Source organism: Sebastes fasciatus, chromosome 3 (genome assembly GCF_043250625.1).
Source record: "Sebastes fasciatus isolate fSebFas1 chromosome 3, fSebFas1.pri, whole genome shotgun sequence".
NCBI lineage: Eukaryota > Metazoa > Chordata > Actinopteri > Perciformes > Sebastidae > Sebastes > Sebastes fasciatus.
The window spans coordinates 9050078-9122166 of NC_133797.1; the positions used below are offsets into that span (position 1 = coordinate 9050078).

The following is a 72089-nucleotide window of genomic DNA, read 5'->3' on the forward strand; positions in this document are numbered from 1 at the left end:
CAGACGTGGGCTTGTCTCCTCTTGTCTCCACATGCAGTGTCGGATGAAAGTGCCACACGGGTGTCACACAAGGGGTTTCCCATTGTGACTGACAGTGTTAGATTTCAATTTCTCCCTCCACTGCCACTGTCTCACTCTTCTTTCATGTATACATTTTCAGTAGATGTACCTTGCCTCTGTGTACAAATACACTTTTCTTTCAGAGACAGTTGTCAAAGACGAATTTATTCCTCCTCAACATGGACACTACAGTAAATAAACAAGATCTGAAAGAATGTTTCCCTGAACAAATACCCCGACTTGATCTCTCATTGGCGTTTCTTAACATTACAATGCTCGTCGGAAATATAGTAATCATGCTCATTTGGTCCCTTTCTATTACCTTTTTGCAAGCACTTTTCCATCAAAGGCCGACTGACAACCCATTGGGAAGGAAAGAAAGAGCCCTGAGCCAAAAGCCTAGTAGTCCGCGAGGAATTGAACATTACTGTTGCACAGCCCTGTCACTGGATTTAAGTATTTCAAGAGTGGGATGCTATCAATAAAAGGGAATGACTCTGACATAAGAAAGAAACAATTTGCTAATACCACAGTGAGGTGCCTTTCATTTTACTGTTGGTGTGAGATTTTGCTAAAATAATTTCACGGAATCTAATATCATTACAAGGGAGATTTCTGGCTTATAAAAATATTGGATTGTGATAGTATTTCTCCAAATACCACACCGAGCTTCTGTAGAGCAACAGTTGAGGAAAGTGCAGAGAGTTTAACGGTTCGACATTTTGGGAAATGCGCTCATTCGCTTTCTTTTTTAAACATTACGATTTTCAATGTTTCCACAACAAGAGATACAATACAATCAATACAAACAGCATCAGCCATCAATTCCCCACACCCAAAAATATCCATAATGGAAAAGAAAGGAGAAAAAAATGAATTAATTTATAAAAAAATTAAAATAAAATAAAAAAATAAAACAATAAACTGCAACTTGACCAAATTGCTTAGGTTTAGGCAACAAAACCACTTAGGTCAAGGAAAGAAAAACAATATTGTTGGGCTTAAAACTACTCCGTTTTTACAGTGCAAATGTGACTTGACGTTGTAGAACACAGGACACGAACAAACAGCTGATTGTAAAGTGAAAGTGAAGCATAACGCATGGGACACCAACAGCGATCTCCTGGATGAAAACCTCGAGCGAATTAACAGCCAGTAAAAGTGAGCATATAATAACTCAGCCTCACAGTTGTTTCTCTTGTAATGCTCCCAGTTAAGCAGCTTCAGTAATACAGTATATTGTTAGCTGTGCATATAAAGACTTTGATCAGCTGTGAGGCATATATTTTGGTTTTGGGTTACATCAGTTTTTGACAGGGCCATATCATCAATAGCATAGGTCTGTTTTTGATGAGGGAGTAACAAGTAAGTAGTCTGGCTAACGCACACTGACTGAACTTTCCACACCGAGACGGAAAAAAGTTGCGGAACAAAGTTCAGAGTCAGTGTGCATATTTTCTTTGATCTTGTCAGCATATCACGCTGATAATGAAGGGGCTGTGTGCCCGCTGGTTAGATATTTCCATTTGATCTAATGAGTCCCAGTCTATCATTTATCAGAAAAACAGCAGAGTCACGGGTAGTTCATTTATGGTTTATAATCCATGTTTATGCATCGTTGCATCAATGAACATTTTTGGTAGATAATTGAAGGAATGGTTTGACCTTGTGGGAAATATGCGTATTCACTTTCTTGCCTAGATATAGATGACAAAACCAAAACCACTCCCATGTGCAGAAAATATGAAGTCAGGGGCTGATTAGCTTAGCTTAGCATAAAGAATGGAAGCAGGAGGAAACAGCTAGCTTGGCTCTGTCCGAAGTAAAAAAAGAAATATAAGGATTTGCATAGTTCCACCATGTAACTCCTTGTAAAACCACAATACATAGATGCTTATAGGCAGATTGTTCACCTTTGGACAGAGCCAGACTATCACCCTAATTGTTGACTCTAAATTGCACCGTAGGTGTGAATGTGAGTGTGAATGGTTTTGTGTCTCTATGTGTCAGCCCTGTGATAGTCTGGCGACCTGTCCAGGGTGTACCCCGCCTTCGCCCAATGTCAGCTGGGATCGGCTCCAACCCCACGCTGGCCCTGAATAGGATAAGCGATTACAGATAATGGATGGATGGATTGATAGGGGCCGTTCACATGCCGCGTTTTTTTGCACCCTCAAATCCATTGTTGCCAATGTAGACACGCGGTAGGTGCGCTCAAAAGTGAGCGCAAAGCAAAGCAGCGCCAAGCCTTCCCAAGTGCCTATTTTTCAGGGTGCAACGACTATGCCCCGAGATAAAAAAAAAGTTTAAAAGGCAGCAAGTAAACAAGCGATATTGACACGCCATCACTGGTCCGTCCAAGCGGCGGTATTTGACGAGTTGGGAGTATGAATGTGTTGTTTTTGACGCAAAAAAATTAACGGCCCCTTTGGAACTTATGGCCCATGGCAAAATACATCTAAATATGTAATAAAACTGCATTTTTATATACAAATAGGCTACATATCATACTATTTTACCAACACAGTCTTTGCTGCATATTTCTTACTGAAATGAAATGCGATTCTTTCATTTTGCCGCCCTGAGAAGGAGCTCGTCACTGCAGCACAATTAGATAACTTGGGTCGCAACTTCCTCTGCTGTTTCAACCTCATCATCCAATTTTGATTGCAATCAACATAAAACATCTCTGTAGGAAGTTTGTTTTTCTAATGTTTCCATATACATGCAAATGTGGGGCCACTCTGAGGAGCAGGCATACGGCAAAATCAGAAGCGCTGATTGGCTGTAAAAATCCACAAATGTCTACAGCTTCTAGCTACAATTCTCTCTGTTTAATTGAAGTTCTTTTTTGGACCCTTTTAAGGTGAAAACTCATGTGTAATTTCAACATATAGACGTGTAACACAACGTGTTGTGCGCAGGTTGGCAGGTGCGGACTGGTACACGCATTACATTTATTTGTGTGTGTGTGTGTGTGTGTCAGCACATGTGTGTCTGGAGGCCTCTGTCCTCTCTTGCCCATCTCCCCAGGCAGAAGACCCCTGTCTCGCCTGCCATTTCTCAGTCTGACAGCTGAGAGCTAGACAGCAGAACGAGAGGGGATGGAGGGAGGGAGTGTGGGGAGAGAGAGGGAGGGAGGGCGAGGAGAGGAGAGGAGAGGCAAGGCTTGAATTTGAGGAGGGTGGAAAGAAATGAGACAGAGGGCAATGAGGTAGACACACAGAGGGAGTGGCTATCGCGAGATCGCACCCCCCCCCCCCCCCCACCTCCCTATCTTCCCCTCTTTGGGGACCAGGTGTTCTCCTTCTGAGGGGGCATGGCTGGAAAGAGAAAAAAAACCTTACCCTCATGTTTCACTCAGCATCTCTGCACCTGCATCTGTAGGGTTGGGAGGTGAGGAAGGGGGGGTGCAGAGACAGGGCGTCAGATAAGGCTGGTCTCTAGAGACTAGCTTTGTTGTTACACCACCCTATAGCAGACCTCTTTGCCCCCACCGACGGCCTCTCCCTCCGCCTGACACATCTCCTTGAAATGAATGCCAGGCTTTGAGTCAGCAACTCAAGCGTTTCTCTTTCCTCACACCAAACTCTTCTTCTTTTTTCCAGCTGGTCAGGTATTTTCTGTTACTGTTTTTAGCTGTTTTTCCTGACAGCAGGGAACGTGGCAAATATTCTCTGTTGTTTTATCGTGGACTGTAATTTACCTACGCTTGCACACTTTCTATTGGTTTTTGTCTTATTAAGCAGCTGTGCGTTCTGCAGTCAAGTCGCAAACCTCATGTAATTTTGAAATTCAGTTTTAACAACAATTTGTTTTCCCTCTTGCATCCATGGATGCTGTTTTCTTGTTCCACCATAGCTCACCAGCATTAACCCAGCCCTCTTTTCTTTCTTTTTTTCGCCCTGCGTGCTAGCAGCTATTGCTCTCAGTGATGTTTGTTCTTTTATAGTAGTCATCCTGGCTCTGCGGTTGGCTTGTTTGTCTCCGTCAGCCATGTTGCGTTAGCCTATACCGCTGGAGGCTGAGGTCTGTCCTCCACTGGGTTGTTCCCCCCCTTGAGGTCAGGGCGTGAGTCAGAGGCCTGATTCCGTCACCCCAGGTTACCAACTCACTACTTCCTGTCCAGAATATGGAATGAGAGGAGATGGTGGCTGAGGGCAAGACGTTTCAGGCCCTTTGAGCGTGGTGTTATCAGAAAAGCGGAGTAATTGTGATCTAGGCCGAAAAATCATTTGTTTTTTGCCCTGGTTCGACAGAGCCCAGAGGAGTGACATATCCAGTATTTATGTTCACAATTGTCATTTTACATACAGTATGTGATCGTGCTGGCCACTGGCATTTGTCTTCAAATCAAAACAAAATGTATTCTTTGTTGTGGCAGCACATAATCTTCAGTCACAAAGAACAATGTGTATGGGCCTTGGATAGCCAGGCAATATCGGGAATTGGTCTTAAAGCAGTGATATTTGATGTTTTTGGGCACTTTGGACACTAAGTTAGCAAACAGTTGCATATTTACACATGAAGTAGACATGCAGCGACATTAGAATTATTTTGCTTTTATTTCCACCTGGTGAATGCAAGTCCAATATTCCTTTCAGCTCTGGTTTATTCTCACCCCGAGCCCAGTCGCCAGGAAAAAATGTTGACTTTGGACGTTTCAGCAAACCAGGGGTAATTTGAATGTTGTCGTTTTTGCATTCGGTCAGAGCATGTGACGTAGTTTGAAGAGCAAAAAAGAGACACTCAGGGCGGGCGGGAGGGTAGGTGGATGGGTCCAAAAAACCAAACCGGTCTCACAGGAAGAAGTATAAATACCACAACATTACACGGACGTTCCGCGTGTCATGATTACGCATTTTAGTCTTTTTGCGTGCCATTTTTACGCCACGCAAACGTCCTCTTCTTGCCTGAACCTAACTTAGGTGAAGGCAAGAAAGCCACTTCGTTAGGGTAAGGGAAAACGTCATGGTTGGGCTTTAAATAAGTAAGTAAATGAAGTAAAACACATACAGAAACAATGTAACACAACTACAGAAAACATGTCACAAACTTCCATAAAAAAAAAAATCATCATTGGACAAACGTAACTAATGTACTTACAAAACAAACCACCACTCAGCAACGGTCTCGAACGTGGGTCTCCTGGTTAAGAGTCCGGTGTTTTTTGGACCCATCCACGTCCCCACCTGTCCACCATAAGTGTTCTTTCTTGCTTTTTATACTACATCGCTAACTCTTACCATAGCATTTATACGCGGATGTGTTTACATTGCAATCAATACAGGATACATGACGTACAAATGATACCTGGAAATCAAAAAAGGTGTACTTATTGAATGTTAAATGCCTAGCGCATTATCATGGCATTTAAAAGCTTTTTTTTTATACACCTCTTTTGCGGGCTGAACAAACACAAGTCTTTCATCCAGGAGACCGCTGTTCGTTTTCCCGTGCGTCATGTTACAATCAGCTGTTCTTTCGTGTCCTGTGTTCACAACATTAAGTGTCATTTTCATTGTACAAACATAGTAGTTTTAAGCCCAGCCATGTAGTTCTTTCTTCAACCTAACTATAATGGTTGTGTTGCGTTGTTAAGGTTGTTACGTTATTTGAACACAAACCATGATCTTTTTTCTAACCATAACCAAGTAGTTTTGTTGGCTAAGCCTGACACATCGTTTCACAACATTACATTAACCACGTGGCATTGCGTTTCTGCAAGCGTGATACAAAGCTGATATGAAACATATTTATGAAATATGTTTTTGGTTCAGAAACGTCGCCATTCAACGTATCCGTGGTTTGCAGAAATGTCCAATGCCAAAAAAAAATTCTGGCGAATGCGTTGCTGCTGAATGCTCTGCTATGCTCACAGGCTAGTTGCTAGTCTGCTGTTCGGTGCTGGGCAGGTAGCGTAAAACCGTGTTCATCAGAGCTTTTCTTGCTGAAAATGGCTGCCTGCTGCAGCTGGAAATGGTTCGTATGATATCTTACGAAAAAGTTATTCCTCCCTTTTCGTTCGTTTTCCTACGAACGTCCAGCAACGCGTGTGAATTTCCACTCGTTACAAATTATACAGTCTTTTCAAAATAAACTTCCGTCTTCACAGGAAACAAGTTCCTTAGGTTTAAGCAAAGAAAGCAAATTTGTTAGGCTTCAGAAAAGATCGACTTGGTTAAGATTAGGCAACAAAACTACTTAGTTTGGTTTAGGGAAAGATTGTGATTTGGCTTAAAATGACTCCGGAAGTGGTGTTACTTGTTTACGTATCTTACGTGACAAATAAATCAAAGTTGACTTCTGGTTTCACACAGTCTCCTGGGCGAAATTCTATTTTTTTTTGGCTCACCCATCCACCCTGACCTCCTACCTACGCGGCGTTTGCCGCTATTTATATTTCCTGGTTCAAGATTATGTTAATTACACACGATATACACAAATTATAGTGCATTTCTTTCCGTAGCTATAGCTACGGACAGTGTTATTAGACCATCCTGACTGAAGAGAACCACAGAATAGAGAGATAATTATCTGTGAGCTCATCACTACGAGGAACACCTTTCACATTAATCCACTGGTAATATAAAGACATTGATTAATACAGCTTAAAAATCAATCAATGCAAAATGTGTCCTTCAACACTTACTTAAGTTTGCCTTAAGATAATGAATGCTATAGACACAGACACTATGTCTTAGGAGTATCAGACATCTTTGGAACAAATATGTGAAGACAGAAGTAACTGTGGCCTCAGTGGCTTGGAGAAGGTCATTTTAGGAAACTGAAAAAAGTACCTTAGTCCCATTCATTCCTGGGAACAGATAAGAAAAGCGCAGATGAGGGTAATTTTGACCCTGGATGGCTTTCTGGTACAGTCTGTCCACGCTGTTGTGGAGTTATCAGACTGTAAAAGATGCTGTCGACAGCATCTTTAATAAGACCTGAGGAAAAGAAAAACTATGGACAACATGAATGAGAGTAGAGTGCATCTGTCTTTGACACTCTTCACTTTCCATCGAGTCAAACCGCAGATTAATTAACCGTGTTGTGTTTAATCAAAAACATAATTAAAAATGTTTTGTTCTGACTTTGAAAACATTCACATTCAGAGGAGTCATTTCCGGAAGTTTAATTATTACAGTATGATGCCACATTATGCATTCAAATTACTGTTCAGCAACCGATGCTTATTTTGAAGGTTGTATATATATATATATATATATATATATATATAAATAAAGGTGCGACTACAATATGCTTGCATTGCTGTCAGGTGTGAAATGATTTAAATGAAGTGAAACTGATTCATGTTGACAAGTCGTTGCTTTTCTATAATGGCTTGACATCTCAATATTCAGAACAACCATTTGACCCACGTGGCAAACACAATGTCAATCCTGCCTTATACCCGAGGTGAGGTGAGATGAATAAAAACGAGCAGTTGTTTGGATGGAGTTTGGCGGGTGGAAAAGATAGCAGGCATCCCGTTAAATGCACACAGAGTACGTCCAGGTCAACGGGGCGGCGAGGCTATGTCTCAGGTCAATAGGTTGTTGCAGACCTAGCCGGCTGGCAGATAAGGAAAGAGATGGGAGGAGAAATGGGCATCGGAGCGCAGACTGTAATAGCTGTCTGCTCTGGCCTGATGAGGTGGCTGGGGAATAGAGCCCAAGGATGCCTGAGTGTGTGTGTGTGTGTGTGTGAAAGTGTGTGTGCGTTGACTGATGGGGTGGCGAGGGATAAGAAGGCGAAGGAGGAAGGAGAGCAGTACGTGTGCGTCCAGTTGGTACATGTGTGCCTGCATGGGCGTGCCATGTAGTGCATGTGTGAATGGACGGGCTGCGTATGTCTGATGAGGTAGCCGTGGTGAAAGGTGATAGGGCCGGCCTGTGTAAATGATGGCTGATGGGGTCTCTTGAAAGTCTATTTAGCCAGGGTAATGAAGTGCGTCTGCCAGGGGAAGAATATGAGGGACAGGCTCGGAGGCTCAGACAGACAGCTAGGTCACCTCACTCAACCTCGTATGGAGAGACGAGGAGAGATGGACAAGATGATTCAGTTGTAATGACTCTTATTCTCTCGGTCTGCCACGGAGGCGCCTTGAAGGACAAACAGATCAGGTCAACTCGCAGCCATCGATAGAATGTCAGCCTTCCACCTGCAGGTCGTCTGGCTTGGCCCTGCGAAGTAAACATGTTTACCTATACTTTCTTTCTCTCTTTCTTCGTAGCACCACAGCTGGGTGTCAAACCTCCAAATCGAAAAAAAAATATTTCAAGAATGGAGATTCATTTTTGATCTTTCAACCATATCCCACGGTCCATGACCTCATCTCACTCCAAAAAAAGCTGCTAAGGGAAGCTTGAGTTTAGAAAATCACAGATTTACAGACTTTACGGACTGAAATGTGTCCTTGGCACCGTAAAGTGTGAAATATCTGAAGTTGTCATTTTGATGCTTTCAGCAAATTTTTAGGCTTGTCCGCTTGTTATTTGAGCAGATATTTCTAATTTCAAACCGTTTTTTTTTTTTTTGCCAAAGTGGTAGGTCATCAGTAAACAAAGTACTTCATCGGTGATGGAGTTTGGCATATTTTGTTAAAGGTACAGTGTGTAGGATTTGGCATCTAGTAGTGTGGTTGCAGATTGCAACCGAGTCAGCGAAATCGTGAGCCGCCGAGTGTAAAACTGTGGTAACGCTGTTCGCCTCGCTCAAAGGCAATCCTTACCATAATAACACTACTTTAGGAACAAAGGAAGTCAGACGGCGGCTGGCAGTACGACGGTTTTGCACTCTGCGGCTCACGTTACCGCAGTTTCACAAGCGTGTTGGGAGAACTATGTTAGACTTTAGGTAAGGTAAAAAACTTGAAAGGCTTTCGCTTGAGCCAGTGTTTGTTTTTTTCCATTCTGGGCTACTGTAGAAACACAGCGAAGTAACATGGCGGACTACGTGAAGAGGCCCATGTAGATATGAAGGGCTCATTCTAAGCAAACAAAAATAACAATTCTTAGTCTCGGTTGATTACACACTAATAAACACATAGTTACACACTGTTCCTTTTAATAAAAAAATGGGTTAAAATTAGGGCTGCCAATTGATTAAAAGATTGAATTGCAATTAATTGCATGATTGTCCATAGTCAATCGGGATTAATCGCAAATGAATTGCACATTTTTTATGTTCAAAATCTACCTAAAAGGGAAATTTGTCAAGTATTTACTACTCTTATCAACATGGAAGTGGACAAATATGCTAGCTTTATGCAAATGTATGTATAGGCTATATTTATTTTTGGAAATCAATTAACACAAAACAAGGACAAATATTGTCCAGAAACCCTCACAGGTACTGCATTTAGCATAAATATATGCTCAAATCATAACATGGCAAACTCAAGGCCAACAGGCAACAACAGCTGTCAGTGTGTCAGTGTGCTGACTTGACTATGAGGTCAAGAGACCCATTTGAAAATGGTCATGCCAGATTTTCCTCACCAAAATTTAGCGTGACTTTGGAGCGTTATTTGGCCTCCTTTGTGACAAGTTAATACGACTCTAGCTTTAAAAGTGAACGCAAGTTGCGATAATGCGTTAAAGAAATTTGTGGCGTTAAAACTATTTTGCGTTAACGCATTATTATCACGTTAACTTTGACAGCTCTAGTTAAAATATGTTTACACTGTGTTCCACAGGCTAAAGTATCAGAAAAAAATATTTGTTTTGGTAAAGAAGCTCAGGTACTTTAAAGCTCGTAAGGTAACAAAGAAATAAGAGATTATCTTGGTAACAGTACGGTAATGCTACGGTCATTGTACATATTTTGATAATAACAATGAGAAAATCCTGGAAATTAAGTTTAATTTTGCAGCACAGAAGTTTTGCAACTCTCCTTTCCAACATGTATGCCCACTTCACACAGCAATAGGCCACATTTATATTGGTGAAAAAGTAGGCCGGGTTTGAATTTCTCCCTCCTACTCTCTTTTATTACTCTTTACACAAATACTTATGTCAATGTCAGTATGTACAAAGGAGTGCAACACTGTGAATGCCTTCTCAAAGTGTCCCCATTATCCCCATTTGAATGATTATTGCATCCCGACCCTCTTTAAAAGGCAGGCTTTTCACACTGACTTCAAGTGTGGCGGTTCAGAACAGCTATCAGTTAGGGTAATAGGGTAATCATAGGGCAAGAACATGAGTGTCATACTGGGGAAAGGTAAGGACCGTAGATCACAGTAATAACAAGGGAATAGCAGGTTAACCATTGTATAATCTGCTCACAATAATTAGGTTATGTCAGGGTAATTGTGTCACTAATAACGGGGTGATATCACAGTAGGGAGTAATAACTGGGACGTATTGACATCGACAAATTCCGCTTAACCAAGCTGTGACCTTTTTTCTTTTTCTTTCTTTTTTTCATCCCCCATTTTCCAGTTTTATACAAAACCAAATTGTTTCTTGGAGAGATATTAAGCAGAACCCCAAAGGCCATCTATTCACAAAGGCAACCACCAGATCGGTCACATGCTCTGGCCTCATGTATCTCTGCACGTAAAAGAAGGCCATCTTGTGATATACACAAACAGATCTCTGTTTCTAGGCTGTCAAGTGAGGGACCGTTGTGTCTCCCTCATGACCCCGGACTTTTTGCATCTGGACTCCAGCATTCTTCTTCTTCTTCTCGTGACTATTAACTTCTGCCAGGCCATGTAAAGATCGCACTGGAGTGAAGGGGTGGGATTGGGATGTGGGGGGGGGGATGGTGATCAGTGATTTTTTTTTTCAAGGAAGCGGACAGAAGGCTAGAGTGACAGGCACCAGAAAAAAGTTTTTTGGTGAGCTATTGAGGTCAGGGAATGAGGAAAGTAGAGCAAAACCGTGGTGATTACATCTTGAAAGTCCATGAGATTCTTTTGGGATAGCTGAATGCCTTTTCATGAAAATGCATGTGCTAAAAACAACAGTGAAAGCAGTGGATGTGCTCTGTGAGGATTATAAGCAATGGAGCAGGTTCTTGCTTTGATTGGACGAATGGTTCACAGCTTTTGGCTGTGAATGTTTGTACAGAAAGTCTCCTCTGACTGTAACAAAGGAGCCGCTTTAATCCAAGTTTATAACATTATTTTTAGCCATACTAGCGGCATGGCTCTAGGGATGGCAATGTAGGACTGTTGGTCGATCCATCACTTTGGTCCAGACTGAAATGTTTCAACATCTGTAAGATGGATTGCAATGAAAGTGTGTACATTTTTGGACATGCATGGCCCGCAGAGGATGAATCCTACTGACATTAGTGACTTTTCCACTAGTTCCAACATGAGTTTTTTTTTGGCTCTAAGTGAAATGTCTCAACAACTTTTGGTTGTATTGCCATGGAATTCGGTGAATACATTATTGATCCCCGGAGGATGAGTCCTAGTACATTTGGTGATCCCCTGACTTTTCCTCTAGCACCGGCAGGAAAAACTTATCCTGTGAAATATCTGAACATTTACTTGATGAATTGGCACAAGAGTTTGTGCAGACATTCGTGGTTCCAAGACGATGAATGTGAAGACCTTGGTGGTCCTCTGACTTTTCAGCTAGTGCCACCATGAAGTTCACAGTTCTGTGTGTTTCTTTCTCAGTAACCATTGGATGGATTGCCAGGAAATTTGGTACACATATGCATGTCCAACTCAGGATGAATTGTAATTGCGTTGTTGATCCCTAGCTTTTCATCTCGCGCCACCATCAGGTCAAATTATGTATTTATTTAATACTTTGGTTTATGACCAGATACCTGCAAAACTAATGTCATTCCCATTAACCTCAGCTGTACTATGTGTTTATTGCTAATTAGCAAATGTTAGCATGCTTGTGCCTAACTTGGCATGCTAACTTTAGCATTTGGCTCAAAACGCACCTGTGCCTTCAACCCTGTCGCCTACAAAATTATGTTCCCATACAACTGAACTGCATTCTCAATTATGTTTTGATGGAAACATATTTTCGCACAAATTACGGTTGCACTTTTAAACAGACGTTGTAAATTTAAACGAAGCAAAATGCAATAAAAGTACTTGTTAAGGTTTAGTAAAAAAACATCATTATTAACTTGGTTGACTTTTGGTTTCACATGGGACACAAACAACTGTGCGAAAGTCTGGTGTTTGTTGACTTGTCCACCACCCCAACCTTCTCCCTACGCAAACTTCCGTGTACTATGATTAGAAACATATTTGTGATATGTCAAAAACAAACATAATCCCTCGAACCTTAACTCAGAATGCAGTTTTATTGTATGGGAATGTCATTTTTAGGAGACCGGGCTAAGTTACAGCCTCACAGATATGCAAGCATAACATCCACGCTAATACTATAATAAAAAATAATATTTTTTCTTTTAAAACGCATAACTTGAGCTACGTTTATGCCTAGCGTCCACACTACTCTGGCGCTTTCGAGCCCCTAAAAAGGGAAACGTTTGAAAACGCTGCTGACCCCGTTTTAGTTCTAAAACGCGTTTTAGTCTGGATGGACGGAAACGGAGACCTTTTGAAAACGACGACGCAGACACCCACGTTCACTTCTTGATTGGGTCTTATCAGTCATGATGTGTCCTTCATTGATTCGTCACGCCCCGTCACGTGACCCTTTTCCGGAAGAAAACAAACAACATCAGCCTCGACCACCAGTGGTCAATTTCAACATGAATAACGAGTTACAATCGTTGCTGACCTTGTTGTCTATGCTAGCAGCTGTTGTGCAGTTAAATTCTGCATTTTATAATGCTACTACTGTCTACATGCACAGGAGACAAGCTAGTATTCGAGCACTTTGCATAAATTCCTGTGTCCAGCGCTGCTTCCTGTTTACACCAACGCACGCATGCCCAGTGTACGTGAATTGTCATGTGATATGCGTTTTCAGGCGTGGTAGCATGGACGGAGATTCATTCTGAAATGGCCCTAAAACGCTCGTCTGGACGGAGATCAGCGTTTTAAAAAGAAAACGTTTTAGTGTGGATGCAGCATAAGACTTGTTTTCCGATCAGTTACACGACATTATTCCCAAGTGAACGCGACAAAACACACAATAGAGAACTTCAATGACACTGTTTATTTATCACCACTTGACCTGTGCGTGTGTGTGTGTGTGTGCAGATGTGTGTGTTTGTGTTAAATGCGCCTCACCGTGTATTGTCTGTGTGTGTCGGTATGTATCTGTGTATGCCTCTCTTGTATGATTGTAAAACCTTTGATATCTAGCTCGATTGTGATAGACCCCCTTTCTGTACATGAACACATATTCTGCTAGTAAAAATACACAACAGGCCAAAACAACTCAACTGGTGTCTTCGCTACACACAACAAGGCCCAGCGTCCGTTAACGGTGAAAAGTAACAATCAAATAAGAACATCAACTTAATCCTTGGTTGGTGCGAAGGGGTTTGCTTTTTAGGCTGAAGCACTCCTCCTCGTCTCAATTGATACATGTCAAGATTTTGTAGCACTTGGTATTATTAGATTGAATGACATTATGAGGTGTAGAAACTAACCAATGGTTACACAGTTTTCAGAAAAAAGTATATTGTATATATATATTTATATATATATAGTTATATATAGATTTATATTCATTTATAAGCTTTTTAAAATAGCACAGTAAACACTTTGCACACATGATAAAAACCACTGAGTGTGTCTGATTGTTTATGTATAGGCCAATGGCGTCAAAGGGAACCTTATCCTGGTCAAGGATCATTTCACTTTCTCCGCAGTCAGCTCAGGAAGGGACTTGAGAACTGTTTAGTCACTAGTTTAGAAATGAGAACATTCATTTGTGATTATTTTATTGATAAACTGAACATGAGGATTGTTGTAATTTAGCTTTTTTTTGTTTTTCCTACGCAGTGTATTCGTTATAACATCTCCTTCCTGAAATGGCTAAACTCGAAAGAGGACTGAACCCGGCTCCGGACAGCGCGTTCCTGTCTGTAACGGTAAGTTGGAATACTTTTTAAGAGTCTGCACACTTTAACCACACAGAAAGAACAACAGAAACGAAAAAAGAGAAGTTATATAAAGACAGTCAAGTCAAAAAACCGGAGATACAGAATTTATAGTACTGCACATCACCTCTGCTCCTCCCCATTTTCCTTCTTTTTTTGTGTCATTTTATACCTGTACAACACCTGCTCTCTCTCTCTTTCTCTTTCTCTCTCTCTCTTTCTTCCTCGCTGGCTGGCTGTCAGTCTCCATTTTTTCCCCCCACACAGTCTCTGTACAGTTGGCTTAGTGGTGACCATAGAAATAGCTAAAGGGTTCCGTGTGACATTGGTTGAAGTTTGTACAGAAACATTAGTTTTTTTCGTCATGTAAACAGGCACACACAGATCTCTAGAGGCTAACTCCTCAGTCCAAAAAAAGAAAGAAAACCACCTCTGTGAGTTCTTCTTATTTTTGTATTCCTCAGTTCCTCTCATCCCGTCTGCTGATGACTTTATAATTTTCACGTGTCGAGTGATTCGGCCCCCTGGTCTCAGTCCTGCTGAGAGGAATAAGGCCTTGGATTGCTCCTCAGATATCTCGAGGTTTACAGCTACTCAGTATTTAGTTCTCCTCTCGTCCCTCGGTGGCCGCTGCCAAGGCTTTGTTACAGTTCGCCACCCAAGATAATGAAGCTTAACCAAGGTCACTGTTGTCCAGGTTTGCTGTTTGTGTGGTTTTATGTCGCTGTCTCCAGCATCAGTGTTGGTGGTCTAAGCACAGAAATTCACGCCGTCTCTGACAGGTCCACATGGAACGAGCTAACAAATCCTTTTGCGGGCTGGAAAAAGACAAAGAGAACACACTCGTTAAGACAAATGGCACCCGTGTCCCTCGGGACTCTTTAGTGACACAATCGGCTTGAAATACCATCTCTTGAAGGATACATGCCACAAAGGACTCTCTGTGAAGTTATTTATATACCCTAAAGGCTGGTCCTCGCAGTATAATGGTAAAACTCATGTGGGAATTGGGTAAAAACGTGTCCGTCAGTGGAGATAAATGTTCAAAAAATTTGGTGGCTACATAATGCATGCATAGAAAATACACACGGAGCACTAATTGCTTCATTAATTATCTATAAATGGATCATTAAACATTTATAAACCCTTTATCAAGGCAACCCTGGTGATCAGAGCGTTGCCGTATCCAGTTGTAGCATGCAGTGCTATTTTTAAAAGTAGAACATGATGCCAATTGGTTAATCGAGCCTCAGCCTCTGGGACTGTTCTCATCTCACTTTTTTTTTTACACTCTGATGAACAACAGCACCTTTAGCCGTGGCAAAGGAATTTATTTCAAAAGACCGGGGAAAACGGGTGGAATCGTAAATCAAAAAAGTAAAATAAGTTTTGGACAGAGCGAATATGGAGTGCGTTCATCCTAACCCTGCGAGGCACACGAGATGAGCAGACGCTCAGGCAGCTATATTTGGAGCAAAGCAGGCTCCAGCACCTTAAGGCTAAAATACAAATTATTTTCCACACAGAGAGGAAGATTGCTCGACTCTGTTTGCTAAGTCGCAAAACAAGAGGGCGGGGATGAAGAAAAAGCAGGTTATATAGTGCCGGTCGTTTACCTGAGAGACAGCCCCACAGTCGGCATGCAGTATCATGGAGGATGGTGTGGTTAACATGGTGGTGACTGGAAATGACTTCTCTACTGAATGTGTATATCGAATCCATTCTCTACTCTTAGAGCTAATAGAATATTCATGTAATGGGAGGGGAGCTCGGAAAGCAATTGACATCTGCAAGAAGTGTCCTGCCATCCTTTCCAAAGACTCCCATTCTGCTTCTTTAGAAGTGCAAGCTGGAAACTCAGTTTTATTCCAATGGATATCAGTTAGGGCTGCCAATCGATTATAATATTTAATCACGATTAATCTCAAGATTGTCCATTGTTAATCAAGATTAATTGAAAATTAATCACACATTTTTTTATCTGTTCAAAATGTGCCTTAAAGGGAGATTTGTCTTGTATTTAATACTCTTATCAACATGGGAGTGGGCAGATATGCTTGCTTTATGCAAATGTATGTATATATTTATTATCGGAAATCAATTAACAACACGAAACAATGACAAATATTGTCCAGAAACCCTCACAGGTACTGCATTTAGCATGAAAAATATGCTCAAATCATAACATGGCAAACTGCAGCCCAACAGGCAACAACAGCTGTCAGTGTGTCAGTGTGCTGACTTGACTATGACTTGCCCCAAAACTGCATGTGATTATCATAAAGTGCGCATGTCAGTAAAGGGGAGACTCGTGGGTACCCATAGAACCCATTTTCAGGTCAAGGTAGCCCTTTGAAAATGTCCATGACATGAGGTTTTCCTCGCCAAAATTTAGCGTAAGATTGGAGTGTTATTTAGCCTCCTTCCCGACAAGACTAGTATGACATGGTTGGTACCAATGGATTCCTTAGGTTTTCTAGTTTCATCTATCTATTGTATCTTCACTCTATCTATGAAACGGATCCCGTTACAACCTAACAACCACAAGTTGTTTTAATACGTTAAAGAAATTGGTGGCGTTAAAACTAATTTGCGCTTTGACAGCCCTAATTATTATACTTATATTATAGGATATATTGTATCAGTAGTTTAATTCAGTGGTTCCCAACCCTGGGGTCAGACTCCACGGGGTCACAAAATAAATTTGAGGGGTTGTGAGATGATTAATCCGGTATAAAAGAAAAAAAAAAAGTTCTGCTATACAAATTTCTATAAATATTTTGGATTTTTCTCTAATCTTTGATTTTTAGTGAAATGTTGGGATTCAATGTTATTTAAATGAAACAATTTGGGGGGCCAAACTAGTGCGGCCGCTCGTTTAATTTTTAACAAATTGTATTTTATAAACTGATCATATGTTTGTTTTTCAGTAGTAACTAGTAACTATATCTGTCAAAGAAATGTAGTGGAGTTAAAAGTATAATATTTCCCTCTGATATGTAGTGGAGTAGAAGTATAAAGTAACCTAAAAATCACAAGTTGCATGAAAGCGTTAAAGAAATTAGTGGCGTTAAAACTGTATGCGTTATTATCGTGGTAACTTTGACAGCCCTAATAGCAATATCTTCCATTTGCCAAATTCCTCATGCTGTAATAGTTCCCTTCCTTTCCTGCACACAAACTTGTGTGCATGATTCCTCCAGCTGAAGATTTCTCGACCCCAGGGTTGACAGCGCACCTCACCCACCCTTCTTTATGTCAGGTATCGATCCACAAGCGAGCGGGTATAGATACTCGACACTTCCTTTTTAGAACAAAATGGACTTCAGTCCTCGTGTAAAAGAAGCAGCGTGGGTTGTGTGTTTCACCTTTCGAGCTATTCAGTAGGGAAGCCATCGTGCTGCTCGAGCAGAGCTGAGCAAATGGGAGAAAAAAAAGATGTCCTTTCCAACATGAGATGATCTACCTTTTCATTTCCTCTCTATGCACTCAAATTATGCTTTAAAGCATAAACGGCACTTAATTGTAGGCGTGTGATGATGGCAACGTGAAGTGTGCTTGTTTCGGTGACCTTTCATTATATGAGCATCAGATAAAAAGGCTGGTTAGGGAGGATTTTGAGGGGAAATTTAGAGAAAAAAGAAAGAAAAAGGGGCCACAGCAGTTTCACATGACTCAAATTAAAACTGTGTTTATTTTATAATAAGTCACATGTTTACAGACATTAGTTAGGGGTTAGGATGGGGTTAGATTGAATTTTTCAAAGTGGGTTTTGGAGGAGGGGGGAGTTAGCAGTAATAGATTACATTTTACATTCGACAAATTATAATTTACAAAAAAAAAAAACAATACAACAAAAGCTTTTAAAACTCCTTAAAAAAATAGAAGCAATAAAAGTTGATGAACAACATCATAAAAAAAGTCCCGATCAGAATCAAAAGGCAGATTAATCGTCCCCCTTTTAGTATCTGTACTGGACCAGACCAAAGTCATAGGGTCCCAGGGAACTTTCATACTGATACTCACAGTGAAAGGTGGGTTTGTACGGTAGGGTCCCCCTATCATACTCTTTCCTCTCTAGCGTGCTGGAGCTGTACTGCTGCTGTTGCTGATGGAGGTGATGGTGAAGGCTGTGGTGTGACTGTGACCTTTGACCGTCCTTGCCAAAGGTGGAGAATGACCTATCGCTGGACGAGGCGGCGGACGAGGTCATGGTGAGTTGGTCGGAGAGGATGACGGAGGAGGGTACCTCAGTGTCGGGCAGCGTGGCGTCCATGCCGGGGACGTGCAGGTTGCTGCGGTAGTCCGGCCCCTGGCGCCCGTCGGACGGCACGAAGGACGGCATCCAGCAGCGGTCGGAGTGGCCCAGGGCCTTGCACTCCTCCGTGCAGTTGGAGAACAGGTCGGCGCCTGCGGAGTGGATACAGATCAGGGTGGTTGGAGGGAGAGATGGAAAGATGGAAATGTGAATGGAAGATTACAGAGATGTAAGGGACGATAAGTAAGAGGGGGAAAAAAAATAGGAGAAGGGAGTAGCGGTACGGACATTTGGAGTGGAAAGGCGAGATGGAGGAGGAGATGAGAGAAAGAGACCAGAAGAGAGAACACAAGTTAGCAATCATTTGCCAATGTCGCGAGGAGAAAAAGTGCAGCAAAAGCTATTCATCAAAGAGACAAGGCCAACATTGATGAAGCGAATTGTTTGTTTTCCTCCTCACCTCATTCATTCCGAATGAAATGTGCAATCAAAGTGATGTGGTGTTGCGAAAACATTTCACCCCTCCCACCCCCCTCTCCACATCAACATCCTCAGACTCACAATTGATTCCCAAACACTAAGAGACAAAATGTGAATCCATATTCCATCATCCTCGTACACAAAAAATGACAATTATCTTAAGAAACGCGCCACAAAAAGCGAAAAAGATATTCACTGGCTGCTTAATCACACTCTAATGTCAATCATCCCTATAGAAAGCGACAAAGTGTGTAATTGACACAGACATACAGCCCAAAACAAAACATCAACATAAGAAAAAGATTAAATTAACATCTGAAATGATATAATAGAATAACGCACGCAGTCCCGCAAACACACGATCAGCATGAAAGAGGTACCAGTTATGCTAATTACTTTCTTTCTAAAGAGAAGAGTGTGTGTGTGTGTGTGTGTGTGTGTGTGTGTGTAGGGTTGGGGGGGTTACGAGAGAGATTATAAACGGGAAGAGAAAGGAAGAACAAGAGACATGAACAGAGTCATCACTGTAATGAGACTCTGCAGCCATTCTCTCCCTCGTGTGCAGATTGGATTTGGAGTTTTCCCGGGTTTCCAGCGAAACGCCACGAGGGGGAAACGCTGGAATGGCGGGATCAAAGGGCGAGACGAGCAGTTTAGGGTCAGAGGAGGAAAGCGATACATCAGCAAAGAGGCAGAAAAAGGGAGAGACAGAAACACAGAGAGCGGACAATCTGTTATCCCCCGAGGCTGAGAGGGCTTCAGATCAAAGGGTCCACTTACACAAATCTATTCTACTGATCCATCCCACTGATAATGCCACTGTTCCTCTACTACTAAAAGCAGGCGTGCACGCCACACACAAACAATGGAATGTAAGAATAGAGAGATCAATAGATATTTAGATTTTTATAACTGAATAAGATAAGCCCATGAAGAGTATATATAACTAATTTCTTTAACGCATTAACGCAACTTGCGTTATTTAATTAACCTCTTAAAAATCAGACGGGTCGCCGAGCTTTCGGGCTCAATTTTTTAGCTAGAGGGAAGATATTGGTATCATATGAAACTAGGAAACCTCAGGAATCCATTGGTATAAACCAGGTTATACTCACTCGTCGCGAAGGAGGATAAATAACGCTCCAAATTTGAGCAAAATTTTGCACAGAAAAAACTGATATGGCCTATTTCAAAGCAGACCCTCAAGAAAGGTTGATAAGAGTATTAAATACTTGAAAAATCTGCCTTTAAGGTGCATTTTGAACGGATAAAAAAATGTGTGATTAATTTAATCTCGATTAACTATGGACGATCATGCATATTAATCACAATTAAATATTTTAATCATTTGACAGCCCTATCAATCGATTTTTCAGATGTTTTTCAGAGGTTGTAGCGGGTTCAGTTTTAAAGCTAGACTGAATATACTGGTATCAGGTGAAACTATAAAACCTCATGAATCCATTGGTACCAACCACGTCATACTCGCTCATCGCGAAAGAGGTTGAATAACACTCCAAACTTGCGCTAAATTTTGGCGAGGAAAAACTAGCATGGCCATTTTCAAAGGGGTCCCTTGACCTCTGACCTCAAGTTATGTGAATGAAAATGGGTTCTCCCCTTTACAGACATGCCCACTTTATGATAATCACATGCAGTTTGGGGCAAGTCATAGTCAAGTCAGCACACTGACACACTGACAGCTGTTGTTGCCTGTTGGGCTGCAGTTTGCCATGTTATGATTTGAGCATATTGTTTATGCTAAATGCAGTACCTGTGAGGGTTTCTGGACAATAATTGTCATTGTTTTGTGTTGTTAATTGATTTACAAAAATAAATATATACATACATTTGCATAAAGCAACATATTTGCCCACTTCCATGATGATAAGAGTATTAAATACTTGACACCTCACCTTTGAGGTACATTTTTGACAGATAAAAAATGTGTAATTAATTTATGATTACAGATATTTTAATCGATTGACAGCCCTACTTTAAATATGTCCGTTTGGTCTGCTTTCTTCTGTCTCGCCTCTCTGGCCTACATAATCAGCACCAGTCAGTGCTTTTGCTGCCAAAGGGTTTGTTTGTTTTTATCACCACCTAGCAGGTGCAGGTTGTGGGTCAATTGTAGCTCTTTACTCAAGAGAAGAGACCGTGATCGGGTTGAGAACAAAACTAAGAACAGTGCAACAGAACTACTCCGGGACATCTGTGTAAATGCTAATTGAGATCTTGAGTGAAAATACTTGACAAATCTCCCTTTAAGTTACATTTTGAACGGATGAGAAATGTGAATTAATTTGCGATTAATCTTGATTAACTGTGGCCAATCATGCAATTAATTGCAATTAAATATTTTAATCGATTGACACATATGAGGTATATATATACTGTATAATTTGCCATAATATAGTATAGAGCTGAATGTTCTATTGCAGCTTCCACTTTACCTGCAGCTTTAAGGAAAGAAAAATAACTTTCCATTCCCTGTCCATATTCTCCCCCTGCATATTAAGACTCCATCTCAAAATATCAGCCTGTCGCAGATTATGGATTATCTTTACATGAAGTGAAAGAGGCGAGTACAGAGACAGTGTCACTGGTCATAAAAACGATAGAGCTCATTTATTTTGTTTAGTTTTTTTCTGTCAGATAGGATGCCCCTGCTCTACTGGTCTGTGCATTTCAGATATGTTCTTTCAATATGACGTGAATTTATCAAGCCTAAGAATAAAGCATTGCAAAGAAATACATAAAAACCTGTGTATGGGAAACACTAAATTACCGTGGTAAGATCCATCCTTGTCTCGTACAAAATTATGCTCCCATACAACTAAACTGCATTCTCAATTACGTTTTGAGGTAAACATATTTTCTCCCGGATTCAATGACTGTTTTAAACAGTTTAAACATTTGGTTAGAATAGAATAGAATGTCTTTATTGTCATGCTCATTGTCAAAGTATATATAATGGAATCTGTATTTTTCACTGTCACTGTTAAAGAGGACCTTTTATGCTTATCTTCAGGTGCATACTTGTATTTTGGGTTTGTACTAGAATATGTTTACAAGCTTTAATGTTCAAAAAACACTTTACTTTTCTCAAACTGGCTGTGCTGCCAAACCTCATTTCACCCTCTGTCTGAAATGCTCTGTTTTAGCTCTGTTTTAGCTCTTGCCCCGCCGTCCCGAAAAACTCAGGCCACTCTGATTGGTCAGCTGGCCCACTCTGTTATGATTGGTCAACCGAACCAAACTCTTCAGACTCCGCTCCAGCTTCTCCATAACTAGCTTTGTTTGAGGGCGTACCAAACTAGTCGTTATGCAAATGTGTTACTTGGTGACATCACCTAGTTACGAAAGAAAAGGCGGGACTTCAAGCGAGGCGTTTCAGGCAGTTCAGGAGCAGTGAGAGTAACTCCCTTTGGCTTGGACTTTGGACTTTGTAACTTTGCAAACCTTTTACATGCACATGAAACTATATAACGCACTAAAGGAAGGGGGAAAAGCATAATAGATCCCCTTTAATATCTCCCTAAACAGATGCCTGAGTGGAACATCTATCAAAAATAAGGCAGTGTTCCTTGTAGTAAAGATGCAAATACAGCATTTTCTATTGTTTCTATCAAGGAAACTGAACATAAATTTGGGTAGGATTAGTGTATTAACAGCACAGCAGAAAAGTAACATAGAATGTTGAGTTTTTTTACCTGTTTTAATATTTTTTGTATTTAATACGGAAAGTGTGATCAACATTTCATCATAGTTTATTGTCTAACTGTGTATAAGGATACAGATTAATGTTTTGTTTTTTTTACCGAAAGAAAAAGAAAACAGGCAGAAAAATGTTGTGCTTTGTGTTCAACTCGTCAAAGACCGCAACATTTCAGAAGCCTTCTAAATATAATACAATACCAGAACAGCTTTGACTTAATCTACTATTTTGTCATCTGTCACTGTATTATGTCATCCAGGCCAGTGCACATGTAAATACCGTGTATTATTAACGACAGCACTGTCAACACATTGTCTAGGACCTACCACTGCGGCCCATTCTATTTTTTGTATTGGTGTGCATTGTGTGGATCTAATAGTGTTGCTAATTCAGGCCTCACGGGGAGCGAGACAGGCAACAAAGACTGCTCCGTGGCCAGAGAGCCAGAGGAGACGCGAGGCCCACAGACAAGGGACAGCGAGGGCCAAACAGACGGGGGAGTCGCAGATTTCACAGACAGAGACAGCAGGCAGGAGAAGCAGCAAGACTGCAGGAACCATAAGGAAGGAGAGGGGAGACCCGGGCAATCGCAGATGGAGAGAGCAATGGCCAGAAAAGACAGGGGGAGACCCGGGCCTCGCAGATGGAGACAGGAGAGGGGTTAGATGGAGGTGGGCAGAGAGGGTACCTTAAGTACCGGAAATGAAAAAAATCTTCACTTAAACATTATCTTTCATGTACTTTAACCCCATCATATGTAAACATGATAGGGTAATTGTACTCTCTTATCTATCTAGTCAGGGTCATGTGGGGCTGGAGGCTATCCCGCTTTAATAATGACTAAGAATAAATGTAGAAAATGTAGAAATATGTGAAAACAATGCTTGATGCTTAAACTTTGATGGAGTTAATTATATTAACCGAGGATTAACGGCACAATCTTATTTTCCTGTGGGATCAATGGAGCATATAACCTGCTTTCAAACTGTTCTGGGTTATTCATGTGAGTAAAATTGCAGACAAACAGGGACTGAGGGAAAATAGCTGCCTTTAAGGGGCGTTTTTTTCTTTCTATTTCATTTCACGGATTGCGTTCGATTCAGCAAGTTTTAAAAGGGACATATCATGCTCATTTCTAGGTTCATACTTGTACGCTCCGTTTTAGCGCATGTCTCTTTAAAGGGGCAGTAGGCAGAATATGTTTGGCATCATTTGGCAAAAATTCCATAATAACCTTTCAGCATATTGGAATTCAAGTGTTCTGAGAGAAAACTAGACTTCTGCACCTCCTCATGGCTCTGTTTTCAGGCTTTAGAAAATCTAGCCCGTGACGGGAGACTTTGGCCAATCACAGGTCATTTCAGAGAGAGAGCGTTCCTATTGGCTGTTCATTCAACAGAGGCAGGTGTCAGTCACTCGCGAACTCCGATCAAACGGTCAAACTAGGCAGCGCTGATCAAATATGAATCAATAATCTGTTACTGCGATGCCTATTTTTTGCCTAAAATGTTTTCAGAAACATCTTGTAGTGTACTGTTTAGCTGTAAAATGAGAAAGTTTGCTCTGACTGGTGGGCGGTATATCCTCAACTGATCTCAACATGGCTGCTGGGTCACAAACTAGTACACTACAAGATGTTTCTGAAAACATTTTATGTAATATTTGTCATTGTTTTGTGTTGTTAATTAATTTCCAGTAATAAATATATACATACATTTGCATAAAGCAGCATATTTGCCCACTCCTGTGTGATAAGAGTATTAAATGCTTGACAAATCTAACTAATCTTTATTTAACAGATAAAACATGTGCAATTAATTTGTGACTAATCGCGATTATATATTTGAATCGATTGACAACCCTACTTTAAATATGTCTGTTTGGTCTGCTTAACTCTGTCTCGCCTCTCTGGCCCACACAATCAGCACCAGTCAGTGCTTTTGCTGCCAAAGGGTTTGTTTGTTTTTATCACCTCCTAGCAGGTGCAGGTTGTGGGTCAATTGTAGCTCTGTACTCAAGAGAAGAGACCGTGTCGGGTTGGGAACAAAACTAAAAACAGTGCAGCAGAACTACTCCGGGACATCTGTGTAAATGCTAATTGAGATCTTGAGTGGCGTTGGCTGGCATTTACCCTCCAATTCACCCCTGGAAACTAATGTATATTTATGTCTGTCTTTAAAGGTTGGGGGCATATAAATCATAGTGTTTCTGTTAATCCCCACCTTACAGTTAGCCTTTAGCCTTTTAATGGACTTCTGGCAAATTAATTTCCTCCTCGGACACACGTGGGTGTTGACCTCAGGCCCTCCAATCATCTCTGTACCGTTGTGCAAGATAAAACGGGTCGGTAAGCCACACGATTCTAAATGTACAAACAAATCAGCCTGAAGACTGAAGCACAGGTGCAAAAACCAAATGTGTATGCAATTTGCATCAAGCACGTGTGCCTACAGATAAAGATACAGAGTTAATGTTGAAGGATTAAGTGTTTGTTCCATATCTCAGTGTATTATTAAGCAGGCACAGGGGCGTATTGTACTCCGGAGATGCTGTATAAATAAAGTCTGCAGCAGTCACTGTTTACCCTTATATCAGGCTCGGAGAAGGCTCTTGTCACTGGCTTCCAAACTACTCAGTGATTTTTTTCGCCTACCGGCTCACTCTTAAAAAACAGCGACACATATGTTTGCAAACACACGCGCGCTTAAAAATACTCCTCTTAACGCGGAGATATGTAAATGTACACAAGTAAATAGACAGGCGGGCCGTGCGCACATGACACCCAGTGGCTGTTGATTCCCGCGGAGCACCTTTTTCTTCCTCGGGCAGAAAGCAAAACAACAACCAAAACAGTGACTGGCAATGACAGGCCCTGCCAGCAGCCCTATCTCTCATCATGACCTCATCAGGCAGGAAGACAAACACACGCACACACACACACACACACACACACACACACACGGGGAGATGTAAACGGCGCAACACAATGCAAACACAATCTACTTGCTAATAAGCAATCAGCACTTTTTTTTTCACTACATCTCTGAGTGTTTCCGAAATCCCACGTCGGTGTGATTTGACTAATTGCGCTGCCTGACATACATCCAGCATCTGGGAGTGGGGAAATGGAGGAAAACAAATCCTGGGAAAACATGAGCCCCATGTTTGAATTCACTCCGCGGGTATATATCCGTTGCACTCAGGTCCGCCGTCGTTCCCTCCCCGTGCTCATCCGTCTGTCTGTCTCTATTAGTCCCTCTTGTTATTTCCCCTCACATCTAATCCTCTCTGCCCCCTTTCTTCCTCGCTTTATCTCCTTTTCTCTCAGAAAAAAACACTCCTCTTCCCCCAGGTAGAGGGTGTATTCTATTCATACCTCTGTTTTTCATCTTGTCCTCCACTGTTCCGGAGAGAATACAGACATAAACCGTCAATATTTGGACAGCCGGTCAGGACAGGATGGGAGCAGCGTAGCTTCCTTACAGGGTTTGGCCAGTGAGGCCGTGATGAGTAAACCAGAGACCTCCCAGGGCCAAAACAGAGCGAGACGGCTCCCACCATATCCAGTAATGACAGACAGAGAAATTGTTCTCTGAGTCTCTGAGAGGCAGCTACCATTTTCCATGTTTGTCAAACGGCAACCGGGCTGGCAGGGAGAGCCAAGATGGCCGCTTGCCATAACAGTGTCCGTTTGATTAATAACGCCCCTTGTATTGTTAGAGCAAAGGTTCTGGATGACCACTGATTATTGATCTCTGGTTTGTTCGCTTTTCATCACTTAGTCTTGACCAGACTTTGACTTCGACATTCACCGAGACCTCCTGACTTCACCGTTTAAAGGGGACATGTCATGATATCAAATTCACTTTTTCAGTGCTTGTGCACATCCATTTGAGCATCTGGAGTGCCTATACCAACCCACAAACTGTGAAATAAGACAACCCAGTCAGTTTTTTTGTGGGTTGCCTGGATCAGAAAGTAAGCCCATTTATTGTTTTTAATTAGCTTAGCTGATGGCCCTAACTGTTTTCATGCAGAATATGAACAGGCTTCCAGTCGTACTGTCTTGTAATTTAATTTTGTAATAGTAGGCTATCACAAAAACTGTCAAACTGATGGACTTATGGAAACATACCCCCTTTTCCCATCAGCTTGCTTTAAAAAAACAAAAAAAGTGATGTGGGTAGATTTGTAGGCACGTCAAAAAGTCGTTTACAGATATGTTTTGTAAAATTACACATTTACGCCTATTTGTTCCTGTCGCTATGACTCATGTATGATCATTTCCCTCAAAATGCGATCATTTTAAGCCTCTGCTGTGATAGTTTAACATTTCCCATCTGGCAACGCTGGTTGTAATAAAGTGGAATTGTCCTTTCAACCTGTTGCCAGAATGCATACTCAAGTATTTATGCGGCGCAAATGTGCACAAAAGTGATGCAGTTTGTGTTCTGTATCACGTTAGAGAGCAATGTAATTGAAGCTACTGGTCACAGATCAGATTATCCAACACCTGAGCTCAGGGTCTGAAATTAACTTGTTTCACTGCCTGCCACCGTTGCAGGGAACTATTTTTTTGTCTGCCACGTTTGAAATATATGCGCTAAGTAAAGGAATAACATTCTAGATCTGATGTCATTCAGTGTTTGATATATTTTACTTAAAAAACATTTTATGCATGGTAAATTACTGTGTTCGAATTATATCTTATCGTCTAGGGGAGCCCTATTGTACGGGGTTGGGTGGGTACTGTACACAGTACTGTACTTTGCTATTGTCATCTATAGTGGTGGTTTTCATAAAAACAGTTAAAATGATTAAGCAATACATGATGGTATTTTTATTTAAATATTTGCTTTGATTAAAAAAAATCTTGGCATCAGTAGTTTTGATAACCCACTTACAAGTAGTGTCAAGAAGTTACCCAGGTCATAATTCCCTCTCTATTATCTATTTTATATTGATGTGAAAACATCTTTAATCAACTGGATTTATTCAAGTTTCTCTCCAAAAACGTAATTTTAGAGATAACAATTGAACACATCATGATAAAGTTAGAATTTACCTCCACCCAATAGTCATTTTTACTGAACAGAGCCTGAAGGAACCATAATGGAACTCAACGGAACTTCCGTTAACGTTAGTAGCTCCGTTATTAAGCCAAGCAGGACTGTGCTGCCCACCGACTACTAACAGGTAACGCTACTAGATCACTTCCTGTTGACTTCAACACAGGTTTGTTGTCCACAGTGTAACATTATCAGGGAAAAAACAGGGTGTGTCCCCTCAGGTTAAGTAGTAGCGCCATGCTTTTAAGTGTTTTTTTTTCTCTCCGCCATGGCTCCGAAACATGATACAGCTTTCGTATGTCTTTGCGTCATTTTGCATGTTTATCAATCTGCTTCAATACAGAGGAATCGATAGTCAGGGAGGCATGAGATACCAAGGAATCGGACAACTAGGAACCGGTTCTCAACGGGAACTGGTTCTCTATGCCCGTCCCTAGCGATTTCCCTGTCTGACGATTTTACCCGCCACTGCGGTTGCCAATTTCTGATCCTGCCTGAGGTTACGTTGAGCATTATCGACGCATATCTTGATTTAGTGTTTTTCTGTAGGACGTTTAGCATTGCAGCCTTGCTACGGCAGATGTTCACTGAGGGTCAAATCTCTGAGCAGAAAGGATATGTGTACTACTCATGGTCAAAGCAGGTTTATGACACCTGTGAGATTTCTGTTAAGCTCAGAGCGTCATGTTAAGCTAAAAGTCCAAGGCCCCTTTTTCACTTTTTGATCTGTGTTTTCAGCGGATATGAGGCATATTCAAGTAGGCTTGCGTCCTCTCTTTCATCCATTTCAGGGTTGGGAACACTTAATGCTATTAATTTCTTTCAGAATGCACAGCCTATTCATACCGAGCACATATTCATCAAGACACTCGACGAGATGTTTCAGTGTATCGGTAATCATTACATTACCACTTCTTATTTTGGTTTAGATTCATTTCCACACAGAACTCAGTAAGTCGAAGTGAATCCACTCCTCCATTGACCTTAATCATGTTATAAAAAGGTCATCCAAGAATTTTTTTTTAAATGCTCAGTTTGAGATAAGAAAGACGTGTTGCAGGAAGTAGGCTTGCCGATTAGTTAATCAAATTGATTGATCGTCTCCTTTCCTCTGCTATGACTTTTATTGATATTCAACGAGTCACTCGGCTTAGAAGAAGTGGTGACATCTCCACCTGTTACAGGCTAAATGCAAATTGATTTTTTTAATGAGGCAATGTTTTTATCCTATCTGCTGTAATAGATTTTTACTTTTTCATGTCACATTGAGATACATTCCTCTTCTTTGCATTGCTCTCTGCTAGTGGGCTTTTGAAGGCTTGAGTGTGAACATATATTGTACTTCCTGTGCATTTTAACAGCGCCCTCAGAGGTTGCACATTTAAGCTGTTCTAGTCTCATTACTTCTACTACTATTGAATGATTGTGTCATTCTTCAAGTTAAAGGGGACATATCATGAAAACTCACTTTTTCAGTGCTTGCGCACATACATTTGGGTCTATTGTAATGTACTGGTAATGTTGGCATTGGACATTTCTGCAAACTGTGAATACGTTGAATGGTGACGTTTCTGAACCAAAAATATGTTTCATAAATATGTTTTATATCAGCCTCGTATCAAGCTTGCAGAAAGGCAATGCCACGTGGTTAATGTGAAATGATGCGTTAGGCTTAGGCAACAAAACTACTTGGTTAAGGTTAGAAAAAAAATCGTGGTTTGTGTTCAAATAATAACGTAACAACGTAACGTAACAACGTAACGTAACAACGTAACGTAACAACGTAACGTAACAACGTAACGTAACAATGTATAACAACGTAACGTAACAACGTCCCGCCCGCTTGGCGTGTGTCTTTTCACTATATAAACTAGCTCACTTGCTCTGACCGAATGCAAAATGTCGACATTCAACATATCCCTGGTTTACTCAAACGTCCAATGCCAACATTTTTTTCCTGCCGACTGGGCTGTCTCTGGAGTGCCTACAAACCCACAAACTACAAGCCATTCAGATTTAGCTCCCCTTCCTACATCCCATGCAGGCTCATTAGAATATATCGCCCACGGTTTGAGAACTACCTTTGCAAAGGTGCACCATATTTTTCTCTCAAGCCAATCAGAGCAAACTGAGCTTTCTCTGGAGGGGGCTTAAAGAGACAGGCGCTAAAATGGAGCGTTTCAGGCAGAGGGTGAATATAGGTATATTCAGACAGACAGTATGAGAAAAATAAAGTGTTTTTTGAACATTAAAGCATGTCAACAAGTTCTAGTAGAAACCCAAAATACAAGTATGAACCTGAAAATGAGCATGACATGTCCCCTTTAATTTTCCGAACATTTGCTGGTTCCAGTTACTCCAATACAAGGATTTGTGGCTTTTCTTTCTCTTACATGATAGTAAACTGAATATCTTTGGGTTTTGGACACGTTGGTTGGACAAAACAAGCAGTTTTGAGACATTACTTTCAACTCTCGGAAGCATTTTTAACTATTTGCTGACACAACAGGCAAAACATTGAGAAAATAATCCGCGGACAAATTAATGATGCAAATAATCGCTGGTTGCAACCTTAACATCTTTGTACACCAAGTTCGTCATCCGACAAACAACTCTCTTTGCCTTTTGGCAGATGCGAAAAATGCAGAAAATCAAACCTGTTCCAAAAACTTTAATGACGGACGAAAGAGTCGGTGTCTAAGCGTGATTTTTAAATGTGTGGCAATTTCGGATGAAAAATACAAACTTTGTGTGCAAAGGCCTTTAGTCTGATATAACTCGTTTGACAACATAACTGAAGATGTTTTCCTGTCTGAAAGGATATCTGCTGTGACCGTTTTTTGCTTTGCTTTTGCCATTGTATCACCATGTAAGCAACATTATTGTCTTTTGTAAGCATTCAGCCCTTTTTTCAACTTCTTGTCCTTCACAGTGAGCAAGGTCTCTATTTTTTTGTCATCCTGTGAGCTTTTGTAATAAACCCCAGCCATTATATTTGGCCTCGTGGATCATAGACTCACGGCCTCCGGTTTTGTCAGCATCTACGGCCCGAGAGGAGGTGTTTCAAAACCCTGTGTGCTAAATTCCTCTGACAGCTCGCTGACATGGGAAACTGCAACACGGTGCCCGCCACTAATTCATAATCAGCCATCTAATACACCGTTGCCACAGTGATTTAATTGTCCCATTTGTCACGGCTGTTGTTCCCACCAAAACAAACGTCATGATAATGATCGTTTCCAGTCTCCCACCCGTCACGCAGCCTTCCACAGCTGATCGAACGTTTCTGAGATGCCAAATTTTTTTCACTGATGAATATTTAATCCTCTCTTATCTGTCACCTTTTTTTTTGTTCTGCTTGCTCACTCTCGCCGCCATCTCGTATTAGGATGATGAGGGAAATAATGAGGGAAAGTAGTGTCTAATGTGAATCAAACAACCTAAAAAAAAATGTGTGGGGAGGCGTGGTAGTCAATCAATAGTCCTAACGCAGCGGTTGCCTCGCTCCAGACACGCTGTTTTCAGAAAAAGCCATTTGCCCACTTTTTAAAGGTATCCCAGCCTCACAGGCACTGTCCCTTTGATTTAAAACCACGTCAGGAGACTTATTTGCTAAAGTGTCAGACGAGCGGCCGAGCGGGAAGCTATACGGCAGGTGTAGTTGATGATATGCCAACTGGAAATGGTTTTCCCTTGATTTGAAATATTCCGAGGCGCACCAAAAGGGAGAGTGTTGCCGCGCGGTCCCGCGAGGAAACCTTGCCTCTAACCCCCCTTTGATAATTGCTATGCAAAGGTTCTAGAAATGAATTACTGATCAGCCGAGTGTTGCGGAGAGCCAACGTGTTGGGGAGACAGAATGAAGGATGAGACCCTGCCACAAAACCATGGATAAGAATATGTGTGTGTCAAACACACACACACAAACACACATGCAGAACGCAAGTATACAGTACATACTGTCTGCGCATGCTAAACATATGTGTGGGTACGGATTTGCTTATGCACACAAACGCTGCAGAAATGCATAACAAATACACGTGGACTATACATAGTCTTGGCTCAGGCTTCTTCAGTTCTGCTCTGTACAGTCTTTTGCAATCCGCATAAAGCTGTTATCGGCACAAACAGCATACAACCCACATGAGACAACCAATAATATTCTCACCCCTATATAAAAGAAGTCTCAGATATACATAGAGGGAAATGAGCAGTTGGTATGCCTGTATAGAGGCATTATACACCTGGCAGAGTGCCAAGCACTAGCTACCACTCTCTCTTCTTAAACTGAATCTCATTTAAGCTTTCCAGAGCACCGCCTCAAAGGAAAACTCCTTTTCAATACAGACATCATCACCCCGCCTCGTTTTCTCCGGGCACAAAACACACACGCACAAGCGGATTACATACAGGTATCATGTATCCGCCTACATATTAAATCAGACAATGGTATACCTTTACACTCACACACACACCAACCATCTGGTTTTGTTGTTTACAGAAGTCTGTGAAACTCAAGTGTCCCTCTCTCCAAATACCACTCGTGTGATATTACCTCCCATGGAGTGGTAAGCTGTTCCCTTCTAAATTCAATATGAGGAACAAATGTTGGTTTCCTCGTAGAGAGTACAGAACCGACTGGGTACACTCCCAAGCCGGTGCCAAATGAGCACAATCCGAGCCAAACGAAGCTGAGGAAACATGTTATTGGTGCATAAATGTGCTCCTTTGACTGTGCGAGCAAACCGGCAAGAAGGAGCTCAAGGCAGTGCATTTTGAAATACAGTACATCATGTCAGGGCTGACTCCTCACTGAAGGAGGTTACCAGCTGAATAGCTGAAGATGTATTTTACATATCAACGGGTCATATTCGGGTCGTATGATATCTTACAAAGAATTATTTTTCGTTTTTTGTGCGTTTTCCTACGAATGTCCAGCAACATGTGTCAATTTCCGCTTGGTACATGCATACAGTCTTTTCAAAGTAAACTTCCATCTTCACAGGAAACAAATTGGTTAGGATTAGGCAAAAAATCTACTTAGGTTTAGGAAAAGATCGACTTAGTTAGGTTTAGGCAACAAACCTACTTGGTTACGTTAAGGGAACGAACCTACTAAGTTAGGTTTAGGTATCAAACCTACTAAGTTAGGTTTAGGCAACGAACCTACTTAGTTAGGTTTAGGCAACATAACTACTTAGTTAGGTTTAGGCAACACAATTACTTAGTTACGTTTAGACAACAAAACGACTTAGTTAGGTTTAGGCAACAATCCTACTTAGTTAGGTTTAGGAAACAATAGTGGTTAGGGTTACAATAACTACACTTGAAATACTTGTTTAGCTTTAGGCAATACAACTACTTAGTTAGGTTTAGGAATAGATCTTGGTTTGGGTTGAAATTACTACGGAAGTGGTGTTACTAGGAAGTTACGCAATGAATAATTCAACGTTGATTCCTGGTTTCACACGGGACAAAAACACCTGTCTCCCGGGCAAAATTCCAGTGTTTTTTGACCCCTCCATCCACCCCAACCTCCTCCTTACGTGGCGTTTGTTGCTTTTTACTTCCTGGTTCACGATTGCATGAATTACACACAAATTGATTTTGTGAGATATATATAAATTACAGTGCATTACTTTTCGTAGGTATTGCTACGAATGTTGTATGAGAAAAGCCTTCACATATTCATAAAATCCATGTTCCTTGTTATTCCTCCTCTTTCTTGTATATCTATCTCTGGTCTCTTGAGTAGGATTTAATAAAAAAAAAAAAGTTTAAAGAACAACTCATACACATCCAACTCAGAATGTAAGTTTAAACATTAATATTTATCTCAAAACACAATGCATTCTTGACAAATAAAGAAGTGAGCCTTTGGATTTTATCCAGTTCTGCATTTTAATCTCGCACAGATTGACCTTCCCAGCCCGTTTCATCAGCGGGGGCCTGGCAGTGACACCACCACTGCTGCATATTGGCTCTCTATTTTGTCTCTGTTCATTAATAATGCCAAACACCGTGGAGCCTGATGAGGATCATTCACTATCCTACAACACCTATCTAATCTGCTCTATTTGTATTCCCAGCACTGATATGATATTTGGCAGGCCCCGGTCTAGACAGGGGTCTTACACGAGCCGCGTGGAACAATCCCTCAGAAGGAAAGGGCAATTCAATATGAAATGAGATTTTGTATCGCTCCACTTTTTGTCTGACTCCACTTTGATCAATAAACAGGTACTAACCTAATGGAATTTGAGAGAGAACAAGCCAAGGCTTATGATAAGACCTAAAGCCTTGTCTAAAAAAATCTACTGCACTGTAAAATGCAGAAAAGAGATAAGAGCCGGTAAATAAAGCTGAAGTGAAGGGAAATGTTCTCTAATTCTTGCCTTAAAGGGGACGGATCTTGAAAAACACACTTTGCCAGTTTTTGTATACATAAATGTGGGTATCTGGAGCGCCTACCAACCCAGAAACTTTGAAATAAGACAACCCAGTCAGTTTTTTGTGGGCTGCCTGGATCAGAAAACATGTGATTCAACAAGCCATTCAGATTAGGCTCCTCTTCCTATATCACATGCAGGCTCATTACAATGTACCGCCCCCCATCTCAACGTGACGGTTATCACGTGTTTTCCGTACTGACGTTACATTGTTACCAGACGTGTTTTAATTAGTTTACGTACTTAATTGGATGGGTCCAACAAACAGGACTTTCAACTGGGAGACCCGTGTTTTGGCTTGCAAGTTACGTTAATGACGTTTATCACGTGTTTTGTAGTGACAGTTATCACGTGTTTTCTCCACAGACGCTACGTTGTTTCTGTATGTGTTTTACTTAGTTTACATACTTATTTTAAGTCAACAAACACGACTTTCAGCCGGAAGATCCGTGTTTGAGACCGGTGTTTTGTTTTGCAAGTTATGTTAATGACGTTTGTCACATCTCTGTGACGATCTTGTCGATCTTGTTTTGTAGTGATGGTTGTCACGTGTTTTCCGTACTGACGTTACGTTGTTATCGGATGTGTTTTACTTAGTTTACGTACTTAGGTGGATGGGTCCAATAAACAGGACTTTCAACCGGGACATCCGTGTTCGAGACCGGTGTTTTGTTTTGCAAGTTACGTTAATAACGTTTGTTACATGTTTTGCAGTGAAGGTTGTCACGTGTTTTCCGTACTGACGTTACGTTGTTTCTGTACGTGTTTTACTTAGTTTATGTACTTATTTTAAACTTAACCATTATGTTTCTCCTTAACCTAACTAAGTGTTTTTTTAACCTAAATCAGTGGCTTTGTTGCCCCCTGCTGGTACTACACGTTCATACAGGTGTATAATATTAACGTCTCTGCGAGGCAAAACGTGACACTGACACGCTGTCTTCTGGTGGACAGGCGGGTCTATTACACGCTTTGGCGTGATACCGGGTCGCATATTCAGACAGAGAGTATGAGAAAAATGACAAACACATGACTTTCAACCGGGAAACTCGTGTTCGAGACAAGTGTTTTGTTTTGCAAGTTACATTAATGATTTTGCGTACTGACGTCATATTGTTTCCGTACGTGTTTTACTTAGTTTACATACTTATTTAAAGCCTAACCATGATGTTTTCCCTTAACCTAACTAAGTGGTTTTCTTGCCTGAACCTAAGTGAGTGGCTTTGTTGTCCCCTGCAGGTGCTGCATGTTGATACAGGTGTGTAATATGCACGTTGCTATGAGGCAAAACGTGACACTGACACATTGTCCTCTGGTGGACAGGCGTGGTAAGTCACATGCTTTTGCGTGATCCCGGGTTCCATATTCAGACATACAGTATGAGGAAAATAACGTGTTTTCTCAACATTAAAGCATGTAAACATGTTCTAGTAGAAAACCCAAAATACAAATATGAACCTGGAACTGAGCATGATACATCCCCTTTAACTACAAATATTTGGCCGACAAAAACAAAGAATTGCAAAAGCTGCTAACGTCCTTGATCGGCTGGATCTATAACCGACAAATGCAGTACAATACACCGACTGCGAGGCTGATTGAAATGCATCTCATTATATCAATTTAGCTCCCGTGCCTTTTCCCTCTCACTTGAGTGAACCTATTGATTTGTGCCACTAAAGCACTATAGGCCTCAAACTGCCTCTGCTGCGAGTCGCTGTCCTTTCAGCACCGCTCGGCGTTAGAAGGAGGGGAAGGAGAACAGCGAGAAGGCAGGGAAAGAAAAGCGATTTCACCCCCCAAATATTCCTCCCTTTCACCCGGGTGTGAAATACAATCAACACCTCTGGGGCCCTGCTCATGCCAGCCAGCCAGCAACACCGAAGCCCGGGCCTTCGCACACTCTCAAATTAAGGAAATTAAAAGTCACCGGTCCGCACCAACAATTCAGCATTATCCCATTCACAATCGCAAACACACACACACTATGGAAACAGGGGATTGAAGGGGTGGTGTGTGAGCACTGAAAGGACAGTGTAATTATGTGATGTGGTGGTGGTGGTGGAGAGGGACTCACCGGCAGAATGACCCCGGTTGGTGGCATCGTGGTCACTGTCGCCCTGCTCGCTGTCGCCATGACCACTGTCTTTGGAGCTGACGATGTCTGCCTCTTGGAATGCCGAGCTGTAGGAGGCAGGGGGAGAAAGGGAGAGAGGGAGAGTGCAGAGAAAGGAGACGAAAATAATGGAAGGGGGTCAGAGAGAGAGGTCGAGGTGCAATATTGAGAAAGGGGGGAGACAGAGAGGAGAGGAGGATTAAATGAGACACAGAGAGAGAAAGAGAAAGGAGAATCAGGAATCAACACCGCGTTAATACAGTCACGGTGGCCGTCAAGAGGCTAAATTGGATGTTACACATGGCATGTAATGAAATCCAGCATTAGGAGCTGTAATAGGCGCTGCTCTGCCAGTTATGGGCCTGATGCCAAATTGAAGATGAGCGTTATGGATACATTGGGAACCGTGTAGCCTCTCGAAGCCACGATTAACGGCGCGGAATATACGAGACTCACACACTGATGGATGCAATATTCAGTTTTTATAGATGTGTGAATAACCTTGGTTCCATGAGGCCTATTTGGATGTTACAGGTCCTCTGATGGTGGATGGTGTGCGGCTCACTAGGCTTTGCACATTGGTAATAATATGGTGGAGTGTGTGTGTGTGCGTGTGTGTGTGTGTGTGAGATAATGACTGAGTAAAGAGACATAGGCAAGCTTTCCAGCTTTCACAATACCCGCCTCAGAAAGATCATGAGGATATTCTGGCCTATAGGAAGATCACAAACCGTGAACTACACAAAACGACAGGGTGCTTGGGCATGGAAACAATATTGATAAGAAGAAGAAGATGGAGATGGCTTGGACATGTATTAAATGAAACCATCTGATGACATGACAAAAGTGGCATTGCGCTGGACAGCAGAGGGAAAACGCAAAAGAGGGAGGCCAAAAAAACAACCTGGAGGCGAACCATCGAAGGAGAAATTAAAACGAGAGGTTACAGCTGGAACAGCATTGAGAAGAAAGCAAACAACAGAGATGAGTGGAGATCCTTAGTCCTTGCCCTATGTGCCACCAGGCATAACAAGGACTAAGGAAGGAAGTGTGTGTGAGATAGTGCTGAGGTGTGTGTGTGTGTGTGTGTACCTGTTGACACGTCTGGGTCTGTCCACCAGATAGCTGAGTTCTTGTCGTTGGTGTTTTGTCTAGAAAAGCCACAGAAACACACAATTTGATCATGTCTTAATGCTAAACAGGCGCATTAATGAATGCACAAGAAGGAGGATAACATAACTGATAACATATTCATATACATTGGTTGTCAACATGTCAACTGTAATAGAAGAGGCAGCACGAGGCAAAGGGGGAACCGACAGTGCGCGCATCCACTCGGTGAGTGAGTGAGTGGGCGAGAGAGTAGAGCAGTGGAGAGGAGAGTGGGTTAGGGAGGCGATTGAATGCGTAAATGATTGAGCCGCCCGATGCTGAAACTGAACAACCTTTGTTCACGGTGCTGCCGTGCCTGGCCGTGCGTGGAATACTTAACGCGCAGCAAATGCAAGGCTGTGACTGGCTGTCTGGCTCCGCTCCAGAACGGCACACACACACACACACACCGCAATCAACAGAAAATAGGGCCACCAAACTAATCCACAGCTTCTCCAAAACAGAGGGCCGTTAATGTCACCTCCTACCTTCTTCTCCTGATATTTTTTTAATGTTTGGCACCCAGACTTTATAATAAGGATGAATCAACTCACATTATCTGTGCTGAAGAAGGTTTTTCTGTGCGTAAGAAGGCTGCTGGTGTGACTTTTACGCACGGAAATGCTCTCTTTGGTGGGCGTTTTCTACAAAGTCTCTGATGCATTTATGTATTTCTTGTGTTCACTGTGATTATAATTTGGACTTACTATGATAGGAGCCACACCTTTTCCTTCCAGGTAACTCAAATATTCAAAAGCTGCTGATTAAAAATCTTCGGATGAATAACTCGAGTCAGATAAATATCACCCAGTGTCTTCCAACTTTCGTGGTTTCACTGTGGAAATTAAAAGCACTTTATACGCCCCAAAGTCAAAATCCTTGTCACTCACTCTTACTGTGTAAATTATGTGCGCACAATCTGAAGGTTTATCTGATAGCGGTCTGTTTGTTGTGAATAAAAACGAAACTAAAAAAAGAAACCCACATGAGATTCAACAATTGACACGTTCAATCAGCATTACACGCTTGACGATGATTAAAAGGCCACTGAGCAGAACAGCCGAGTCAATAGCAGCAGATACCAATTCCATCCATCCTCTCGGGGACTCTGTGTGTTGCGCGTGACCGGGGTGGATAACATATACTTTTGACGTGGAGCAGGCACAGCTGCTGATTTATGAGGTTAACCCTTTAAATCACGGCTTTGTGGGGGCTGTGGCTCAGAGTGTAGAGCAGGTTTGTCCACCAATTGGAAGGTTGGTGGTTCGATCCCCGGCTCCTCCGGGTCACATGTCGATGTGTCCTTGAGCAAGACACTTAACCCCAAATTGCTCCCGAAGGCTTAGCCATCGGTGTGTGAATGATTATTTAGATTAGATCCTGATGGGCAAAGTTGGCACCTTAGCAGCCTCTGCCATCAGTGTATGAATGTGTGTGTGAATATGTGAATGCTGACATGTAGTGTAAAAAGCGCTTTGAGTGGTCGGAAGACTAGAAAAGCTGCTATATAAACGCAAATCCATTTACCATTTGTGCACTTTTTTTTTATTATTAATGCATCTGAAGTGGAGCCCTGCAGCTTTATTCCGGCCTCCTTCTTACCTCGTTAGAGAGAATGCTGCCGTTGGATATGATGTCCGGTTGTTGGTCACTATAACCCGTGACTATGGCGCCGCAGGGGTTGCTGTGATCCGCGTCGGTGCTGCGTGACGGGCTGCACGGCTTCAGGAACATCAGATCCGTTTTGGCCGACTCCGGTGTCAGACACACCTGGTAGCAGTAGGAGTTCTGGTTCTGGTGGTGATGATGTGAACCGAATCCCCCCACACCACCCACACTCACTCCTCCCACTCCAGACTCCTCCACGGGCACCTGCCCCACGGGCCCGACCCCTGACGTCACGTTGGTGCTCTGAACCAACATGATGTCGGACTTGCTCAGCTTCTTCTGTTTCCTCCCGCGCGCCTGCCTGCTGCAGCACGAGCTGCAGCAAAGGCAGCAGTCGCCTGACATCAGGCACGTGTACAGGTTGAGCTTCTTGTCCTTCTGGCAGCGCACGGCCAGCACGATCATGGCCAGGAGGAAAACGAAGGACACGGAGCCCAGGGCGATGATGAGGATGAGGGTGAGGTCCAGGGAGGTCTCCTTGGCCTTGGAGGAGGCCGAACCGCGGTCTCCACTGCTGCGGCCTTCCACCACGCTGTCCACTAACATCACGCTCACGCTCGCAGAGGAGGACAGAGGAGGCTGCCCGTGGTCCCTCACCTCGATCAGCAGGTCGTAGTAGCCCTGCGGGTCCCTCTTGGGTGAGATCCTGCGCGCCGTCCTCAGCTCCCCAGTCCTCCAGTCCATTCTGAACATCCCCATCTCGTTGCCCCGCAGGATGCTGTAGGACAGCCGCGCGTTCTCTCCATCATCCGCGTCCATAGCAACGACGCGCGTCACCAGGTAGCCCGGCTCAGCGGAGCGCGGCAGGTGCTCTTTGGCTGTGCCGTTCTTCCCAATTGGGGCTATTACAGAGGGCGCGTTATCATTTTGGTCCACTATGATGACATTTACGGTGGCGTTGGAGAAGAGCTCAACAGCACCGGAGTCCTTAGCCTGGACCATGAAGTTAAACTCCTTCAGCTGCTCGTAGTCGAAAGAGCGCAGCGCGTAAAGGTAGCCGGTGTCCTGGTTTATGGACACATACGTGTCCACGGACATGCCCTGGATGTCACACTCCAATATGGAGTAGGTAATGAGAGCGTTTTGTCCTATATCGGGGTCCAGGGCGCTTACGGCGTGAATGAAAGCACCGGGCACGTTGTTTTCGGTCACGTATACGTCGTAAACCGTCTGCGTAAAGCGGGGCGCGTTGTCGTTCTCGTCGGAGACGTGCACTTTGATGGACTTGCTGGTGGCGAGCGACGGCTGACCTTTGTCTTTGGCCACCACGGTGACGGTGTAGGAGTCCGTGTTCTCTCGGTCCAGCGGTGCGTCCGTCACGATGGTGTAGTAGTTCTTAAAGGACGATTTGAGCTTGAAAGGAACGTCTCCGAGAATCTCGCAGCTCATGTGGCCGTTCTCGCCAGAGTCCCGGTCGGAGACGCTGAAAAGTGCGATGACGGTGCCGGGAGCGTCCTGCTCGCTCACGGACTCGGTCACGGTGCTGAAACCGATCTCCGGCGTGTTGTCGTTCACGTCCACGAGTTTCACGAGCACTTTGCAGTGCGCTGGCACCGCGTTGGCACCTAAATCTTTAGCCTGGACGTATATCTGGTGCGTGTTGCTCTCCTCGTAGTCCACCTCACCCGCCACCTCTATTCTCCCGGTCCTGGCATCGATGTTAAATAAGTCCTTTACGCGCGGGGTGTTGTGGGAGCTGAAAGAGTAAACTATTTCCCCGTTTTGTCCCTCGTCGACATCCGTAGCGTTGAGCTGGATGACCAGAGTGCCCACTGGAGAGTTTTCTCTCAGGTTAACGGAGTACACGGACTGGTCAAAAGTGGGCGCGTTGTCGTTCGAGTCCAGGACTTTAACGACCAGGAGAGCCGTCCCGGTCCTCTGCGGGACCCCGCCGTCCACCGCCGTGAGCACGTACCGGTGCACCGCCTGCTGCTCCCGGTCCAGCGGCTTCTCCAGCACCAGCTCCGCGAACTTGTTCCCGTCGCTCTGCGTCTGCACGTCCAGGTAGAAGTAGTTGTTGTTGGTGATGGCGTAGGTGCTGAGCGCGTTGGTGCCCACGTCCGGGTCGAAGGCGTTCTCCACCGGGAACCGGGTCCCGGGGATGGCGCTCTCGGATATCTCCACGGAGATGTCGGTCTCGGGGAAACCGGGCGGGTTGTCGTTGATATCCATCACCTCGATTTCGACGCGGAAAAGCTCCAGCGGGTTCTCCAGAAACACCTCCAGGTGCAGTAGGCACGGGATGGTCTGCTTGCAGATCTCTTCTCGGTCGATTTTCTCCTTCACCACGAGCGCGCCGTTCTCCAGGTTCACCTCCAGGTAAGGTGTCCGCGAGCTGGGCACCGTCTGGAAGCGGCGAGCGGAAAGTTTAGTAATGTCCAGACCCAGATCCTCAGCGATATTCCCAACCACTGAGCCGGGCTCCTGCTCCTCTGGCACGGAGTAGTGGAGCTGAGAGACCGCTCCATCCAGCAGGATGGAGAGCAGCAGGAATATTAACCAAATCATCTCCTCTCCTCTCCGCTAAAAGTGCACTTCAAAGATGATGATAAAATAAAAAAAAGTGTTATTCCTTTTTCTTACAAGAAATTAGCATTTCCCATTTCCTCTGTCCGTAAAAAGGCAGTGAAATAAACAGCAACACCCGATTGTGAAATTCCTCTCCTCTGCCTCGGGTCAGTGGAACATTGTGTCGTTTCAGCTGTGAGAAGCACAGCCATTTGATCCCGAGCTTTCTCTCTTGTTTTTAATCAATTCTGCACCGGTCGTCTGTGAGTTTTTGGCGTCAGCGCAAACATTGCAAGGCTGCTGGAGGAGCCAGGACGCATAGACAGCCAGCCAACACACTCCTCTGTGCTCAGAACAGACAGCCCCTTTCTTCAGCACACAAAGTCACCAAAAACAACATAAGAAATTCCACAAGAAAAAAAAAGGAGGCAGCAAAAAAAAGTCCTCTTTTACTCGCAGGCGGAATCGACCACAAACGCAACTTCTTAGAATAAATAAAGAACCGGTGCGAATAACAGGACTTTCTCTCTCTTCTCTCTCTGAGAGGATGTAATCACTGCGCCTAAGCGCTCAAAGCGGATGATGTTTGCAGCTCGGCTTCTGTAAGGCGAGTGTGAGCAGCGGGGTTGGTTTTGCGCACAGCTCCTTTCCCCACCAGCCAATGGTATTCTCAAACACCGGGTGTAATGGCACCTGATTGGGGCTCCGCGACGCCAGCCACGAGCACACAATCGGGCCCTCATAACAAAACCAGTTAAGTGCCGCTGCGCTCCTCTCCTCTTCTTCTCTTCTCCCCATCTCTCCTCCAGGCCCAGCCTCAGTTGTGGCAGGGAAATTAAATGTTTTTACACATCCAGTGAATTAAGAAAGTCGAATAAATAGTGGGTGACAGCTGGAGCTCTGCGCAGATAAGATTGCAGCTCTGGAGTAGTGCTGGTATTTCTGAAATATCCTATTGGGGTGGGGAAAACTGACTTTATTTATTATGATCAGGATTTTTTTTCCTTTCTTTTTCACCCCCCAGAGTGACATCAACATGCAACAAAAAAAAGCACCATGACCCTCATGAGGTTGCCCTTGACGCAATTATTTAAACAGTATGGTATTAAAATCTCTGCTCTGATAGCAATGCATGAGTCAGAAATGAACACAAGGATGCCCACAGCCAAAGACCACCATGTAAAAAGAGCCTGCGCAAGTACAGATAGCTAGTGACGCAATACCCCCACCGTGCCATGGCCATCCTCTCATCTCTCTCTCTCTCTCTCTCCTTCTCTCTCTCTCTCTGTCTCTCTCTCCATCTCTCTCTGATGAACACACAATAGGGAGGGGGTAGGGGGAGAAAACATTTTAAATAAAGTAATATCTCCAGTGTTGTTTGGTGGTGAGCATCAGTGTGATCCAAGGGTTCCATCAGAGCAGGATCACACATGAGCTACTTTAATTCAGTGTAATGAAGCGTCATACTTTCAGTCCTACCGTGTTGCTAATAGCCTGGAGTCTATTAGTTTCCTCCTATCTTTCCACATTCTTATCATTAACCCCCTCGCATGCCCGGCCTCCACTGTATATACCGCAGTTAGTTGCATCATGCGCTAATTTAATTCATAACGCATAAATTAAAACATGCAAATGTGGTAGATAGTTTGCGAGTGAGGGGAGAGACGCAAATAGTGGGGGTCTAAGTGCTTTGGAGGATGATGACAAAAAGATGAAAAAGAGCGTAATTGAAGGTAATTAGCATAAGTCTCTAAATTCCAAATGTAATAGACGGGTGCGCAACAATATCGGCCGTAATGCAAAGCGACGTGGCCATTGTGCGGCGGATTAAACAGCGAGCGATCCGCGATTCTGCATCTCGCCTTACAAGTCAGAAGAAACAAAGAGGAGACGTTAGATGAATTTCCAGCCCGTGTCTGAGCCGGAGCTGTGTGACTGAATGGAGCTGACACTGGAGTCGGATCTCAGAGCAGAGCAGAGCAGAGCGCACAGCAGCAGCTCCTCTCTCTCTCTCTCTGACTCTGTGACTCTGTCGTTCTCTCTCTCTCTCTCTCTCTCTCTCTCTCCGTCAGGGTGTTACAGAGACCAACGTCGCCCCCTCGCGTCTGCCCTCTCTCTCTCTTTTTTCCCAAATTCCTGGAGATGAAGAGAGAGAACTTCGATACTGCTTTTGACACTCATCAGTGCAGGAGCTAATTTCAGTTGACAAAAAACACAGCATGTTAAATAGTTACGACGTTATTTAGTTCTCATTTAGGTTCTTTTTTTGTACATTCATACACTAAATTGCTTCTGAATACTTCTTCCACCAGTGTACATCAACAAGTCTGAAAGAGAAAAAATAATATTACAAAAACAGAAAAAATATGTAAAGTATATTTTTTTTGTTTTTATACATATATTTTTATACATTAATTTAATTTATATAAGATATTTTAATTTGTATTTATTTTAATAAATTAAATATTGTAAATATAATGTAAATGTATGTATATACACGTATATAAGTATATATTATATGTATGGTGTGTATATACATATACACACAATATATATATATATATATATATATATATATGTATATATATATATATATATATATGCCAAAAGAGAACAAATATTACAAAAACAAATGAAATATAAAGTATAATTTATAAAAAATATAGATATTTAAATATGTATTTGTTTTAGTAAATTAAATATATATTTTTATAATGTAAGTGTAGTGTATGTATGTATGTATATATACCTACATATGCATATACATATACATATACATGCATACATATGCATACACTTGTCTGTAACTGTAGATTGTAAACTCCTCCTCAGGTCGTTAAAATAACAAAAATATCAGATAAACTGCAGATGATGTGACTTTGGTGTCCTTGATGGTAGCTATGGCCTATTTTTGATGGTGTTTAATTGTTCTGTTTTTGTGCACAACCTCTGACACTAATTACCTTCGAATAAGTTGAGCCTGCACACTCTGAAAAAAATTTAGCTAATATATAAATATGTGCGCTTGTTATTCGTAACCTCTAGTTGTACTTTTTCGCAGTGTACACGTGTGGTAAAAAGGCCCTGCCCTCGCCCGCAGGTGTTCTCAATCACTGTGGCCGGTTAGACCTTGGCTCAGATTGATTTTAGGTGGAGCTACACTGGGAATTACGTCACCAAACTCTTTGAACAAACAGCGCCTTTTTCACAGCAGACATGTCGAGTTAATAGTGGGAAAAGCACAGGTGTTACTAATAGCATTAACAATGTCTCGGTGACAGCGTGGCAGGGAGCAAGCACTGTGAAATACGAAGCAGCTAAATGGAATTCAGTCGTTGTTAATTTTATTACCTAAACCTGTTTTTTTCTTCTTCTACTGTGACATGTCAAAATGGCTTCCATTAAAAAGCCCTATAAGAATAATAAAGGTGTAATATTTCCCAGGCAAAGTGAAGGACATCTAATCAACCGAAATATGTGGAAACATCTGTGTGGGTGTACTGTGGGTGTGCAGGGCTTTTAAGACTGTTCACAGTTATGTTAAAAAAAGAAAGATATGTAAACAGAACACTGAAATAGACACTATATTAACAAATAACCAACTGTAGTCCTTTCACATTATTGGTTTACACACTTAAAGAAACCATTTTAAATGTTGGTGAATACACTTATTTGCATAGTTAATGAGAGTTAGATGAGATGATTGACACGACTCTCATATCTGTCTGTTAAAAATTAAGCTTTAGCCTGGAGCCAGTTAGCTTAGCTTAATTAGCATAAAGGAAGCGAGGAAAAAATCTGCCTACCAGCATGTTAATGGACCCTTTTTTACAGCAGATATTTTTAGTTTTAGTACACATTCTCCAACGGTTTGTATACTTTTTCGTTCATTTTCCTACAAATGTCCAGCAACATGTGGCAATTTCCGCTTGTTACATGCACACAGTCTTTTCAAAATAAACTTCTGTCTTCACAGGAAACAACTTCCTTAGGTTTAGCAAGAAAGCTATTTAGTTAGGCCTAGGAAAAGATTGATTTAGTTAGGTTTAAGCAAGAAAACTACTTAGGTTTAGAAAAAGATCGACTTGGTTAGGATTAAGCAATAAAAACTACTTAGTTAGGTTTAGGAAAAGATTGGGTTCTGGCTTAGAATAACTGTGAAAGTGGCGTTACTTAAGTAGGTCAGTGACGTGACAAATACATAAATGCTGACTTCTGGTTTCACAGGGGACACGAACGCCAGTCTGCTGGGCGAAAGTCCAGTATTTTTTGACCCACCCATCCACCCCGACCTCCTCTCTTCGCCGTTCTTCATACATCCTGGTTCACGATTACGTGAATTACACACAAATCGGTTTTGTGGCATGTACACAAATTAAAGTGCATTACTTTTCATAGTTATACCTACGAACGGTGTATGAGACCAGCCTGCCCGGTAGTAAGAGGTAAAAACTCAAGCAACACTTGTAGTATATAGAACAACTTTGTTGGTAGGCCGTTGCATTTCGGTTTGTCCCAATAAGCCTTGACCGTGACAGCGATCCTGGAACTAGTTCACCTAAATGGAATGCAGTCCTTTTTGAAGTTATCAAGTAGCACCTGTGCTTTTTCTGCTATGACAAGCAAACATGTCTACTGTGAAAAAAGGTGCATTAGTGAGCTTTACAGGTGCTGGTAGGCAGAGTGTTTTGCATTTGGACAGAGCAAGGCTAAGCTGTTTTCTGTCTTTATGCTATGCTAAGCTAACCGGCTGCTGGCTGTAGCATATTTAACGTGCAGATATGAGAGTGGTATCGATACTCACATGTAATTCTCGGCAAGAACTCAAATGCTAATACAAATGGTGAGCTATCTCTTTAAAGCAGTGATTCTCAAGGGGTCAATGGCAATCTGTCAGGGGGTCCGTGGGATAATTTGCCATAAATTATTAAATTGTTCTGTATTAAAAACTGCATATCTACAGATGGGGACCATTTGCGCCAATAAAACATTTTTTTTACATTATTCCCATGCATGTTAGATTAGGGCCAATAGAAACTCTGATAAGATTGTGACACATCATGTCAAGTCATGAATCAGTCACTTCACTCTGGGAGTAAAAACCATTCCTGCTGCTACCCAGCTTAGCTCATTAGCCAACTAGCTGGCGAGCATGGAGAAATATTTGAGTCAGTCCACTTCGTCAAGTGACGCTAAGCCCAAACTAGCTAAAAATTAAGTCTGGTTATATTGTGACCAGTGACGAGAGACCAAATATGTCATGTGTCTTCAACCGTCCAAGCTAAAGCGATATCTGATAAAAAAGCACCCGGAATATCAGGGCAAGACAAAGTGGTATTAACATGATTCAAATTGAAATATGTTTCTGTTTATCACTATGAAATAGGTCCGACATATTTAGTTTGGAAAGTTTTAGAATACAAATAGTTCCAATGGCATCTAAGAGTACAAATGATAGTAACCAATATGCTTAATCAGTGTTATGATTATGAGGGGGTCCTTGGAAAATGTTCTCCCCTGTAATCGGTCCCTGGCACCAAAATGTTTGAGAACTCCTGCTATAAAGGGCATTTACATTAGCACAATACTACGTCCTATGTTGAAGCAATACAAATTCCTTTTAGCATAACAAACATACAGTGTATTCCACACATAAAGAGTTTGGTTAGCCGGTGTTTTTTTCTCATGAGCAAGAACAACATCACCGGTCATTCTACTTTAACTGTTGCCACATTTATAATTTAGTAGCTCTCAAATGACAAATGGGACATAATTTTTGATAAATGATGTCATAACCGGCCTTGATGTGAGGGGCTAACAGACTAAGGCCGGTCTGTAGGTAAAAGCTCAGAAGGCCATTAAAATTTCATAATGTGAACAAAAAGGCAATTAAGATATCATTAAGGGGGTTAGCACCCAAAGGATATACCTCAAGCCTATTACAGTGCCCTTCGATAGGCCAGCCGCTGCTTAAAAAGTGTACTTCAGAGACCGCAGTAGAACTGAGTTGTGGCCCGATGACAAACTAGTAAATGGGAGGTATAGGCCCTCTCAATATGTCAACAGGAGTCTGTGTTGTTTGGATTTAAGCACACAATCACCGCGGAGGAAAATTAGTCCGAGCCCGGTTTAAATGTTCTCTTGGTGATCAGTACAGGAAGAAAACAAGCTTGTTAATTTCTGTGATGTTAGCTCATTGGCTCACCGAAGCCCCAGGGTCGTAAATGCTGGGGAAACTGTAAAAGAGAACAGAATAGGTCAATAAACAAACAATGTAAATGTGGACACCGGAGTCAGTCCCTCTTATTGTTGCAATAATCAAGGGTGAGGAGAAGAAACGATCAATACGCAGCAAATACAATTTGCTGTTAATAACTGTCCCGCTCCTCCTTGATTCAGCCATCTCAGAGAGCTGTAAAGTGAAATTTACAAACAGTGGGGATACAGTCGAGCAATAAAAGCACAATATATTCGCCCTCTAACCCCAAATGGGTGTGATCAGCCTCATCTGTACCATTTGGGCTCCTGTAATTGCTTTAGCCTAGAAAGTACAGTGGACTGTGAGCCGGACGAGACCATGTACAAAATGGATGGCTGTGCCCTCAGCCTAAAGTGACTGTGTGTGTGATCAGTGTCTGTCCCAGACAGCTGCAGGGTGACTCCCTGCCCTGATGGCCATTACTCAGTCTGATGGATAGCGGAGGGAGTGGCGGGGGGGGTGAGGAAAGCAAAGGGGTGGCAGGAAGTCAGAAGGGAGAGCCGGGGCTCAAAGGAAGCAGTGGACAGTAGATTAGGGCAGGATGAGCGAGAGAGCGTGAGGGAACGGCGGTATGGATGGAGGAGCAGGGGCCTCGGGAGGTTGAGGTGTTAAAGTGAGATGAGGGGAGGCGGAGAGAAAAGGGTGTGGAGAGATGGCGATCTGGGATCTGGGCTTGACAGCAGTGAATGGCGCTGATAAGAAATGGAAGAGGAGGAAGAGGGGAGAAGGGAAGAAGATGCTACTTTAGGTAATTGGTTTATTTTCACTGAGAGAATCTATCACCATCTCTGTAAATACATCAGTAACTGCATGTCAGCGAGATCATTTTCGACTCTTGCATCTTGGCATGATGCAGAACAACAAAAAAAAAACTGTCCATAATAATAGCTGGTGTCATTTAAAGCAATGAAGAACACACATCTTACACTGTATAAGCAAGCATAAAACAGTGCAGGAGACATACATAATAAAAACAAATGCAAGCAATGAGTTAGGAAAATTAAGTCACATGTTATTTAAAAAAAAAAATGCATATCACTGAATGAAACAATACACAGAAAAGCCAAATTGTATTTGATTTGCTCCTGTCTTTTGCTACATCACACACAGCAACAGCTTGGTGGCAACAGTTGCGGATCACCCTATTGTTTACGTCTCAAAGCATCCAGCGCTCTTGGATAAAGCCCATAAAAAGCCTTCTCAGATATGGGCACTTCGGACTGAGCAATATCAGAATGAATCAAATACGGGGCTGTCATCTCCACGGCATATTCCAACAAGCTGCCTGCTACACTTACTACGCTGTAAAAGTGAAAGCGAAGCTTAAAAGCAACACATTCTAACTAGGGCTGTCAATCCATTCAAATATGTTATCGCGATTAATCGCATGATTGTCCATAGTTAATCAGATTAATCGCAAATTAATCCCTTTGGGAGTGGACAAATATGCTTGCTTTATGCAAATGTATGTATATATTTATTATTGGAAATCAATTAACAACACAAAACAATGACGAATATTATCCAGAAACCCTCACAGGTACTGCATTTAGCATAAAAAAAACTCAAATCATAACATGGCAAGCTGCAGCCCAACAGGCAACAACAGATGTCAGTTTGTCAGTGTGCTGACTTGACTATGACTTGCACACACTTGCCTGTATGTGATTATCATAAAGTGGGTATGTCTGTAAAGGGGAGACTCGTGGGTAACCATAGAACCCATTTTCATTCACATATCTTGAGGTCAGAGGTCAAGAGACCACTTTGAAAATGGACATGTCAGGTTTTCCTCGCCAAAATTTTGTGTAAGTTTGGAGCATTATTTAGCCTCCTTTGTGACAAGCTAGTATGACATGGTTGGTACAAATGGATTCCTTAGATCTTTTAGTTAGCCAGCCTGCTACAACCTCTGAAATCGTTGCGTTAATGTGTTAAAGAAATTAGTGGCGTTAAAGTTAATTTGCTTAACGCGTTATTATCGTGTGAACTTTGACAGCCCTAGTTCTAACACATAGTAAAACTGCATGAAATGTTGCGTTTTGAACACAAACAAAACAGCTTCTTTGGATTCAGGTAGCAAAACTACAACTTCTTTAGGTTTAGGCAACAAAACCACTTAGTAAAGTTTGGGGGGGGAAAAGGTAATGTTTTTGGTTCAAATAAGTACGTCTCAAAAGTGAAAGTGAAACTTAACGCTCGTGAACACAAAGACAACTGCACGTCGTCGGTTTCACACGGGATGCACATCTCGGTCTCCTGGGTGAAAGCCCTGTGTTTTGTGTCCCATCCATCACCCACCATTTCATGCTGTCTATACTACTGCAGACTACTGACCGTCATCATGCCGACTCGTCCACCTTTACAGCCTCGTTGTTTATACTCACATTCATGCGACCGTGGTGTAGTTTGTTTACAGCCTAACGTTAGCTTTTTACTTCTGGTGCATTTACACTTCAAAAATGATAAAAGTGGGGTTCATTTGTGGAGATTATTTTGCTGAACAAAACATGTAAGTAAGCATTTGACACAGAGTTTATTTTCTGTAATAATCCAAAACCCAATGGAGAAATCCCATGGGCTTTTGTCGAGGGAACCAGTGCGATGCTAACTTCCTGGTTGGCCTACAAAAATACGTCATCCCTCTATTGGGTGTATCAGGGCCCTACTGACCCACATCTGTGAGGCTTATAACTACTGATAATGCACATTTAATGACCTGATAACATTTTTGAGATAACTTACGGGATGTCTTGGGGGCAGTAAAGCAAGCTGTAAACACAACATTGACATATTATAACCATATAAAACCCAAACAATGCGCTGAAAGACACTAAAACGCTTCCTAGAGCTGAAAGAGAACTGCATATTTTGATGATGATTCTCTGTGGGTTCGTCATTAGAAGCAACTTCATTCACATTACATTAAGTCATTTGATCCATGTTAATGTAGAACTGTTGATTAGCGCAGCTTTAAATTTGCTTCGGGTACAAATTGATGCCACTATTTTGCCATTTATTTCTGACGCACTCAAAACGGCTGTATTTTCCATACGAACAGAGCAGCTGATGTCTGACAAAGAAGCAATAAAACACCGAGTATAATAATACGACGAATTAGCAATTGATAACATGGATAAACAGACACAAGACCTCATGTGCCACATACTAATGATAATGAAAACAGAGAAGATGGAAGAGGAAAGTAAAGATCATCACTAATGCATTCAATTAGAACACCATCGCCATTATACAGACGTAGGCAAAATTGTTGGTACCCTTCCGTTAAAGAGAGAAAAACCCACAATAGTCACTGAAATAACTTGAAACTGACAAAAGTAATAATAAATAAAAATTTACTGAAAATTAACTATTGAAAATCAGACATTGTTTTTGAATTGTGGTTCAACAGAATCATTTTAAAAAACAAACTAATGAAACTGGCCTGGACAAAAATGATGGTACCCCTAGAAAAGATGTAAAATAGTTTGACCATAGGGACATATTAAACTAAGGTGTGTCCTGTAAATAGCATCATAGGTATCTTCAAACTTGTAATCAGTCAGTCTGCCTATTTAAAGGGTGAAAAGTAGTCACTGTGCTGTTTGGTATCATGGTGTGTACCACACTGAACATGGACCACAGAAAGCTAAGGAGAGAGTTGTCTCGGGAGGTTAGAAAGAAAATTATAGACCTTCATGTTAAAGGTAAAGGCTATAAGACCATCTCCAAGCAGCCTGATGTTCCTGTGACTACAGCTGCACATATTATTCAGAAGTTTAAGGTCCACGGGACTGTAGCCAACCTCCCTGGACGTGGCCGCAAGAGGAAAATTGATGACATATTGAAGAGACGGATAATACGAATGGTAACCAAAGAGCCCAGAACAACTTCCAAAGAGATTAGAGGTGAACTCCAAGGTCAAGGTACATCAGTGTCAGATCGCACCATCCGTCACTGTTTGAGCCAAAGTGGACTTAATGGAAGACGACCGAGGAGGACACCAAATCATAAAAAAGCGAGATTGGAATTTTCCAAAAAACATATTGACAAGCCACAAAGCTTCTGGGAGAATGTCCTTTGGACAGATGAGACAAAACTGGAGCTTTTTGGCAAGTCACATCAGCTCTATGTTCACAGACGCAAAAATGAAGCATCCAAAGAAAAGAACACTGTACCTAATGTGAAACATGGAGGAGGCTCGGTTATGTTATGGGGCTGCTTTGTTGCATCTGGCACAGGGTGTCTTGAATCTGTGTAGGGTGCAATGAAATCTCAAGACTATCAAGGCATTCTGGAGCGAAATGTGCTGCCCAGTGTCAGAAAGCTTCGTCTCAGTCGCAGGTCATGGGTCCTCAAACAGGATAATGACCCAAAACACACAGCTAAAAACACCCAAGAATGGCTAAGAACAAAACATTGGACTATTCTGAAGTGGCCTTCTATGAGCCCGGATCTAAATCCTATTGAACATCTGTGGAAGGAGCTGAAACATGCAGTCTGGAGAAGGCACCCTTCAAACCTGAGACAGCTGGGGCAGTTTGCTCACGAGGAGTTGGCCAAAATACCTGTCGACAGGTGCAGAAGTCTCATTGAGAGTTACAGAAATCACTTGATTGCAGTGATTGCCTCAAAAGGTTGTGCAACAAAATATTAAGTTAAGGGTACCATAATTTTTGTCTCGGCCAGTTTCATTAATTTGTTTTTTTAAATGATTCTGCTGAACCATAATTCAAAAACAATAGCTGATTTTCATTAGTTCATTTTCAGTGAATTTTTATTTACTATTACTTTTGTCAGTTTCAAGTTATTTCAGTGACCATTGTTGGTTTTTCTTTCTTTAACGGAAGGGTACCAACAATTTTGCCTACGTCTGTATAACTCCCGGCGAATTAGTATACAATCACCACCTCCCCGTGGCATATCCTCTCCATACATTCCATAGACTTGTCAAAGCCACAGTGCATGAGATATTCTGAGGAAAGCACCTCTTCTCAGCCATATGCTGTTAATACCGTCACTCTAAAAACAGCTCAATAAGCAATCTGTATCTGTCTCAGCTTGGCCCTTGGCTCTGATGTGCTCCGCTCGGGGTCTGTTTGGTTATGCAGTGATTGCCTCCTTCCCTGCCCTCCTTACTCGCTGCCTCCGAGGCCTCGCCGCTCCGGCGTACACAAAACTGCATTTCTGAGTCTCCCCAGACAGTAGACCAATCTATGTGCTCATATTCATCTTAGCTGGAACTGATCTGTTCTCTGTCTAATGCACTGGCCTTTCCCCGGAGGTTAGGTGAGGCCCCCATCATATTCCTCCCACTCTCCTCTCCTCGCTCCATGAGAAAATGAAAGATTTAATCCAGTGAAGACGGCGCGGACGCAAATAAACCAATATAGCGGTCGATATCCGTGCAGGTATACTGTATACGTGCGCGTGCTGCTCCCGTGGGCTCAGAGCGACGACTCGTGCCTTGCTGCTTGGGATTGATTGACGGCGAGACAGGGGAGATCCCCCCACTCATTGTCAGAGTCAGGGCAAATGCTTGAAAGATTCAGACAGGGGGATTGGTCTCTATCAAATCCCTTTTAAAAAATGGATGATTCGTCTAAATGACTCAAGAGGCCATGCGCCCCACCCCGAACTCCCCAACGGAAAATAGATGTTTATGCTCAATATCCTTGCTTTCCCCCCCCCCCCTCTCCAACCCTACTCATCCCCCACCCCGGCCTCATTCAATTCAGAAATTGTTTTGTTATGTGGTTGGCATAATAAGTTATGATCGATCTCTAGTGAGTGTGCGTTAGTGTGTGTGTGTGTGTGTGTGTGTGTGTGTGTGTGTGTGTGTGTGTGTGTGTGTGTGTGTGGCTATGAGGCCTATGTCTGGAGGCTGCCCATATAATATCTGCTAAGCACTCCATCTTAGCTGGAAGACAAGAAGATAGAACAATAAATATAACCTGATACTCTTGCCGCTGTGATAATTGAAGGATTCACGGTCTAATGGATGTGCAAACTACAGCAGTGATAGGGCATTTAAGTTAGCAGCAGTTGTGATTTTTCTTCTTCTCCTATTCAGAGCAGCCGCCAAAATACAAATGCCTCTAGCTTCAAACCGCTATGCTGAATGTTTTCACTTTCCTTTGGGCTTTTTTGGAATGTTTGAGCACGTATTTGTTTATTCAAGCAGTGTTGCATTCGAACTTCGTGACATTGGATTGGTTCTGCAAGAATGTGCAGTATGTAATGCAGTATATCCCCAAACCTCATAATCACCAAGGTACAGCTTGCTTCTTTGCTGTATTAAAGCCTCAAAACTCCTGGCAGTCAATTAGGGGGCCGTTGTGTGTGTCAACGAAGCCGGGAGAGTTTGCTTGCTGATATTATGGCTAATTAGCTCAACTCAGCTCCCCCAAGACGGAGAGGGAGACACCGCGGTATTGTTGTGGCTTCGGCTGGCGTTCCAGGCGGGAATCTCTTAAGTCGTCGCTGCATAATCCTCTCCTCAACATTTTTCTTCAGCTGAAAAAAGTGGAGATCGTTTGTACTGTTGAGACTTGGATGTCTTTTTTGGAGACAGAGGCAAGCCGAGATGATTGGAATTCAATAGTTTCCCGCCGTACTTTATCTGTTCCGGCATTTGTAAGAAGCAGTAAATAACAGAAGACCAGAATTTAGCATTGAATTTCCTGAAGCTGCCATGGGTTTATTGAAAGGCCTGTCAGTTGCCGAGCCGGCTTCATAAACCCAGTCAGTGTGTTTAAGTACCCTGATTATTGTCTGATATGTACAGGAAAGTGATTTCTTAGACATAATGTCAATGAGAAACCTTGTTTCCTGAAAAGAAACCAGGTTAACACAGCAAAATGTCTGATGGAAAAAACAAACTGATTTATTCCTCGTATACCCTTGTCCAGTTTTCTAGTGGGTGGTTTTAAATGTGAGCATGTGCAGCCAGGACACAGTAAGTATCACAGTGGGGTGGGATGAAAGGAAAGATCTGCTATCTGGTTGTAGCAGTGCATGCAAAAATAATTGTATGTCATCTGAAACTAAAATGAATACATCTATATATGTTGATATGTTCCCAGACCAAGTAAACCAAATCACAGTGAGGACAAATGGTGACAAAACCTGTCTTCTCTGCACTCTCTCTGTCAGTCCAAACGCTCCCACCAACAAGAACATCTCCAAGCTGCAGTGTCATATATCTCTAAATGGGTTCCTTATTTTAGTTGAATTTTTTATGTATCGACAATGTGCCAATGTTGGTTTCAAAAATGTAATGTGATAATCCACTGACAGGAAGTAAACTGAGGTTTTACAGCATACTTTGACACTAATCAGGTTATTGCACTACATGTAGAAAGGTTCTTTGAATCCCTGCCTTAACCTGATTTCTCCCACTTGGTTTCTTGTTTGTAGGTAAAGCAGGGCTGTCAATCGATTTAAATATTTAATCGCAATGAATCGCAAATGAATCGCAACTGAATCACACATTTTTTATCTGTGCAAAATGTACCTTAGATGGAGATTTGTCAAGTATTGTTTCCTTGTTTCTGTGTCTCTGTTTGTCAGCTCGTTGTTTTCTGTCACTGTTGATGTTTGTCTGTTTGCATTAATGTGTCCATGTCTACTCTTGAATGTCTCTTGTCGCCGTTGTTGTCTGTTTATTTGTTTAGATTTTATTAAGGTGGCCAGCTTATTCGCCCCTGCTGTTTCGTTTTGTTTTGGGTTTTTTCTTAAGTAATATGGTTTGACTAAGATTATGATTACCATTAGTATTATCACTTTATCACAAGTATTTGATACTCTTATCAACATGGGAGTGGGCTAATATGCTTGCTTTATGCAAATGTATGTATATATCTATTATTGGAAATCAATTAACAACACAAAACAATGACACATATTGTTCAGAAACCCTCACAGGTACTGCATTTAGCATTCAAAATATGCCCAAATCATAACATGGCAAACTCAAAACCAACAGTCAACAGCTGTCAGTGTGTCAGTGTCCTGACTTGACTATGACTTGCCCAAAACTGCATGTGATTATCATAAAGTGGGCATGTCTGTAAAGGGGAGACTCGTGGGTACCCATAGAACCCATTTTCATTCACATATCTTGAGGTCAGAGGTCAAGGGACCCCTTTGAAAATGGCCATGTCAGTTTTTCCTCGCCAAAATTTAGTGAAAGTTTTGTGTGTTATTCAGCCTCCTTCACGACAGGCTAGTATGACATGGTCAGTATCAATGGATTCCTTTGATTTTTTATAGTTTCATATGACAGTATCTTCACTCTAGCTTTAAAACTGAGCCCACTAAAACCTTCGGACGATTGACGGCAGCCCGTCAGATCTTGAAGAGGTTAATGAAAAATCGCAAGTTGCGTTAATCCGTTAAATAAATTAGTGCCGTTAAAGCGAATTTGCGTTTAGGTGTTATTATCATGTTAACTTTGACAGCCCTAGTCTGTATTAAATGTCATGACAATCCATCCAATAGTTGGTTGAGATATATTGGTTTGGACCAAAGTGGAGATTTACAGACAAACCAACGGCCAGATAGACATTACCATCCATACAGCCACGCCACTACCATGACTAAGAAATATGTATTCGAACAATAATGTGGAGTTTTGCAAAATCAGCAAACTTCAATGCTCTGATTGGCAAACAGATGTCTTGGTCATAGGGCCAAACCAAATTTCAAAGACTATTAGTCCATACCTGAGGCATTTAGCAGGGAATATCAAACCATCTGCTAGAAATTTTGGTGTTGTGTTTGATTGTTCATCACATTAAGAAATTGGTTAAGTCTTGTTTTCTGCAATTCCGAAATATCGCCAAAATCTGCTAGGGCTTGCCTAAGAGTGTCTTAGAGCAAATAATTCATGCCTTTATCTCTTCCCGCCTGGACTATTGTAACTCCTTATTTTCTTGTTTAAGTGAGTCTGCAATTGCTTGACTTCAATTGTTTCTGAACGTGGCAGCCAGGCTTTTGACAAACACTAAACAAAGAGAGCATTATACCCCCATTCAGGCCCATTTACATTAGCTTCCTATGGGCTTCAGAATTAATTTCAAGGTCCTCCTAATCACATTCAAAGCCCTCCATGGCATGGCACCCTCTTATATTTTTCCAGATTTTTTGGTTTCAAAGGTGGCTCACTACAAGTAGTCTTCATCATAGTCCCGCAGATGATGCATTCCAGAGTCAATAAATGTGTAAAGACTGGTAGTCTTCCTCATAATCTCTCTGTTCACGTCTGTATTAGAGACAGTCAATTAGTATAGATTGGTGGCAGTGAATAAACTTTGATTGCGAATAAAGCCGGGAGACGGCTGTTGGATCCCGAGTCATTCTGTTTACTGCCAGACACTTTTCTTTTGGATCTTGATACCCTCTCTCCTTATCAAAACAGCACTGCAGGAGAAAATATGATTGAAGGAAGCTCCAGTCTTCTCTCTTGGTACATCTGATAAAGAGAGCAAGAGAGAAGAAAAAAAAAATTGAGGGATTCCTGAATTGATATTGAAAATAATTATATTCGCACACATATAGCTACAGTCACACCGGCTTGTTGGAGACTAATGCTAAACGTGTCATCTGCAACATTAATCCAAAGGCTCAAATTTTCTGCAGGCCGATATCGGATGAGTGCTCGTGCAAATGGCCTCGGTGTGGCTCCGAGAGGGATGAAAAAAACAGGATTTTACTTTGAAAGAGTGAACAGAGAATGATGAAACGGGGCTGACACACTGTAGTTTTGGTTGGCTGAGTGGGATGAAGGGAGGGTAAGGGATAGAGTACAAAGACACAGGTAGACAGAGGGCTGCTATGTGTGGGAAGGATAAGGAAGTAAACACAAAAACACACACACACACACACTCTGTGAGTAACAACTCTGTGGTAGGGATGGCATTAAGGACGCAAGTAGGCATCTTTTCCAATTAAACACACAATTACCACGCCACGCACACACTTGCATATAGCGCACGCCATTCCACACCGCCGGTGTCACCACTATCCGACCACAGCAATCACTTTGTTTTTCCCCTTCAGTGGTTCCCTTACTCCTTCTCAACATGGTGTGAGTGGACACACCTCAGTGTGCCTGAGCGCGTATGTGTGTGTGTGATTACCACAACAGTAACAATCAACAAGAGGGCGATCCATCAGCTGTCAGTCCCGCTGTGAAGTTTTAATTAATTACACGGAGGGAGACAAGGTCAACGTTGCACACCACGGCGGACTGCTAGCCTTGCCTCTCTACAGGGGATCAATAGGGCTTTACACGCGCCTGTAGACTTCTATACAGAGAGTTATTAAGGAAGTGGGACCGGGGCCTATTGTGTCTCCAGCAGCCTTGTCAGAGCGAACGGGCGTAAAGGATGTCGGCTTGGTTTAAGTTCACAGTAGGGGAGATAGTGAATGGGACTTAATGGAGCTAATGGATCTGGGAAGGTGGGAGTGTTGAAGAGGAGACAGACAGGAGAGGGAGAGGTACAAGAGGTGGGCTAATGTAGTGCGGCACATGCAGAGAGGCAGTTTGTTTGGGAAGAGTCGCTCGGATTTCATTTCAGTGCCAACATACAGAATGCCAGCGTGTGCTTGCTTCATTTCTTATTTTTTTCTCCAAACAATATCTGGTATAGACAGTGCTAGAAGTGAGCCGGTACTCACTGGTACGCAGTACCGGCACTTCTACATTTTACTCCTTGCCGTACCGTGACTTTTTTTCTTCCGTATCGGCACTTCTCTCAAGCTGCCGGTACTCCTATCTGTCCTCTCCATATCAGACTCTCTGGGAGATTCATAGTGGCCACCCAATTCGACTCAGGCAATTTAATAGGCAATATCAGTCGTTATAAGCAGGATAGATGTGGCTCATTGGGGGCCTACTACACCTAATAGGTTGTGAAAGTGAAACCTAAAAGCAAAACGTGCTTACATGTTGTAAAACTGGAAGAAACGCCACGTTTTGAACACAAACAAAAAGGCTTCTTTAGGTCTAGGCAATAAAATCTGTTAGGTTTAGGCAATAAAACTACAACTTCTTTAGGTTTTAGGCAACAAATCTACAACTTATTTAGGTTTAGGCAATAAAACTGCATCTTCTATAGGTTTAGGTAAAGCAACAGTTAGGTTTAGGCAACAAAACTACAACTTATTTAGGTTAAGCCAATAAAACTATAACTTATTTAGGTTTAGGCAATACAACTACAACTTCTTTAGGTTTAGGCAAAAAATATCAATTAGGTTTAGGCAAAAAAATACAACTTCTTTAGGTTTAGGCAACAAAACAACTTCTTTAGGTTTAAGCAATAAAATTACAACTTGTATAGGTTTATGTATAAAAACAGTTAGGTTTAGGCAATAAAACTACAACTTCTCAAGGTTTAGGCAACAAAGAACACTTAGTTTTACACTGTCTATGCTACAACGCCTGACTTCCGCTTCAGCTCCTGTCATAATTAATACGGTCGCCAGAGGTCGCTGTCGTGTTATTTTATACCTTCTTTCGGTGATCTACCATGTGAATAGATGATGAAACCTACTAGTGGGTATAGTAGGCCCCCATTGACCCCCATCTATGGGGCTTATAGCGACTGATAACACTCATTTGATAGCCTGACAACAGTCTAATTGGCTGTGATGGTGATTCATAACGGTGCAGCGCCAGCGTTTTTGCGCTGCGCCTCATAAGCAGTATGAACAGAAAGACTACGTGGGGAGCATCTGGACGAGCCGACGCAAGGTATGGGGGAGGGGAGACGGGGGGTGACAATGAGTGTGCTGTAATTTATCAATACAATCTTCACATCCTTTTTGTAAAATAATTAGTGACCTGTTCGTCAGAACTTTTTTTATATGCGAACGAATATAATTAATGAAACATTATTTAAACATTTTTTGAATCTGCTCTTCTGATTTATAGAATATGATTTTATAGGGCAAACATTTCCAGAAGAATTAAATGTTCAGACGAAGGCTGTGATAAAAAATAAAAAGAATCACTTAATTAGTAATATCAACGGTCCATAATGATTAAAAATTGCATAGTTTTAAGTCAAAAACCTTCAAATCTTTCTTGAGGGAGGACCCCCAAACCCAATATTTCCTATTATCTTTTATTCACTGTTGAAATTCAGAATAATATATTATAGAATGATACTATGGGCTACAAATAACACAGGAAATCACTTTAATTATCAACACTATGGGTAAATATTCAAACACACCATCTTAATCCTATAGTGATCCAGTTGGAATATTATTGGAGTATTATAGGCCTACTATAGAAGATGCATAGCCCAAGTATAATAATAATATAGCAGTAAAATCACAACTGATAAATGACACAGTATAACATGCTTAAAGAAATAATGAATAAATAGGTTGCAAGAGATTGCTGATACCGGCTGATACACACGCTAACATTTGAATAAGAGGAGTACCGGCACTTGTTTTTTTTCCACTTCAAGCACTGAGTATAGAAAGTGTAAAGAAAAATAAATAGTTGTTAAGCATTTGCTCCCAGGCTGTGCATCATTCCAAAGGGCATGTCACTGCACGACAAAAGGTCTGGTCGTCATCTCTGGTGCAGCGCCCCCGCCGTCCTCATCAGTCAACCCGGGAGGATCGTTAAGCAAGAACGAAGCACTCGCGGAGAGGGATTAAGACCTTCACTTTATTATGAAGTGCAAAGGTGTGAAAACACTTGAGACACTGTACAACGGCGAGCATCGCAAAAAACACAGAGCGAGAGGGGAGAGTGAGAGAGGACGGGAAAGCGGGTTTGAAACAGCCGATGCATTATTCATCACAGTAAAGCACACAGCTCATTGATTTAATGGAAATACGATTCTTATCTTTAGATCTCTCAAGACAAAGGCCTTATGTCACTGTCTGATTGGATAATGCTCTGACCGACAGGCAGAGACAGTAAATGTCATTCCTGTGTATACGGTGCTTGGCCTGTAATGGGATAGCTACCTTTTTGTTGTAAAGTCCACTTCATGAGCACTTACTCCAGATGGATCACATGGAACGTTATCTCTTTTTTTGGACAAGGAATTGCAGTTTTTGTTGTACACAGCACATGCTGATACCTGTAACGCTCATAATTTGTTAGTCTGCATTTTAATCATTTAATCTTTTTTGAAATGCTACATTTATGACTTAGAGAAAAAAGCTGAATTTTAGGATTCATTGTGTTTTATAAGAAGGTACAGTACAAAGTCACAGCTATTGCATTTCCAGACAATGGCTTACATTCCCATTATTCCTTTAAAAAGTCCAATGATGTGTTCAAATTTCAGTCACTTTGTAAGTGTAGGTGTTACAAAATCACACAAACTGTGTACTGACAGCTCAAATTGGTATGATTTAAACCAATACCGGATCTGTCTGTTTTGCATGAGCGCAGTTGTGAAAGAAGCCACCTGGGCTGTTTGGAAGGGTTTTCAATCAGATATTCCTTTGCGAATGAGTAACATCTACTTGTATGAAGCTCAGACAAAATCGTAACAACCGCGCCCACTCGGATATTATCAGCTTTTGTCACACATACTACCGTTCTTTGTTGTACTTCTAATCGGGAGAATCACAGTTCCAATAAGGGTTTGGGGATGTAAACAGGAAGAATAAAGTTGCCATGGAGTCAGTCACCTTGAGCCCTGTTTTTTTAGCCTATTCTTTACATTCTGGCAAATTGGCACAATTAAAAGTGTTGTTGTATGTATTACTAACTTCTTCTTAAACATTTATAAATAATTTGTAATCATTAACACATATTTAATATAGTATTTCAAATGTTATAATGTGTGCAACAATAAAGTGGTAATAAATACGTAACTAATGTAATCAGAATGCAATTGTTATTGTCTCTTATCAGCTGTGATAGAATTTATAACTTATAAACTAATTATTTCATATAACACAAACTAATGATGCAATAACAGAAATTATAAATTATTATTTAATTGTTTGTTAATAGTACAATAACTATTAACTAAGTTTGATTAACTATCAATTTACCATTTATAAATCATAGTTATTATAAAGTGTTACCACGTGGGGATTCTCAGGCAAGTCCTGGAGTTATAAGGATTGTCTTTTTTCTGTGATTTCTATGCAGATGTATGGACATTTACTCGCGATGGACATTGGAGTGCAAGACACATTAAATATAAAAATATGTGTATCATGTCTGTGTGTTCAGATTTAATGAGTTATGACTCCAAGAAGGAGTTGTATTTTTAATGCTAATTGTGTCAATCGGGGGCGCTAAGGGTTTTTAAACCTTTAAAGCTGCAGTGTGTAGAATTTAAGTAAATGTGATTTTAAAAAGTTACTTTTATAAAACGGTCACTATATCCTGACAGTAGTGCATGAGACAGGTAATCTGAAAAAAAAATCATGTGCCTTTGTTTCCTCCTTGTAGTGTGCTGTTCAGCTATAAAATTAGAACGTTTGTGACCCGGCACCGATGATGAGATCATTTGAGGAAATACCAAGCACCGCCCACCAGCCGGAGCAAACTTTCTAATTTTACAGCTAAACAGTACACTACAAGATGTTTCAGAAAACATTCGAGGCGAGAAATAGGCATTACAGTAACAGAATATTGATTCATATTTGATCAGCGCTGCCTAGTTTGACCGTTTGATCAGAGTTCGCGAGTGATTGACAGCTCCCTCCGTGGAATGAACAGCCAATAGTAACGCTCTCTCTCTGAAATTAGCTGTGATTGGCCAATGTCTCCTGTCACGGGCTTGATTTTTTAAAGCCTGAAAACAGAGCCGTGATGCAGAAGTCTAGTTATCTCTCAGAACACATGAATTAAAATATGCTAAATGGTTATTATGGATTTTTTGCCCAATGATGCCAAAACTATTCTGCCTACTGTCGCTTTAATTGCCTCAATGAGCTGTGTCACAGCCACTGCTCCAGCTGCTGACTGTGACAACAGTCAATGGTCCAAGCTACAATTACTAAATTCCGGTTGTTTTAGAGCACCTGTCCCTTTCACCTCATGCAGCATGTTTGCTTCACGACCCCCCCTCCGGGAAAGTTATGAGGGGACATAAAGCCGATATCTCACTGTGTTTTGGCAAAAGTGAGTATTGTACTTACATGCTCCTACTGTATGAGAGAACACCGTGGACAGTTTAGGTGAGGTCACGGATTTGTCTGTATTGGGAAATAAGAATGCATGTCGGTGTAAGCGGTTTATTCCAGCGTGAAGTTTTTGAACATGACGGATTATATTCTGTAACGACGGGGTACGGGGGAAAGTGTGTTTCGTCTGTTTCAATATTGACAGATCCAGTGAGATGTTTGGCTCCGGGGGACTTAGCTAGTCTGAGATGCACTAAAGCGAGAAGAGCCAGGGGGCGATGCTCAAGTGTCTGTCTATTTATTGCAGACAGAAAAACACACACACACACACACACACTGACGGATACACTTCATATCTGGCCCTACAAAAACACACACACAAAAGCGGGCGCACACACTCATCACCAGTCATGCACTCACACCAGCTCGCTGAGGCGAATCAAACCTATACATCCCAGTGGAGTGAATTTTTTAACCCCTTAAGGCCTGCGGTGGAGAAATACCTCAATCCTTCTCCTTTTCCTCCGTACATAGCCCCAAGGCTTTCACAAAACAAGGCTTAACCCTTCCACAACGAAACACACTTAACTCGGATTCCAATATCACTTTTTTTTTTTTTCCTCTGGTTACCCAACATGGCCCAAGGCGGTCGATGCAAAAGCAATGGGCTTCTTTTGATTCTTCCGCGGGTTCATCCTCAGGTGGGTGTAATTCTCTGGGTGGCAATGACATCGGAAAGTGGCGTAAAAGGTGAAGCTGTAGATGGAGACTAAATGACACTGAGGGAATGAATGATGGGCTCAGGATATGTCAAGTCTGCGGTGAGATTTCGGAGGCACAGGACTGGTGATTTGTGGTTTGAATAGATGGAGCTGAAAATCAAAAGATTTGAGTGAAGCAGAATGGAACAGATGAAGGTTACAGATTTGGTGAGTGCATAGCCACAGTGTGCTGCAGACACACAGGACTTTGAAACCTTATTGTAACACTGACACAGGCTCCATCAGATAAGCAATCAACCCATAAGAACATGATTAAAAACACCAGCTTCTCCTTTGCTGTTTAACAATGAACTCAGCAGAATGTAGCAGTTGGTTACAATTTCAGTGAAAATAAGACTGAAATTGGCAAAATGAGAAGAAAAAACTGTGACACTGCGGTGCTATCATCTGCTGCCCCCAAAATGTTAGATGAGTATGTATGTGTGTCAGCGGTACATGACCGAACCTGCTGTTATCAGGTATTATACAAAGGTAATTTCAGCCTGGTAATCTCACTGGTTAAAGACACACTTGAATGGTTTTGATAACTCCTGATCTTTTTTTTTTTTTCTCTCCAACTGTGAGATTGTTAACAGGATTTTTCACTTTTTCATGTTCACAAAAGTATTACAATGAGGTGCTGCTCTAGAAAAAATGTCAATGTTCAAACTGCGTAAGAGAGAGTTTGAAAAAGGGGCGTGCAAGAGTTCAGACTGTCTTCACAAGAAAAAATATAATTTTTTGCTGTTTGTTCAAATTCCTAATATGATATGTCTGCAACTGTCCTTTAGGATGACACATGGAGGTTTACGGCTATACTATACACCTATCTCTATCCTATCTGATACTATCACGATACTTGGGTGCCGATTCGATATGTATAGTGATTCTACAAGTATTATAATTCGATATTATGATTTATTGTGATTTTTGTTAACTTTTTTAACACTAGACCATGGGGAAAAGTTGATTTATACACTTCCAAGGACTTTTACATTGGAAAATATCTAAATGAATACAGTACGTGTCCCACGTGAAACTAAAAGTAACATTGACTTATTTTGTCACGAACATCGTTAGTCACGTGACATGAATTGCCGAGTCAATGAAGTTAACATCAACCACAACCGTTTCCTAACCCTACCTAAGTGGTTGTATTGCCTAAACCTAACTTCCTGTGAAAGCGGAAGTTCATTTTGAAAGGACACTATGCATGTAAGGAGCGTATATTGACACGCCATCCTTGGTCCATCCAAAAGTAACGCAAGAGGGGTACCCCGTGCGTCAGTCTCCGATGTCGAGGGGCACTGACCAAGTGGTGCTATTTGACAAGTTGGGAGTGAGAATGTGTTGATTGTGCAGGCTTTCTTATTTCTTCAGCTCTAATCATTTTTGTTTTTTATATCGCAGCCATATAAAAGAACATTTAATCAAAACACCACTGGCAAAAAAACACAAGCTTTTTTACATCACTATGATTCAATCATAGTGATTGAAAGTGAGTTCAAAAGTATGAGCTACGGCTACAGCCGGCTAACTGGGAAGAAACTGTTAACCAACAGAGGGGATGAGAACCTGATTATCTCTTTCATCCCGAACTCTTTGTTCCTTTTAACCTCAATTAATCTGCACTGCTTTGTATCCTCTGCACTGGGCACTGTTCAGCTCCCAGCTAAATATCAAAAGTATCAAAAGCTGAATGCTTTCCAAATAAATGAAGAGCGATACAGATAAAATACATCATGCACAGGCCTTTTGACACAGTGAATCAGACCACTCTGACTGATTGTATTTGATTGGTTTGTTAGTTAGTTGGCTGAGCAGCTTCTATTGCTGAGAAAAGAGGCACATCATTCCAAGGCGATGTCGGCAACACCAGCGCAGTAAATCAGCACAGCCTGACACGCCGGCTAAAAGGCACCGCTGAGGTCCAGGAGGACCAGGATAAAAGAATTGCACATACACCATTAGGAATAAAAAAAGAAAAGCACTCTCTATCTCAGAGAAACAAAAGAGGCCAGCCTAACGAGTGTGTTTATGTAATATGTCACTTCCTATCCACATATTCCTTCCACTTGATATGCATTTTATGGGTCTGCTCACATACATTAATTGGAAACAAACAAGGTTTAAACAATTCCCCGAGATGACTAGTGTGAAATGAATCACTTCCTTTGAATGTCTTTATCGAAAAACCTCACAAACAGCGACCGCGTTGCCATGTCGCACTATTGAATTAACCAGCACATCAAGATGAATTAGTGTTGTTGCCACTTCGCACCCCTTCTCGCTCCTTTCTCTCGCATCTCAGCTCATCTCTCCTTTCATCAGGAGCAGATGTTGAGGTCCACTTGACAGATAAACAGCATCTCTCATCGAGGCTGTGAAGAGTCTAAAGCAGCCCCTTCACTGTCACTTTGAATGTTCATTATCATGCTTTATCCCGACTGTCACGAGCAGGACACAGTTGTCTCCTCGGCGGAGCCTATTAAAGACGACAGCGTCGGTCGGCTCTTACATGCCAGCTAGAAACTAAAGGAACCAACCCAGAGCAGACAGCAAACTATATCTCCTGATACGTGTTGCATGTTTGTTATGTAACCAGACACCCCTAGCTCCTAGCTAGGAATGAATGTGTGAAAAAAAAATGAACAAATGGCGAATGTTTTAATATTTATGTTGTCATTCGATTTTTACATAATCACATTCTTTATTGTCGTATGAGGCACTGTGACAATCTCTTCAATGAAAGCTACATTATTTTCAATTGAAAGATGTACATTAGAAACAAACTGTTTACAAAGAGGAACTAACCGATGGCTTTAACCCTCTGAGACCCGCGTTCCCGACCAACTTTACTGTCTTTCAGAGGCTGTAGCAGGCTCAGTAGAGAGAGCTAAACTGAAGGCACAGATATAATATGAAACTATAAAAACCTAAGAAATCCATTGGTAACATCATGTCATACTAGCTTGTCGGGAAGGAGGCTAAATAATGCTCTAAAGTTGGGCTAAATTTTGGTGAGAAAAAACTGTCATGGCCATTTTCAAAGGGGTCCCTTGACCTCTGACCTCAAGTTATGTGAATGAAAATGCGTTCTATGGGTACCCACGAGTCTCCCCTCAGTTTTTTGAATTCAGTATAAATGTGTTATTTTCGCCCATTCTAAATATGATGTGTTTGAATATTTCTTCATGCTGGGGTCCCTAAAGAAGACAAATATTGTCCAGAAACCCTCACAGGTACTGCATTTAGTATAAAAAAATAAACGGCTGGCAGCCGGCTGGGAGGGGAAATTTGATGGCTGCATCTGTGGAGCTAATAGAATCTGTTCAACTGTTGAAAGCAATATTGACAATTCTGCTTATTCGACATGAATGTTTTAATGTCGGAACGAATCTGGGGCCTGTGTCATCAAATTTGCAACACGCATGCTGCGATTTGCAACGTTAGATCGTCTCTTCTTGCCCTAATTTTCACATGTTTCTCTAATCAACAGAAACACTATATTTGCGACCCATGCCATGAGCATTCTGACTGTAGGAACAGGACCCTGGCAACATTTGTGACCTGCGTTGCAGCGCCTGCAAATCATTTTTGTGAAAGGGGCCACAGGGTATTTGGTCAACCAAGAACAAAATCGCAAATCGAAATGGCCATTGTAACCCAACCCTTCTCACATTTAGAGTTTCATTTACGTATTTCATTCTAACAAACAGCTAGCGACACAACTGTAGTATTGTGGCAAGCTGACTTTTGCGATGCTGCATTAACAAAACAAACATCAGTTAGACAAGCATAATTGGTTACTCAGAAGTCCAATACATGTAAATCCAACACTACATCAGTTTGTAGGTTCCTCCACCTTTTACAGTTTTTGATGATTGCTCCAGCACAATTTTGAAAATGGGGCTCATTTTGTAAAAACATTACACACAATTCACACAACCACACACACAACAACACTTCATTCAAAACTATACAATGATTTTTAAAAGAAATGTTACCGTATTGCACACACATGGTTCGTGGGATCTGATTCTGTTTGAACCAATCTGTTAAGATGCTGCTGTGTTGTACTGCACACTGATGAAAATGTTTATTTCTTTCCACATTGTAAAAATCAGTCAATACATCCATGCATTTCCAAAGGTTGAATTTTGCACTGAAAATCATAACAGAACATATAATTTCTTAACAGAATATAGTACATAAACACAGCGAAAACATGAATTATATATATTTTTTTTTTCCAATTGCTAATAAACATTTTTGAAAACAGGCCCCTCACAGCTATGTTGGCTTCCATTGTTGTTGTATTTTGGCAGGTGGGCAGGTTTGGGCAGGTGGCACGTGTATTGGCCAATTGGTCTATGGGTGTGTCATTTTGAATGGCAGTGTTTAAAATGACAAACAAGTGACATTATGTTAGATTCCAATGCCTTATGTAGAGAAGAAAGAAGAGTAGTGTGTTGCAAAAAGTGCCATGTTGAATTGCAAATTGGCTGCAAAGCAGAACATGTGTTCAGAGTGTTGGAGACTTGAGCTGAGGTTTTGCTCTGAGTGTCAGTTTCAATAATTGTGCTTTATGTGCCATTTTAGTGTGTTAGCAATTGAAAAAAACAATATATATATAAGTGTAACACCTACACCCAGATCACGGTCAAACAACATGAGCAGTACTGTATATGGTAGGTAGATCAAATAAAAGATCTTCAGAGATTACAAAAGAAAACAGAATGCACTGGTGCTGCTTGATTATAAAGCTTGAAATCTCAGCTTCCATTGAGGTAACAGAAGAATTACTGGTATTGATCAGTGAGCCCACCACTCATAAATTATGGTCAAAGTCAGCTATGAACATGCGTGTAAATTATGCAACTGTTCTGTGAATAGGGAATAGATATGGACCACGCTCTGTCGATTGGGATGATGCAGGCTCATTGATCACATGGCAACATTATATTCATACTGCAGCAGGTTTTATGATTCAACACCGATGGGAGTCAGTTATATTTCCTTTGTAAGTAGTATTGTATATCTGTCTATAATTACTATATAGTTTTCGGCGTATTCATCTGATACGTTTCTAAGACAGCACGTTTCAATTTTGTAGGTCTAAGGGCCCGCAATATGTCTTCTTTTCTGAATGAAACAATAGTTAGCATTTCCAGTGAAAAGATGTATTTTTAGGAGGTGTCGAAGGCTAACACACGGAACCTTAATTGTGGATCCAAGACTGCTGCTTTGTATTCGTAGCTATCCAATCATTTGAGTGAACCCCAAAGTAAACTGTAAGGAAATTGTGACTTTGAAGTTTTTGTCACTTTTTAACTCTTGCACAAACAATATCAAATGTTAACAATGTATCAGTAGGAATGCAACTGAATAGATGTTTTGTCAAATGTGCCCCTTATGAATACACCAGTAGTTTCGACGCTGCAGCAGTTTGTTTTCCTGTTTGATCATTGTGGGTGCATGCAATTTGTCATTAATAGGGCACAGTGAGGGCACCCAATTGCAAAGTTTGTCTATTGGTTCACAGACACATTATTGTTTGCTTGCGGAGTTTATTTGCTAGTTCGATATCACAGGCATATACACGTACCGAAAACACATTGCCTTGGCCCTCTGATCAGTGTTCCTGGAAACTAGCAGCTGCTGAGTGCCACACACATTGTAGGGTTAATTGCTCAGACAGATTTGAGAAACTGACGTGTGAATGTGTGAAAAAAGGGAAGATCTGCGTGACCGAGCATCAAAGTGATTGGATTTGCTGATGATATATGTGAGTTATAGAATGGAGATGGTCTGTCATTATGGGTTAATAAGTTTCCGCCAAGCAGCAGCTACATAACATTAAACTTAAAGCGGCAATAGGCAGAATGTTTTTGGCATCATTGGGCAAAAAATCCATGATAACCTTTCAGCATATTGTAATTTAAGTGTTCTGAGAGATAACTAGACTTCTTCACTTCCTCATGGCTCTGTTTTCAGGCTTTAGAAAATCTAGCCCGTAACGGGTAATTTGAGAAAGAGAGAGCGTTCCTATTGGCTGTTCATTCAACAGAGGCAGCTGTCAATCACTCAAAAAATTCAGATCAAACGGTCAAACTTGGCAGCGCTTATCAAATATGAATTAATATTATGTTACTGTTATGCCTATTTATTGCGTAAAATGTTTTCAGAAACATCTTATAGTGTACTGTTTAGCTGTAAAATGAGAAAGTTTCCTCCAGCTGTTTGGCGGTGCTTGGTATTTCCTCGACTGATCTCAACAAACTTTCTCACTTTTACAGCAAAACAGTACACTAAAATATGTTTCTGAAAACATTTTACGATGGAAATAGGCATTACTGTAACAGAATCTTGATTCATATTTGATCAGCGCTGCCTAGTTTGACTGTTTGATCGGAGTTAGTGAGTGATTAACAGCTGCTCAGAGACGGCAAGACTCCAGCTCGGCTCTGATTGGTTGTTTTCCTCCGGTCTGCGAAATCTTGCAGATGCCATTAGGAGCACCGGAGGACACAGAGGCACATCATTTTTTTTCAGATTAACTGTCTCATGCACTACTTTCAGGATATAGTGACAGTTTTATAAAAATAACTTTTTTTAATCATATTTGCTCCACTCTGTCTACTCCATCTTTAATGCATTTCCATGTGTGGAGCTTTTGTGACTATATAAATCCAGGTATATTCACATACATTATGCAATTAGAGTATTTCTGTGTTTACCAACTTTTCATAACTGAAGATAAATGCCTGTTTCACTCCTGTGCTCACGAACATTATTGATATACACAAACCCGTAAGCGCATAAAAACACTACTTCCATTTATTTCTCATCTTGTCTTCACAGCAGGTTGCAAATGCTGTTTTGACCCCTTTGTTTACATTCTGATCACGCATTGAGTCTTCAAAGAAACAATACTATTTATGTTTAATGGAACTGCATGTTATAAACAGATGTGGAAGAGAGAGCAATTATGATTAGCGCCGAGCCAGCCATCAACGTGATTGCAATTCAAATCATACACGGACTCATTGTGTTTTTTGTTTTTTAGCTCTCTTAAGGGCAAATCTTCTCAATCATCCAGCTCAATTATGCCCTGATTGTTAGTTGGGCTTATATCCTCATCATGTGTTGCTCATGATGTGAAATCACATGACCCAAACCTAATTGTATTGAACTGGCATGCCAGCATTGGTTGTGAGTGCTGCTTCTCCCTGAGAGAGAGAGAGAGAGAGTTTTATTTAGATAAACCAGTGACAACGACACCATCGCAGCAGCAGGTTTGCTCGTTTTAATCGTCCAATCAGAGCCGCAGTGAAGGAGGTGTTACTAATTTATATTTCAATATGAGCCCCATTCACATGCAGGGGATAATTTTCAATCTCATAAACAAACAAACAGATATTAAGAACAGTTTAAGATAGACTTTAACAACACATTAGAACACGAAACAATTACAAGCGCAGATTTTTGTGATTGCGATGCCTTCATAAGATTGCTATAAAACAAATAACATAATGGTGGGGGCAGTGGTAGCTTGGGTCTTGTGCCAGTTGTATTGTTACAGCTAGCGGTATCAGAATTAAGATCACATTTCCCATAAACACAGCTGCTCCCTCTTACAATAAGGTTGGCTCTGTGTGTATTTTTTTTTCACCGCTTTGTTGAAGGAAATAAACACTTGGTGTTGTTTTCGGGTGTTTGGTACGAGGCACATTAAATAATGTGACAAACCATGTGGTGTGGATTTTATAACAAAAGAAGTGAACGTTGATCAAATTAATCCTGGAAATCAACAGCATACAGTATCTTGCATCAATGACAAAGTTAAATTACAGAATTCACTTCTTTGCATTATATTACATAGCCAGGATTTTAGAAATACTGGGATCATGAGTACAAGTCCCTCCAATGCTCCCATCCCTACCTCTATGTTTTGTTTTTTTTAAACATAATTTTTGATTTTTCATAGTCTGTTTATTCAGATAACCTTTCAATTAAAATTTCTGTTTTATTTTCTCTTCATTTCCAAACACAAAGGTTTAAATCAAAGCCTCCCCCACACTGCCAAGAATAAATTTCAAAACACTGAATCATTTATTCATCTATTTTGTTGGCCTAGAGGTAATCACATTCAAATATATTGAGTCCAAAAATTCTTCAATAAGCCAATAAATTACCTACCATGTCTGAGTGTTTTAATTGTAGAATGTAGAAATCTTTCGCAAGAAAAACAAATACTTGGGACATTCCGTAAGTTACATTACATTAATTGTGGAGATGCTTTTTTCAAATCAACTCACATTAAGTGCATATGACCACCATATGGACAAAAGCTTAAAGGGTAACTTTGGTATTTTTTCAACCTGGACCCTATTTTTTCATGTTTTTGTGCCTAACTCACTAATAGGGACAATAATTAAAAAAATTATTCTAGTAT

General features: G+C 41.6%; 1 protein-coding gene across 2 annotated transcripts; it reads right to left on the reverse strand.

The window, feature by feature from the left end:
- Positions 1–13160: 13160 nt before the first annotated feature.
- LOC141763946 (protocadherin-10-like) lies at positions 13161–42103 on the reverse strand. 2 transcript variants are annotated; one of them, XM_074628787.1, is made up of 5 exons: positions 38915–42103; positions 37253–37311; positions 36122–36228; positions 18094–18477; positions 13161–14885 (listed from the first exon to the last, which is right to left on the reverse strand). In XM_074628787.1, the coding sequence occupies exons 1-5, from the start codon at positions 41486–41488 to the stop codon at positions 14866–14868; spliced, it is 3144 nt and encodes a 1047-aa protein (XP_074484888.1). In that variant the 5' UTR covers positions 41489–42103; the 3' UTR covers positions 13161–14865. The 2 variants fall into 2 exon arrangements, with proteins under 2 accessions (XP_074484888.1, XP_074484889.1); XM_074628788.1 differs by having other exon boundaries at positions 14683–14885; positions 18317–18477; positions 38915–41628.
- Between the last annotated feature and the right edge of the window lie 29986 nt (positions 42104–72089).

Coding starts and splice junctions, on each gene's coding strand:
- LOC141763946 (XM_074628787.1), bottom strand. CDS start 41,488: ATGATTTGGTTAATATTCCTGCTGCTCTCCATCCTGCTGGATGGAGCG. Junction 37,312..38,914: donor GCAGCATTCTCTCTAACGAG/GTAAGAAGGAGG, acceptor TGGCTTTTCTAG/ACAAAACACCAACGACAAGA. Junction 14,886..18,093: donor GTACAAACCCACCTTTCACT/GTGAGTATCAGT, acceptor GTCTTTTTCCAG/CCCGCAAAAGGATTTGTTAG.